At 37.2% G+C, this 72,089-nt stretch overlaps 3 protein-coding genes and 1 pseudogene across 7 annotated transcripts; 2 read left to right on the top strand and 2 right to left on the bottom strand.

The window, feature by feature from the left end:
• The first annotated feature begins 18,428 nt into the window (after positions 1 to 18,428).
• Positions 18,429 to 24,500, top strand: LOC113300167 (SART-1 family protein DOT2-like). Of its 3 annotated transcripts, XM_026549367.1 has the most exons (14): positions 18,448 to 18,592; positions 19,141 to 19,217; positions 19,319 to 19,926; positions 20,568 to 20,709; positions 20,864 to 20,918; positions 21,430 to 21,543; positions 21,634 to 21,730; positions 21,815 to 21,881; positions 21,952 to 22,011; positions 22,113 to 22,719; positions 22,853 to 23,217; positions 23,401 to 23,621; positions 23,861 to 23,945; positions 24,048 to 24,500. In XM_026549367.1, exons 3-14 carry the CDS (start codon positions 19,322 to 19,324, stop codon positions 24,138 to 24,140), a joined length of 2,511 nt encoding a protein of 836 aa, XP_026405152.1. In that variant the 5' UTR covers positions 18,448 to 18,592; positions 19,141 to 19,217; positions 19,319 to 19,321; the 3' UTR covers positions 24,141 to 24,500. The 3 variants fall into 3 exon arrangements, with proteins under 3 accessions (XP_026405151.1, XP_026405152.1, XP_026405154.1); XM_026549366.1 differs by lacking the exon at positions 19,141 to 19,217 and having other exon boundaries at positions 18,429 to 18,592; XM_026549369.1 differs by lacking the exons at positions 18,448 to 18,592; positions 19,141 to 19,217 and having other exon boundaries at positions 19,224 to 19,926.
• Positions 24,501 to 41,048: 16,548 nt separating this feature from the next.
• Positions 41,049 to 43,759, top strand: LOC113300165 (rRNA-processing protein EFG1-like). Of its 2 annotated transcripts, XM_026549362.1 has the most exons (7): positions 41,055 to 41,283; positions 41,399 to 41,601; positions 41,798 to 42,409; positions 42,512 to 42,613; positions 42,708 to 43,013; positions 43,099 to 43,188; positions 43,312 to 43,759. In XM_026549362.1, the coding sequence occupies exons 2-6, from the start codon at positions 41,401 to 41,403 to the stop codon at positions 43,141 to 43,143; spliced, it is 1,266 nt and encodes a 421-aa protein (XP_026405147.1). In that variant the 5' UTR covers positions 41,055 to 41,283; positions 41,399 to 41,400; the 3' UTR covers positions 43,144 to 43,188; positions 43,312 to 43,759. The 2 variants fall into 2 exon arrangements, with proteins under 2 accessions (XP_026405148.1, XP_026405147.1); XM_026549363.1 differs by lacking the exon at positions 41,399 to 41,601 and having other exon boundaries at positions 41,049 to 41,283.
• LOC113300164 lies at positions 43,184 to 45,274 on the bottom strand (annotated as a pseudogene).
• A 183-nt stretch (positions 45,275 to 45,457) lies between these two features.
• Positions 45,458 to 47,781, bottom strand: LOC113300166. Of its 2 annotated transcripts, none has more exons than XM_026549364.1 (2): positions 47,680 to 47,781; positions 45,458 to 46,883 (listed from the first exon to the last, which is right to left on the bottom strand). In XM_026549364.1, exon 2 carries the CDS (start codon positions 46,821 to 46,823, stop codon positions 46,008 to 46,010), a length of 816 nt encoding a protein of 271 aa, XP_026405149.1. In that variant the 5' UTR covers positions 46,824 to 46,883; positions 47,680 to 47,781; the 3' UTR covers positions 45,458 to 46,007. The 2 variants fall into 2 exon arrangements, with proteins under 2 accessions (XP_026405149.1, XP_026405150.1); XM_026549365.1 differs by having other exon boundaries at positions 45,458 to 46,865; positions 47,680 to 47,726.
• Between the last annotated feature and the right edge of the window lie 24,308 nt (positions 47,782 to 72,089).

Raw genomic sequence — 72,089 nt, 5'->3', positions numbered from 1 at the left:
TGCATTCTCCGTCTTCGAAATGTAGTGAGTACCCTTTTCTTATAAGTTGTCCAACACTTAATAAATTTTGAGCTAGGCCAGGAACATAAAGAACATCAGATATGTATCGAGTTTAACCTGACCTTGTACGTACGGATATGACTCATCTTCCTTCAACATTCTGGAACTTTCCATCTCCGAGCTTGACCGGTGGAATCTCTTGCTCCTCCAATTTTACGAAATATTCTTTGTTTCCTGTCATATGGCTGCTGCATCCGCTGTCGACATACCATATACCTTGCGCTTCTTGTTACGAGGTGAGGCAGGAATAAAATACTTGATTTTGAGAATCATTTTTCTCGGAATAGTTGGCTTCATTATTTTTAATCCAACAATCTTTTTCCATGTGATTTAAGTTATCATATTTGGTGCACTTGTACTTGCAATTTTCAGTTGCATGGACAAACTTTTTGCAAACACTGCATCGGAGATTCGAGGAGTAATTTTTTCCGTACCTTTGGTTGTTGTTTCTATAACCTCCTTTTCCTCTTCCACGTCCGCGGTAGAAATTTTTGGTCCCTTGATTTGATGTCGACCCTTTCTCGTGAGGTGATGTTGATGATGATCCCCCTCTGTAGCTTTCTTTTCTGGCTTCCGTATTTTTCTTTTCACTGAAATTTATTTTTGATTGAAACGCCTGCTCCAATGGTTGCTCCGCGAACCTATTTATCCTTTTCTCGAGCGCCTCGAGTGAACCCATTAATTCGTGTACCGAGAGAGTCGATAAATTTTTGGACTCTTCAATGGCAGCAACGATGTGATCGAATTTGAACGGTAAGCTCCTTAAAATCTTTTCTACAACTCTTTTATTTTCTATGGTATCTCCATAACTACTAATTTGATTTACTATACCAGTAACTCTTGAAAAGAAATTCTGGATAGTTTCATTTTCTTTCATAAGTAGATTATCAAAATCTTGCCATAAGTTTTGTAGTTTAATGGAGATTACCTTTTCTGATCCTTGGAATGCTACTTTGAGAATATTCCAGGCCTCCTTCGAAGTTTTAGCCACCGAAATTCGAGGAAAAATAGTTTTGCTTACCCCTTGTTGTAGAAATAGTAGTGCTTTAGCATCCTTCTTCTTGTTTTCCTTGTACTCCTTTTTCTCTGCATCCGTCCATGACGATAGAGCTTCTGCCGACTCGGGTACCTTATAACCATCTTCTACAAAATCCCATAAGTCTTGTGAAATGAATAATGTTTTCATTTGTAAACTCCAATAATCATAACTCTCACCATAAAAAATTGGAATTAGACTTTGGGCATAATTGAAACCTTGAATACTTTGGTTAATTGCCATGGGTAGAGTTTTAGGATTACTGGGTTAGGTTGGCTCTGATACCAAATTTGTTGGCGCAATGCGGAAATGTGATGGGTTTATGGAAATGAATTTAGGAAGAGAGGTTGGTTAATTGAAAGGTGAGGCTTATATTAATATGAAAATGAAAATATTACAAGAGGCTTGTGTAGCAACTTTGGCATACACTAGTTGTTTACAAAGAGGCACTTTGGCTCTTACTCTAAACTCTAGCTCTCACTCTAACTTTTGTTTACTCACTTGAGTTTTTGATTGTTGTTGGATGATCCCAAATGAATCCATCCTATGCCTATTTATAGGCTTCATGACCAACTACTTACTTCTCTAGATAGTTCTATCTAGACTCTTCTTTACACTCTCAACTTAGATATTACAAAAAAATTCTAGAGAAAAGAATTCTCTAGATAATACTTGATGTAAAGAAAGACCTAGAAGATTCTAATATTGGGCTTTACTTAGTGTAGATGATTATTTGGGCTTTACTTATTGGGTTTTCACAAATTATGTTTTTAACATGAACTTCTTAATTGCAATGTCACTGTTCATAGGACACATAGCTCTCTTGGTACCACTGATACAAACTTTTTGAAAGCTTTTTTGTGTGTTATCAAAAAAGTGATGTGGTAAATATTATCGAATTTTAAAACAACTTCTAAATCGAATTTTAAAACAACTTCGAAAAATAATTCTGCTTTTGACTTTTACTTCTCAAGAAACGCGCTAATAATTGTCATGAGGTGTATGAAGTATGTTTTAGTTACTGGCACGGTAAATTATTGCGTTTCAGACCTGGTCGGATGAGAAGTATTGAGCATTTATGAGAAGTGTTAAAAACAGAAAACCAGAGTGTAGCACTTTTCCAATCAAGGGAATGGTATAGAGTTGATTTCTTCGCCGCCACCCCCCCAACCCCACACCACGCGCAGTCATCTAGTTAGGTTTTTTTTTTCTTTGGTTAGTAGCGGAGATAAAGGATAACAAATTATGGGTATCGAGACGGACATCGATTAAACGGAAAGCAAATCAAACAGAAATAAAGAAGGCGAAGCGATTAACGTGGTTCGGCACTAACGCCTACATCCACGGAGAACCCCAATAGGGTGAAATAGATTATGATCTCCAGAAATTTTGATCATTCTGAGATAAGAATTACATTTACATCATTGATCCTATTTATAGGTGATAGGATATAAACCTAGTAACAAACGGTGAAACTAATCCATCTACATTACAGGATTAATAACCAACTTGATCCTATAATCTTGTAGGTGCCTTGACTTCACACTTATTTAGCTTGTTTCTAGTCCACCATAGTTAGATCATACAAATCTTCTGACTTAGTCTTCTCTTCACAAAGATAATATTCCAACACCCCTCCTCAAGTTGAACACGGAGCTTTTGTGAAGTGTACAACTTGAATAATCTCAGATGATAACTTTGTAACCTAAATTGTGTAGGTTGAACTTCAATCGCAGATGATCACACTTGAACAAAGGTACAGAAGCAGCAAAATGATCTTCACGAGGCATTGATGAATGAAATGGATTTCATGGGCTTGGTTTGTGGATTTTTTTTAACCAAGACAAGACATTGTAGACAACCAACAACTTGGAACAGATGGTTGTTTAAGAAAGTTTTCACCAATGAAAACTAAAATTTCGAAAAGTTTTCAATAGCTAAAACAGTTTGTTGATGCCCAACAGGTAAGATCTCTGTGTAGAATAATTCAAAGATGATGTACGTACAAGGTGATGGGTACTGTACATTTCCATGGAAAGAAAAGTACTGTTGATATATATGGTAATATGGTATATAGTAGAACTCGCAAATGTATTTCAAGAAACTAAAAGAAGCTCCAGTAGATAGTGGAACTGATCATACTCAAGAAGAAACAAAACAGTATTGTCTCCTTGGAATAGTGATAGAAGCAAAAACCGACTAAGTCGACATAATACATCTCTAATGAAGATAAGATGCAGAAAACTAAATAGTTTAGATGAGCAAGCCGGAGACACCAATATGTACAAGAAAATTAGTACTTGGATGAGCAAAATATATTGCTTTAATGGGCTTGCTTTGAGAATTTCTAACAAAGATGAGACAAACATCCCTGCCTGCAACTGTTGATGAAGTCTGATTGCGGTGAACTGATGGAGATTATTCAGTACTCAAACCTGAACCACTGTGAAATGTAAACATTATTTGTCCAATACAAAACACAGAAAATATCAATCCAATTAATATTCCATGATATTAAAAAGAAAGGATCTTGCCGTGAACAAATGGCAAGAATAAAAAATGCTGATGTATTCTCACAAACAACTGAAGATTAATACAAAAGCATAATGCCAAGGATCATGGCATTTGCTGTGGTTAATGATTGATATACCGGAAAAAAAAAATCATTACAGCATCTTGCCTCGAAGATTTCAAAAAACAGAAATCGAAGATAAAATTCACGCGTCATTGTGTTGGGAGATCACACTAAGGACACGGAAAAACTGAGATAATTAAAAATGATCTCAGTAGAGGCCCATAATAAATATGATCAATTAGGCCATGAAGGATATATGAGCTCATGAAAACTTTGAGCTGAATATTATGAGCTTAGATGAGATCTAATTTGTTTCATGTATCTAGCAAGGGATTTATCATTCATTTTGAGAGTTATCTCCTCTGTAGTTAGAGTACAATCTTCTTCCAATCTTCTTCATCAAGTGACCAAAAAAACCACAATAAAAACACAATCCTGGAAGTTTTTCATATATATGAATGTGATTTTTATTTATTTCTTTGATTTCAGCGTCACCACCATGTCTTTAGGAATATGCTTTGATATCCAGCCGAACTCTGACTTTAGTATACTTCCCCCATTTATCCACCATCTGTTGATTTATTGGCTCAGGTGTACCTAAGTTTTTCACAATATTAAACACCTTTTGTGCATTCATCATATTTAAGGCTAATCCATATATGTGCATCCAGAAGTATACAAACTTGAACTCATACTCTTCAATCAGTAAATCCTATTGGCATCGCTCCATTATCAGAAGTTCATCTTTGACAGACCAAGGGGTACCCTGAAGAGATGCTTCTAGATCACTTAATAGAGATAACTTGACTTAATGTGTAAATACCATTGTCCAGATCTGTTAGATTTAACGCCCCAGAAGGTCTCCAAGGTTTTGTTATAATTTCCATTAAAATGAGCAAATTATATTCCCTTTTAGAAACCAGTTTGAAGACAAGATTTTTATTGTGTTCTCTATTGGACTTAGCAGGATCATCATCGTCTTCATAAACATATGTATGAGATTCTTTAACTAAATCATTTATTTTATGCAGTAAGCCTTCAAAGTCTTCAGTTGTATGTGATGTAGAAGTCATTGTAATAATAAAAAGCTCAGATTAAAAACTGAAATAGAAGATAGAATCAAGGGGAGAGGATAAGAGAAAGAGGGATGAAATCTAACAACTAGAGAAATAAAGAGATCACCAATAGGTGACAAAGAAAACACCCTAAGAAGGGGAGAAACAATCATCAAAAATGATGAACAAAGAACGTTGACAAAGTCAAGGAGCGACGGCCCTCATCATGTAGCCTAGGCCCATGAACCCTCTAAACAGCGTTCTCAAAATATTTATGTTTATTGTTGGTTTATAAGTATATGTATAGCCTAGATTTTCTGACATTGGTATCAGAGCTAGGGTGTGCCCTATAATAAGAGTCTAATTTCATGTTTGGTAATGACGAGTTCTTCTACACTTAAGTTTTTCTTAAAACTGAATAAAATATTATGACTGCTTATGTGTGTTGCGATTACTTATACAACCGTTTGATAAAATGCTTGAATGAGTAAACCTAACTACTTAGTACTTACATGTTTATTTCATGATAATACACTACATTTGTTACGTGCATAAAACTTTTTTATAATATGTATAGATGGTGTAAAAAATTATGCACGATTTTATTTTGAACCATTGCAATGATGATTTTAATCAAATTTGTCTAATCAACAAACTACTTGGATTTGCCATGAAAATTAGTTTTGGATTGTTTTAGCAACGTTGGACTCACCAATTAATATAACTAAGAAAAATAAATAAATAAAAAGGTTTTGCTTTCTATTACGTGATTCATCTCGATTCACATGTACTACTACTGTTTGGTGATACTAGGTTTATATTCCGAAAATACTACAAGCAAACTGATGATAACTACCGAATTGGTTTAATTCTTTGAGTTACAATCTTGAGTGTTAAAATGAACTTGTGTATATAATTGGTTATAATTGAGAATGAAAGTAGTATGGTAATTATTGTACACTTTGATTAGCTATTTTGATTTTATCTTATATACCAGTAAACGTGAATTATTAAACGTGTTAATACAAAACGCGGTTAAAGTGTCGCAATGCAGATTTATGGCTAATGCGATCTTGAGTATAACGTGAGTTTGATAACATTAAATTGTAACGTGATACCAATAATGTTTTATATACTGTGTGATGTCGTGAAATGCGTATAATGTCATGTATATTATGCAGCTTTTATGATGAATTAAAGCATGTTTCTAACCCTAACAGGAAAGAAAAGGTTTATCCTCTAGTGGGTTATGGATGCCCACCAAAGTGATCATTCAAGAGTGTATAATTTATATAAGTTAAGAATTGCCCGAAAGTGTTTGACTCAGATAAATTTATGTTTTCTTGGATTATTGGTTTCTAACAATTCAGATCATAAGTGTATGCCTATATGTAACTGCTGGTACTTCCCAAAGATGTCTAATAGGTTTATGTGTGGACCATGTAGATCAAAATGATTTATAATATTCAGCAAGAGACAGAATAACCCTTTACCCAAAGGCAAAGAAGTGTTTTTATCAAACCGAATCCTAATAAATTAGTTATGTAGGCATAATTTATCATATGCTAGAGAGGAGATATCTTTAACTTTGATTTATTTTCAAATTCATGTCCTCTTTGATAATAACACATCTCAGACCCTCAAACACATAGCCATTGGACCACATTATTTTTTTGGCGTGAGCTTTTTAGGGGGTGGGGTCTAGTTTTTATGTCTTGTTGAATGTAGGGGACCTAAGTAAAGTCATTTCTTGTTTCTTAACAACATTTTGTTTATCATAAATATAAAGATATCCTTTTTGTCTTATTTTTTCTTTTTCTTTATCATTTATTTTTTGCATATTGTTTATTTTTATTTCCTTATCATAATCATGAACATTTTTTTCTCTTGTATTTAGAAAAAATACTTTTTATATACTCACAAAATATAGTGTTCAATGATTCAGTTTAATATGGAACTAAGTTGGGGAGAATACTCAGTTGAATGTAAAATAATAATTTTTTAATCGTCTTGGCTAAACAAATAAGAGTCATCAATAAAGTTGTCAATGTTTCTGGAAAGACAGACATTCTTGTTAAAAGAAGAAAACGAGTTATCAATGAAGTCACTGATGCTCTTAAAAATATAGATAGACACACTTATTACAAACAAAGTTGTAAATGGAGTCATTAATGCTTTTGGAAAGATAAGCATTCTTTTTAAAGAAAGAAAAAGCATTATCAATAAAGTCGTTAATACTTTTTGAAAGATAATCATCCTTGTTAACAAAAAAACGAATTGGGATATAAAGTCGTTCCCAAAGAGAATCATCCTTGTTAACAAAAAAACGAGTTGTATATAAAGTCACTAATATTTTTTGAAAGATATATAGATATTCTTGTTAAAATTAAAAAGAATAAATAAAGAAAAATACGTTCCAAATTTAACGGTTCGACTTAAAAAAAATGTTACCTTTGTTCTCAGGACATTTTGTTAAGTGATAATGATATCATTCAACCTCAAACACTTTTAAATATACAACAGCGGGGCTCACAAATTACTGTGTATTTGAATCACAAGAGCTAGTAATTGTCGATATGCTCATATTGGTGGCATTTTTGTTACTACAATCAAAGACGCAGTTTTATCTACACTTTTTTGTTGACACAAAGTCAACATTTTATAGAAGGATAGATAAACTAGAAAAATTAAAGTCAATATTATAGCGTTGTGAAATCTTTTTTTTATGTGTAGCTTGGTCTACTTGGTTTAATAATATCCAAGTTATACTTAGCTAGTAATAAAAGAAAGGAGAATATATGAGTACTAGAGTTACTGGAAAAGGTACTACTTACTAATCTTTATTGGTGATATCAGGTCCACTGCCTCTGGGCATCCCGTCGAACCAGGTAAACAAATTTGGATGATGTTGACCAGATCCCGTCGGTCCTTGCGCACGTTTGAGAAGAGAGAAAAAAGGTTGAGCACTGAAAAAAATATGGATTTCGAATTTTATCGGAAAAATGTGGGGTGTTTACCATCTTCCAATCTTTTTCTGCCTCGTTCTTCTCGGATTGAAATGTGCGTGGTGTTGTAGTTTTTAAGCTTCAACACAAATGACTCACATGAGGTGAACCTGTCCATGGTACAGACGTTTACTGTGGAGCTCATGAAGCCCACAGAGTATGCCACTATTAAAGATGAAAGAAAAGAATAAATAAAAGAATATGAGTATATGTATTACTATTATAAAAGAATAAATTGTGAGATTATGGGAACATGTCAGATCAAAAGATGCAAAAAAAAAAAAAAAAACATTGGATAAACAACAGACAAAACAAAAAGGATAAGAAAAGGATGTCATTCTAACTGCACAAAACTGAAGTTTCTTTATTTCATTCTACCAGTTAGTACTTTCATAGTTGGCACAAAAAAGTATGGGTGGGTATATCCATATTTTTCTTTCTTTCTTTGTTTTGTACATGTATATGAACGCCATTCATACATATATTTATGAGCCCTAATTGAGTTTTAAGCTGGGATCCACTAGATGTTCATGAGAATTGGGTTCAAAGATTGATTTTCGGTGGAAAAATGCATGGTTCTAGAGTGTTCATGGACAAACAACGAACAAAAATTTGTAAATTTCCCAGTTCATATTACCCCAAAGATAAGAAGGTTCACCGATGCAGTTAATCTGGTCAACAAATTCAATGGCGATTGGTCCCATTTTCGGTCAAACTACAAAAACCAGGAAACACCCTATCTCTATCTTTCGTTGGATTCAATAATTTTACTACTAAATTAGATAGATAATAGGAATTAATTATGATTATTTACTTATAGTTAATCTCTTTACTTATTGTTATTTTTATATTGGTAGATCCACATTTTGGTGTCTATGAGTGTTCTCTTTTTAATATGTCTAGGAACTGATATGACGTGATCAACATCATATTTATTTTTCTGGGTCAGACACCAGAGGTGAATTCCGAATCAAAGAAACTCTGAATCTTTCAGCTTAATCATGAAATATATGCAACATTAAAAAGTTTGGCCTCAGAAACCCTAATGTTGCCGACATATATTATTACTTTCGTGAAATTATATGACTGCAATTCACTTCTTTTGCAGAAGGTGAAGACACGCGTTTCTTATGATTCTGATACTGATACTGATCAGAGATGCACAATCTCCGATGAAATTTATAAATATGACCTTCGTCAAAAATCCATCATCATACAATCTCAAATACACATTTGGCGTTTGTCGGGTGTAACTGAAACCTAAATTCAAAGACCAAGACCTTAATGTGGTGCCAAATGAGTCATCAAATCTTATAGATAATCGCTTTTTTTTTATAACTAATCATTTGGGCAGTGCAAACTTGTGCTTAGGTGCCAACCTTTTACGCGAACTTGCATTTCAGACTGCCTCTTTACTCTTGGGGTATACATACCTCTTGAATAGCTACATTCAAATGCAGCTAATAAAAAAGTGATGTGGTAAATATTATCGAATTTTAAAACAACTTCTAAATCGAATTTTAAAACAACTTCTAAAAATCGAAAAGTAAACTTTTTATGAAGTAAAATAATTCTGCTTTTGACTTTTACTTCTCAAGAAACGCGCTAATAATTGTCATGAGGTGTATGAAGTATGTTTGAGTTACTGGCACGGTAAATTATTGCGTTTCATACCTGGTCGGATGAGAAGTATTGAGCATTTATGAGCAGTATTAAAAACAGAAAACCAGAGTGTAGCACTTTTCCAATCTAGGGAATCGTATAGAGTTGATTTCTTCGCCGCCACCCCCCAACCCCACACCACGCGCAGTCATCTAGTTAGGTTTTTTTTTTCGTTGGTTAGTAGCGGAGATAAAGGATAATAAATTATGGGTATCGAGACGGATCATCGATTAAACGGAAAGCAAATCAAACAGAAATAAAGAAGGTGAAATAGATTATGATCTCCAGAAAGTTTGATCATTCTGGGATAAGAATTACATTTACATCATTGATCATATTTATAGGTGATAGGATATAAACCTAGTAACAAACGGTGAAACTAATCTATCTACATTACAGGATTAATAACCAACTTGATCCTATAATCTTGTAGGTGCCTTGACTGCACACTTATTTAGCTTGTTTCTAGTCCACCATAGTTAGATCATACAAATCTTCTGACTTAGTCTTCTCTTCACAAAGATAATATTCCAACACCCCCCTCAAGTTGAACACGGAGCTTTTGTGAAGTGTACAACTTGAATAATCTCAGATGATAACTTTGTAACCTAAATTGTGTAGGTTGAACTTCAATCGCAGATGATCACACTTGAACAAAGGTACAGAAGCAGCAAAATGATCTTCACGAGGCATTGATGAATGAAATGGATTTCATGGGCTTGGTTTGTGGATTTTTTTAACCAAGACAAGACATTGTAGACAACCAACAACTTGGAACAGATGGTTGTTTAATAGCTAAAACAGTTTGTTGATGCCCAACAGGTAAGATCTCTGTGTAGAAGAATTCAAAGATGATGTACGTACAAGGTGATGGGTACTGTACATTTCCATGGCAAGAAAAGTACTGTTGATATATATGGTAATATGGTATATACTAGAACTCGCAAATGTAGTTCAAGAAACTAAAAGAAGCTCCAGTAGATAGTGGAACTGATCATACTCAAGAAGAAACAAAACAGTATTGTCTCCTTGGAATAGTGATAGAAGCAAAAACCGACTAAGTCGACATAATACATCTCTAATGAAGATAAGATGCAGAAAACTAAATAGTTTAGATGAGCAAGCCGGAGACACCAATACGTACCAGAAAATTAGTACTTGGATGAGCAAAATATATTGCTTTAATGGGCTTGCTTTGAGAATTTCTAACAAAGATGAGACAAACATCCCTGCCTGCAACATTTGATGAAGTCTGATTGCGGTGAACTGATGGAGATTGTTCAGTACTCAAACCTGAACCACTGTGAAATGTGAACATTATTTGTCCAATACAAAACACAGAAAATATCAATCCAATTAATATTCCATGATATTAAAAAGAAAAGATCTTGCCGTGAACAAATGGCAAGAAGAAAAAATGCTGATGTATTCTCACAAACAACTGAAGATTAATACAAAAGCATAATGCCAAGGATCATGGCATTTGATGTGGTTAATGATTGATATACCGGAAAAAAAATCATTACAGCATCTTGCCTCGAAGATTTCAATAAAAAGAAATCGAAGATAAAATTCACGCGTCATTGTGTTGGGAGATCACACTAAGGACACAGAAAAACTGAGATAATTAAAAATGATCTCAGTATAGGCCCATAATAAATATGATCAATTAGGCCATGAAGGATATATGAGCTCATGAAAACTTTGAGCTGAATATTATGAGCTTAGATGAGATCTAAAAACAGATATATTTAGACTGGAAACAATGAGATTACGTTGAACAAGAAAATTGGTCCTTGTAGAAAAAGAAAAATAGGGTTATGACTAGTGAAACCCTAAGTTTAGCCGTAATCAGCAACTTAATATGACTTCATACAGCACCCACGAATCTTATATGCAAAAAAAACGTGAGCACTATACAATCTCTTTAATGTTTGATGATTTAAGAACAGAAAGAGCATTGATTAGTTTAGATGTAAACAAACTGAAAAAAGAAAAAAAGTGAAAGAAAGACACAGATCCTCTTCCAAAATTTGATACCCAATTATGATAAGAGGGACAATAATTTTTTTTTGTAAATCCCTGTGACTTAAGATACTAACCCTAAGAAATACGGTTAGTAGAGAAAATATCGAGCACCATATAAACATCAAACTCAAAATAAAAAGGATGCTTAGATGCGAAAAACAAAGATCTTAATTTTGTAGCGGAAGCGATTCGAGCGGATCTCCCCTCTCTGATACCATAAAAAAATAAAAGATATACAAGCATAAAAGGAAACAGAGATAAAATATGTATATAAGAACCTAAAATTTGGTTTTGAATTATTTGAAATCAGTAAATTGATTAGAAATGGATTAATTAACCATTTGGTTTTGAAGTGGTTTCAAATTGATCAGTTTGATTGAATTAGAGATGAGACAAACTTTGATTAATCATCAAAATCGTATCGGACTAATGAAATTAAGATAAACCACTTGGTCTATGATCGATACCCGTTGAAAACGAAAAATAGTTTTCGGATTAATACTGGTTCCAATGTTCTCAACATATGAAACAGACTGAAAACTGAATTGACGAGTTCAGGATCATCTGATACAACGAACTATAGAATGCCAGAATAAATTCTGAATCCGAAGGAAAGAAAAGACGATTAGTATCTATTTAGGATATATATAGAAAATATGGAAAATATTTTCTATTAAATAGATTACCAGACTTTGGAAAAAATTCCGAAAAATGTAGATATTTTCGGGATTGACTTGAAAATATGGAAATCTTCTTGATATTTTCAGAAACAGAGATTACCAAAAATGGTAAATATAATTCTCATTTGGAGAGAGATTAACAAAATATTGTCAACCGATAATGTAATTTCTACTCTGTAGTGTGAATAAGAAGAATAAACTTGAACCGTCATGCAAATAAGAAGAAAAAAAAATTGAAATCGTTGATGTAGTATTATTCTTGGCACAAGAATAAACTTGAACCGTGACCAAACTGTCACAAACCCTAAGGTGAAACCAAAATGGTTAGAGATGAAAAACCATCAACTTAAGAGCAGGAAAGAAAACAAAAAGTTGAAGTTGATAACAACGATCTTGTAAAAGATACGAGCACATGGAATAACTGACCATGGATTTCGAAAATAACAGTATTTCAGAACTGTTTTGGATTGAATGTTCTTCACAAAGAGAAGAAACAGAAAATTGAACTGAATGTTCTTGACAAATTGAAAAAAAAAACATGATTTGGTGAATAAGATTAACATCGACAAACAAGAATAAATGTTTGTGACAGAGATTTATTTCCACCTGAATTGGGAATCGATTACCTGTTGAAAAAGATAACGATCAACAATAGAGTAAAGCCTTTATTTGGACTCTTAAACCCTAAGATTAGTTATAAAATCTACATGAGAACCATCTGTGATATGGCCGTGAAAAGTAGATGATCAAAACACAAAGGAAAAATTGATGTTCGATGAAAAATAAAATTTTAATTTTGTTGCGGAATCGATTTGAGCGGATTTCCCCGCTCTGATACCATAATAAATTATGGGTATCGAGACGGATCATCGATTAAACGGAAAGCAAATCAAACAGAAATAAAGAAGGCGAAGCCATTAACGTGGTTCGGCACTAACGCCTACATCCACGGAGAACCCCAATAGAGTGAAATAGATTATGATCTCCAGAAAGTTTGAACATTCTGGGATAAGAATTACATTTACATCATTGATCCTATTTATAGGTGATAGGATATAAACCTAGTAACAAACGGTGAAACTAATCTATCTACATTACAGGATTAATAACCAACTTGATCCTATAATCTTGTAGGTGCCTTGACTGCACACTTATTTAGCTTGTTTCTAGTCCACCATAGTTAGATCATACAAATCTTCTGACTTAGTCTTCTCTTCACCAAGATAATATTCCAACAAAGGAAGACGATTAGAGTCCGCAAAATAAGTTCAGAAATTTCGAATCAAGTAAGTACTCAAATCCTAACCTGTTTGTTCCCAAATTAAATGAAGTATGATGTTTCGATGATTATAATTCAAAATCAACTCAAAAACAAAGATTAAGACCTTAATGTGGTGTCAAATGGGACATAAAATCTTATAACTAATCATTTGGGCGGTGCAAGTTTGTGCTTAGCCGCCAAGCTCTCACGCGCACTTGCATTTCACAAACCGCCTCCTTACCCTTGGGAGTATACATACCTCTTGGATATGTACAATTCATATGCAACTGATAAAAATGCGATGTAGTAGTACATATTTCCCAAAGATTTATGTAGTGCTGATTTACAGCTGAAAATAAGCATACTATCATAGCCTGTTTGAATAATACTCTAGATGTTTTTTTCAATTTCTCGAAGCAAAAAAGTCGGAAAATCGCTTGGATGGAAAAGTTCAGAATGACTACTAGAAGCAAAAAAAAAATAAAAAATAAAAAATTATGCAATGTTACCTCTGGAGTCTGGCCTATAAAAACCTGTGGAGTCTGGCCCATAAAAGAAGTTACTTGTTCTGAGGTAAATTTAGGGCTGCACAACGGGTAGGGTGGGTAGGATATGGCCTATTTCGCCATCCTACCCGCTAAATGGCGGGTAAGAAATTTTTTACCCGCCACCTTACCCGCCATTAAACGGGTAAGACCCTACCCGACCCATTATTTGGCGGGTCGGGTAGGATAGGGTAGCGGGTATAATCGTTTTTTTTTCCCCTTCTATGTTCTGGTTCTTACTTTCTACTATGTTCTGGACTTTGTGGTTCATAGTTACTACCTTGACTGTGTATACAAAAAGTGTTTCCCAAAAAGCAAAATAGAAAAAGAATAATCTTGCAACAACCTATCTAAATATGTACCCAATGGTACTGCCAATCTAATTAGGGAAAAATGAACAGACAAAAATATCCTGCCAGGCACAAATCCATTTGTAGTCTCAAGAAACAAGAGTTCCATTCTTTTCAAAATCGACGATGAATCCCAGCATAATTTCATGTTCTTCACGTAACCTTGTTCTTCATATAGAAGTATCATCACCAAAAGCTCTTCATATGGCCCTCTTCTTCAAACATCATCTACGAGGATGGAATACATACTAAGATCACCAAATAAATCTGCATAACAACAGTTGAAACATGAGTGGTTAAGGCTAAGTATTCATAGTTAAGAGAGATTCTAATTTTTTGTATTGTATACACTGCAGCTTATCCAAAGACCATCAACAACAAGAGGCTGAAGCAAGGGAAGCATGAAACACAATGTGGAAGTGATTAATCGTACAAATTGCAAAAAAAAAAAAATTGAGACAGTAATTTTGACAAGGTAGGTAGACCTGAAAACTTCTCAAGGAGGTAGAGGAACTGCAGACTAATGTTAACCAATGTACTATTTGAAATTATACTATGTGCCTGGTACACTAAACTAACATAAGGGGAAAAGTTTAACTAAATGTATGGGGTAAAGCCCCTGTGACAATTCATTAAAATCCAGAAAAACAACTATTCATTAGATGTATAAAATGAAACCCTTCTGGTGTAAGTTCGCACCCGCGTGCTTCAAGAAGGGTCAAGGACTGTGCACACCCTAGAAAGCCAATACCTGTTATATTGCTACAGTGATCAATATTAGGCGAACTCAGTTCATAACAACATTCCAAGTAAACCCATTTGAGTTTTCAATCTGATTTACAATGTGAAACAGATGGTTTGAATGGATGAATTGAGCAGTTGAGAAAAAATGTACGAGTCTACTTGATGCATATGTATCTTTGATAAACCCTGAAACTACCATTTTACAATGAATATGATTGAATGCACTCAAATTCATACATTTATTCATGCAATATACTAACAAAAAGTTCCATACATGACTCTAAGACGTCACCCTCCTTCTCTTCAGCTCCTAGTGTAGATGGATCCATATCAATCGGCGTCCTCAACCAGTTCTGTAGGAGAATCAATGCTTCCACAGTTCAGGGTCTTAAAGAACTACAGAAATGACCAAGTATTCGCTTTCCAGTACTGAAAGCAGATTCACTTGCAAATAAAGAGACGGGAATAACAAATATGTCTCTTTCTATGAGTGACAGAATATCAAACCTTGCAGCATTGCTTTTCCACCAAGTCAATATATCAAACTTTGAACCTTCTTTCTTGTATTTTGGCGGTGAGTAAATCTGCTCCGATAAGTATATTTCCACCTCTGATTTGTCAAAATCCTCCATTGTAGACAACTGGGTTTTACGTTCTTCTCTATGGGCCGTATATCTTCTCTTTCTATGTAACGTAGAACTAGAACTAGAGCTCTCTTGACTAGGACTACCACCAGTTTCACCTACAGATTCTGACGAGGCTAACACACTTCCTACACCTGCATATTCTGCCTTATAAGCTGTATATAATTCATTAAAATCCTCTTTCACTTTATCTAACCAATTTTTTACCAATCTTTGTTTCATCCAAGGAATATCATGCATAATCAAGTCTTCAAGTATTACTTGCATTCCACGTTATTTTTCTCTTGGATCAAGAAAGCACAGAAATAAACAATAAAGGATTCATGTCTTTATACTCACCCCAATACTTGTTGTATTTAAGTAACATCTTCTCACCCATATGGCTTAAGTGAGGATCATAATGAGCTTTTTGCCATTCATTTAACTCTCCACGTACATCACAAATTTCTTCCAAAAATGTATGCGAAGTGACATACGTAGAACCAGAAAACTCAATAGTGGCTTCAAAAAATACCTGTAGAAACAGTTTTAATTGTTATCTAAGTAAGTTTCTCGAAATTTCAAAATTCCAATAGAGTAATATATACGATGCATATTTCAAAGTTTGGACAATCTCATTCAACAACTTGTAAAGAATACACAGATATGAGATAACACGGTACTTCTAATAGAGTCTGTGAATTCAATCATCAACATAATAGCAAGTTATTACTTATCCAAAAGTAATGGGGAAAAAAGAAGTAATTACTATCCATACTGAACAAATCCAATTCAAGACAAGGCAAAAATAAAATAAAAAATAAGTTGGACATAGATGACCACATATGACATAGTTATGAGCAATCACATCTCATAGTGAGATGGGTTCTAGACACATGCAGTTGTTTGGGGTGATGTAGACTGTAGAGCGTGCAGTGAGTAAGCAAACTTTGTAGTAGACAACAAAACCCCTTGTTCTTCCAGGAATCACATATAGTTATGAGCAATATGTATAAACTATCTGAAAAGCAGGCGAGTTCAGTCACATACCAAAATAGGGCTAAAAAGAGGACAAGAACCAGATAGACTTAACAAGCCGTTGCTTCTTTTCCCCGTTAAGTAAGTTGAAGATCTCAGTTACATCTACTAACTGCTGCTTCCGGATATACCTGATCATGGAATAAAGAATCACAACTAAGTAGGAGTTGGTATAGCTTAATGCTTGAAGCACCAAAATGTAATCACTTAAAATGCTCTACTGAAGCTTCGGTACACATTTGATATCGAAACAAACAATTAATAACAGGAACTATATGGAAAATGATAACAGGATTATGAAATGATGTAACAATAACATGATTCAAACACATACTCCAGCTCAATTATTTGAGTCTTAGTGTTTAAGCAGACCCTGTCAATTCTTGAACTGAACCTATACTAGTTACACATGGTAATCGAAAAACTAAACTAATAAGGACCCTCCGCAGAAAAGAATCCACAAATAGACTACTTTGACCTTAAAAAGTAACACCGATTTAACTTGAACCTCTATTGAAGTTGAAGAATTACTGCAAGATTAGCCTACACTTAAACTAGTAGATTATACCGCCAACACATTCAACATGGGAGGAAATGCAAGATATTAACAGGGAGGTGGGTTCTCAACGATGAGCAGAAACCTTCCAACACATTCAAAGCTACAGAAATATTGGTAATTGATAATAATAAAAGCATTTCTACCCAAAATTCCTAAAATCCAAATAAGATGCATAATTCCCACAAGTAATGTTATCAAAATGCAAAATTAAAGATAACCCAGATCGATTTTCTATGTAAAAATGGAAAAGGAAATCTGGGTTTAGTGAATTTTCACCTGAAAATTAGTTTGGATTGCAAATCAGGAATTAATCGAGGAGGAGGAAGAACCACTTATTAAACCCTTCATTAGCTTTGCACTCTCAGATTCATCGTATTCTGCAACAAATTCATATCAAACAATGTACATCAATAATCTCAATTAAGATTAGTTATGATTGGAACTATTTCCAATGAATCATATATTGAAACTGTCCTAATCAATTAAGATTACCTAATATCGTATCCAGCAACATGCATGAAATCGTAAAACCCTATGATTTTGTCAATCAATTTAACACAAAAAAATAAATGAACAAAATCAACTTTGAAGTTAGATCTTACCTTAAATCAACCGAGCATAGGGTTCTCAACGAGATCCGTTAACAACTTTGAAATTGATATGTAACTTGAGAGGTGTAGCAAAAAAGGGTTTTATGCTTCTGCGTTATGAATTCACAAGAATCATCCTCAAACCCTATCTATTAATCTCAAAGCCATGGATGATTTCGGGTACTTCAAAGATTTACCTGAGATTCTATTGAAAAAGAACAGGGTGGAAGAAATGGTTGAAGGAGAAAACGAGAAATGATAATTTTCTGTTTAGATTTAGATCGACTTGACAAAAGAAATGAAGTTAACATTTTACCTCTTGTTTGTTTTAAAATAACGGTACAATGAACACGAGACAGAATAAAGGATAGGGATTATTTGGTCTTTTAAATATATCAGGCGGGTAAACGGGTAGGGTAGAATAATTTCGGGTTTTATCCGTCACCCTATCTATTTGACGACGGATAAGATAAAGTTTAACCGTCACCCTACCCGTCAATTATCGGGTAGGATAGGATAAGAATAAAAATTGTGACGGATATGATAGGGTGGCGGGTAAGGGTAGGATATGTGCACCCCTGTGTAAATTATTGTGTTTCAAACCTGGCAGGAGAGCAGTCTTTGAGCATATTTTATGAGCACTTGTTTCTTCCGCCCCACCACCGCGCGCGGTCTAGGTTTTTTTTCTCTCTCGCTGGTTAGTCCTGAAGATAAAGGAAGACGATCAGTGGCCGCGGAATAAGTTCACAGATTAAATTTCTGTTCAGAGATCTCGAATCAAGTAAGTAATCAAACCCTAATCTGTTTGTTTCCAAATTAAATCAAGTATGATGTTTCGATGATTATAATTCTAGTATTTGCTTGTTTGATTAGAATCAGTTGTTATATTAGGGTTCAAAATTGAAACTAATTTGGTGGGTTTCTGTTCTGTAAATAAATTAGGGTTTATAATTGAAATTAGTTTGATTTCAATCAAGTATCAACATGAATACATGATTATCTTCGTTTAATTAGGTTGTTTTTTAAATGTATGAATTGAATCAGTTGTTAATTTAGGGTTATTGGGAAATTTAAGGTGAAGTGAATAGGGATTTTGTAGTTTTCTGTAACAAATGGTTTAACTATCAACACTTCTCCCTCAAGTGGTTTTGTAACCTTCTATTTAGAACCTCTGAATTTAGAGTTCTTATTAGGTATTAGAGACTATAAACAAAAAGTTTTTGTATAAATTCAAGAATTTAGTATTCTGTAAGGATTTCTGTGGTTGTTCTCGTATCACATTATTGAGTATCGTTTTGATAAAAAAAAATTGATTAATTTTGCATGAAGATAATGTAGTGGAACTCTGGTGGTTATTTCCTGTTAGTACCTGAAATCATGCTTTGCGATGATTTTTATTTATCAAGGGAAGTATTAGGGTCTCCTTGAATTGGTATTTCGTCAGTCTTTTTCTGCTTTCTTCCTGTTATTTGGATTTTGCTTAATTTCGAGTTTTATTCAATTGTAGATAATGGGCAAGGAACGTAAGAAAAGTAGCAGTAGTAGTAGAAGAGAGGAGAAGGATTATGGAAGCAGGGATAGAAGAGAAGATGTAGAGGAACCCGAGAAAGAAAAGATTAGGGATAAGGTTGTTAAGGAAAGAGAGTATGATCAAAAGGAGAAAAGTAGTAGAGATAAAGAAAGAGACAGGGATAGTAGAGCGAAAGATAAAGATGTAGAAAATGAGCATCATCATGATCGAGGGCGAGATAGAAAGGAGGAAGAACGAGGCAAGGATAGAGAGAAGGAACGAGATAGGCCAAAGGAAAGAGAAAGAGAGAAACATAAAGACAGAGAGAGGGAGAAGGAACGCGATAATAAGTCAGAGAAAGAGAAGAGTAGTAGAGGAAAGGATAGAGATAAAGAGATTGATCGCGATAATAAAGATAGGTCTAAAGATAGAGCAATTGGAAGAAGTCGTGAAGATGGTCATGATAGAAGTAAGGATGGTAGAAAGGATGAGAGGCGAATTGAACAAGACGACAGTGACGACAGCTATAAGGAGCTGAAACAAAAGAATGAAACGGCGTCAGCAGTACACTCATCAACTTCACAAATAAAGGAGCGTATACAAGAGTAAGTCAAATTATATTTTATGATCAATTAAATACCATTTTATTTATTTATTTTTAACTTGGACCAGATAACATAAAAAACAAGCCTAATTCCACATTCTTGTAGCTTATCTCCGCTAAGGGTTTTAAGTCTACAGGAAGCTTCATGTCCGTATTTACAGGCCACAATATTATAGTTGGATGAACTTGTAATCATCAAATTTTTACTTATGCATTATGTGGAAAAATCGAGAACTCTGTAGAGCATCTGTTTTTAGCTTTATGCCGCGCTAAAAAATAATAACTCTTTACCATTGAATATTCTCTCGCCACAAGTGCATTTTCTTCCTTTACCCTGCCATCTAAGGACATATCTGGATACGACCTTACGTCATTAAACTTGAATGTAAAGTTTTTTTCGAAGTAGCATTAAAAGTTAGCTGGCATTCTGTTACCAGAAAAGAATCATGTCTCTCAATAAGGTCTTGTATATGATCTCTGATCTGGGCATCTGTCTGACATAAACTTGTAGTTTGAGTGTTTGTCTGTCAACCTTTAGGGGTTTGTTTGTTAACATTTAATTGTAAAAAAGTGCTGGTATTTTTAAATTCCAGCAAATATTAAGTATTTGAATCTGTTCTCTAAGTAGGTTCATTACTGCAGAATGAAAAAAGAGAGGTTGGAGAAGAAATCTGAAAGCGTTTCTGAAGTTCTGTCATGGGTTACTAAAAGCCGCAAGCTCGAGGTGAAGAAAGTTTCCGAGAAAGAGAAAGCTTTACAACTCAAAAAGGTTTTCGAGGAGCAGGTTAGTTTGTCTCTGCTCTACTGTCCTTCACTTTCGTGTTAGTTGGTTAAGTGTGACATACCTCATATATCTGTACATTATACTGGTTTATTTACAGTTATTTATCTTTAAAACCACATCTCTGCTTACTGATCTTTCCTTCTTTTCTTCTCAGGATAACATTGAGGAAGTAGAAAGTGGAGATGAAGGCCGGGCTCAGCACCTATCAAGTACAGCGTTTTACTCTTTAGTGTAAACACTTCTTTTTTACAAGCCTAAGTGACCTAAGTATAGGACAGTTAAGTGAAGCCTAGGAAAACTTGTAGCATAGCACGTTCTCGGTTCTCTTATCGAGAAGAAAACAATGATTTTACTTTTACTAATCCAGAAGAGTTTTGTTACTGTCTGACTAAGCATTAAGGAGAACACGATAAATGAAGGTAGGGAAGGCAGATCAGGAACTAGTTGTGGTACTGTCACCTAATGTGTAGATATCTTGCATTAGGCAAATGCTGCAAAGGTATCCACCATCTCAACCAAATGATTGTGATAGAACATAAGTTTCAGCAAACATTTGGAGCTGAATTCTGTCCTCCTAGATGAGTCATGTCTCAGTTTGTTCCCTGATTGAATACTACTTTTACAAGTTTTTAATTGAATGATAGTTTAATATGAATTTGAACTAGTGCAGTTTAACTTATGCAACTTGTTCTTGCTATTTTCTTGTGTACTTACCAACAGAGGATCTAGCGGGAGTGAAAATTCTTCACGGACTTGATAAAGTAGTTGAAGGTGGAGCAGTTGTTTTGACTTTGAAGGATCAGAGTATACTTGCTGATGGCGACCTTAACGAAGGTAGTTTCTCTTAGCTGTTACCATTCTGTTTTAGGTGCTTTTTTTGTATTTTCTTAGGAATTTTTAAAGCTGGGAACTCATTTTTTGCAGAGGTTGACATGCTTGAAAATGTGGAGATTGGAGAGCAGAAACTAAGAGATGACGCCTACAAGGCTGCTAAAAAAAAGACTGGAACATATGATGACAAGTAAGATCTGTGATATTCTTTGTGTTGCTTTAGTGCAAATAAACTTCCAATGACTAATTTGTTTGTTGCCAAATTTTCATTTAGGTTTGATGTTGATGGCATGACTAAAAAGAAAATGCTTCCCCAGTATGATGATCCAGTTGATGATGAGGTTATTTTCTCTCATCCTGGCTTTGGTTTTGTCAATACCTGTTGCTGCTTCTTATTGGTTTACTTCACAGGTGGTAACGTTGGATGCAAGCGGCCGTTTTACTGGTGAAGCAGAGAAAAAGCTAGAGGAGGTAGTTTTCATCTCTTTACAGTTCTATTTCCATTGTATGGCAAGCTAGAATGTCGGCAGCTGATAATATCCTTTGTTTTTCCTTATCTGTTCCTTCGACAGCTTCGTAAAAGGTTGCATGGTGTCTCCACAAGCAGTCGTTTTGAAGATCTAACATCTTCAGGGAAAATCTCTTCTGACTACTATACCCAAGAAGAGATGCTTCAATTTAAAAAGCCCAAGAAGAAAAAATCTATGCGAAAGAAAGAGAGGTTGGATTTGGATGCCCTTGAAGCAGAAGCTATCTCTGTTGGGTTGGGTGTCGGGGATCGTGGTTCCAGAAATGACGGGAAGATGCAGTCTGCTAAGGAAGAGCAAGTGAAATCCGAGGCACGGAAAAGGAGTGATGCATACCAATCTGCAGTTGCGAAGGCAGCAGAGGCATCTAAAGCATTGCGTCTTGAGCAAGTTTCAATAGTTCCTGCGGTTGAAGATGAAAACCCTGTTTTCGGAGATGAAGATGATGAACTATACAAATCGTTAGAGAAAGCTAGAAAGCTAGCTTTAAAAGAGCGAAATGCTGCATCTGGTGCTCAGGCAGTTTCTTCAGCTATTACTGCGAGCAACAAGTTGGCGGAAAGTGAAACACCCATTACCGAGGAAGTAGAAGATGACAAGGTTGTCTTCACAGAAGTAGAGGAGTTTGTTTGGGGTCTTCAGCTTGATGAAGGTAAATATTATTGTTTGTCTTTATTATCCTTTTCGATTTGAAGAATTTTGTGATGTCTTACTCATGATCTTTTCTGATTGATTTTTCTCTTTTATTAATCTCATTCATAAAAATCTACTGTTTGTTTTCTCAGAAGCTGATAAACCCGAAGGTGAAGATGTTTTCATGGAGGAAGATGAAATCCCCAAGTCTTCTGATCAAGAAATAAAAGATGTTGAGACAGGTGGTTGGACGGAGGTAAATGATGCCAATGAAGATGAGCGCTTGACTAACGAGAAGAAAAAGGATATTGTACCAGATGCGACCATCCATGAAGTTGCTGTTGGTAAAGGTTTATCAGCTACTCTTCAGCTCCTTAAAGAAAGGGGAACGCTTAAGGATACTGTGGAATGGGGGGGCAGGAACATGGACAAGAAGAGAAGTAAGCTGGTGGGGATATACGACAATGATGGGTCAAAGGAAATTCAGATTATCAGGAGAGATGAGTTCGGTAGAATTGTAAGTGTTTCTTCTGATATATTCACAATTCTTTTTGATATTTTCATTTTCTTATCTAAGGAGCTACTATTTAGATTATCAGGCCTCCTGGAATTTAACTACAAAGCGTCAACAAAATTTGACATTTATTCTGTGATTTAATTATGTCCTGATGTCATTTTATTTTCTCCGACTCCTTCCTAGATGACTCCAAAAGAAGCTTTCAGGAATATTTCTCATAAGTTCCACGGAAAAGGCCCGGGCAAAATGAAGCAAGAAAAACGCCAGAAACAGTATCAAGAAGAAATGAAGTTGAAGCAGATGAAAAATTCCGACACACCCTCTCAGTCAATGGAGCGAATGAGGGAAGCGCAAGCTCGGATGAGGACTCCATATCTTGTACTAAGTGGGCATGTCAGGCCAGGGTATGTTATCTACGTCCTTTTTCTTTTGCTGTTGGAACTTGTTGTAGCAGCGGAGTTGGTTACCACTCACTGCCATTGAATAATTAGAACATTTATCATTGGCTGTCTGCTCTAATATCTTAAGCGGTCTGACACTGCAAGGGCGTCATAGATATTACTTATGGTTTTGGATTTTGCTGGTGTTTCTTCTCTTTTGGTCAGTTGGAATTTTACTAATATAGTAATACTTTCTTGTCCAGGCAAACTAGTGACCCCAGTAGTGGTTTTGCCACCGTCTCAGACCTTCCTGGTGGTGGGTTGACACCCATGCTTGGCAACACCAAGGTAAGTTAACTCACTCCGTCTGTGTTTATGGTAGATTTGTGCATTCTAATGTTTAGTAAAATGGCTATGTATGACATGAATTGACTACATTTTTCCTTTTAGGTTGAACATTTCCTAGGAATCAAGCGCAAGGGTGATACCAGTGACAGAGATGATTCTACTAGCATGGGTCCCCCAAAGAAGCCTAGGAACTGATATATGGGTCATAGAAAAGCGGGATGTTAAATCAATTAAAGTCGCAGTTTAATAGATGAAGCCACAGAGTTTAATAGATGAAGCGGGGTGCAGTATTTGTCCCATTCACTTTTTTTCTTTTTCTTTTTTGTGAAACGAGAATTAGGAGTTTACATGGTTTGCAATTACATCTTCCAGCAATTGAGCAAGAATACTGCTGGGAGGTGAAACAAGCCACACTCCACTCATTCTATCAACTGTATCTAATTCAGATAGTAATCCCGCAACCTTATTTCTCTCGTTTGGCGCATACCTACACTCCAGGGAGGTAAAAATTGTAACATAATTTTTGATTTCAAGAGTTACATTGTGGATTCTCCAGTCTGTTGAAACTTTCGTTGTTAACTGCATCCGCCACTAGCTTTGAGTCAAGTTCAAAATACACCTTCTGAAGTCCTTTGCATTCAGCTTTGAGTTCAAAATCTGCTACTAGCTTTCAAGAAATTACCATTTTTCTCTAGGGTCCATATCATCCTATCCTGCTTTTATAACCATTGTCGACATCCTGGCCATATCATTAGGTTCTCTTACTGAGATATTCAAATCTACACGAGGAAAGAGAGTTCAGTAATATGACCGACGACAATCATCTAAAAATAGTCCCTTCTGCTGGGAACTTTCTCGATTTTTATTTCTTCGTCGATAATCTTACATGTTTTGCTTTGGATACATACATGCAGGTGAAAGCGACAATGTTGAATTTTTTGAAGCCATCGAACACCATTATAGCCAAAATAAGCAGCACTGGCGATGAGCTTATGGATAAATGTGTGTTCCATCTTGTCACTCTGTGCAAAAAACCAAAACATAACTTTAATATACATCTTTTTTCACCGACCTTTCATGTCATTTTGGATCATTACAAAACTACAGTCAGATTAATTGGCTGATTCCCAATGATACTTGCATCGTTAAATCACAAGGTGAAAGCGACAATGTTAAATCATAAGGAACACACATTATAGCCACGGTTTGCAAAGATTGCATTCCTTATGATTTAAATGTTTAAGTTCATGAACTGACCGATTTGAAAAAGTAACCATCTTAAGTATGCGTACGGGTATGCGTACTTAAGCAACCGGATTTTGAGTTTATTAAGTTTCCAAACTCAGCAGAAATTTTCGATTTGAAAACTTCTGCCAGTATACGTACGGGTACGCATATTTAAGGTGACTAGTTTAGGAGTTTGTAATTCCCAAACTCAACAGATATTTTCGGTTCGAAAACTTCCGCCAGTATGCGTACGGGTATGCATAATTATCTTGTCACCTTCATCAATTTCGTATACACACATATGCATACTCTTGGTTCCCGGTTTATGGATTTATACACTAATGTGCGAACACACTATATATGCTTATATCCAAAGATGGTTACATCATCAACTCTTTATTTCAATCATTGAAACATTATTCTATAATGACAATAGCCGTTTTCACACACTATTAGCATCAAAGAAATTTTCAAGATATTGAAATAATCATTATCGAAATATTCCAAGCCTACATCAAATGATTGTACGACACAAACCATGTAAGATGTTACTCGGAAATTTTCTCATGATATAAGATGAACTTGATCGAAGCGAAAGCTTACCAATGAATATTTTGAGAAATATGTAAGCAAGATATACTCAGCTCGAAATATCAAATGTGTATAGAGAAAACTATATCGTAACGCGACTTATGTATCAATATAGGAGATAGTAGAAATAGACTTTCCAAGTGATAGATGAGTTCAAGTCTCTACATAACTTTTTGTCGAAGAAGTTCCACAAGATCCCCTTAGTATAGTTCTTCGTCTTCAAGAGATGAACGCCGAGAGATCTAAGCTCAACTACACTATCTATATCCTAGTCCGAGACATCTATAAATAGGCTAGAAATCAAGACTTATAGTTTTGATCACTAACATTGACAAACATGCTTGAGATAGCAACGCATGCGAGTTCGACCGAGCAATGCTCTAACAATATCCCCCTTTGTCAATTTTGGTGACAAAACTATCAATACATATGGATTACAAAATAGATAAAAATTGTAGCTTCCCATCCACATGCTTGATCTCCTTGGCATCTTCAACGCGACTCGAAATCTTCGTCACTTCCAAGTACTCCATGATCCTAAAGGTTGCAAGTTCAGCATCATAGTTGTTGAAGATTCTTAGCTATAACAATGAGAAAATAAATGCTCTTAATCATTGTTATACAGTGTCATAGTATTATTACACAGCATCAAAGTCCAATTGTATCACAACTTTGACAACAATACTATGGTGATATTCATCACTCCCCCTTAGTCAATACTTTATCTCAACATAAAAACCACTCCCCCTTACATAATGATCCGTAAACCATATGTATTTGTAGTATCACACTACACATTAATTCTCCCTCTTTTTGTCAAAATAAATTGGCAAAGGTACGAAAACTAGTGGGATCCTCATGAAATTTCCACGGAGATACTTCATGACTAAAAGAGAATACCATACCAACTTATTTAGATGCAATCATAAAGCCGAAGCTAAATGCATTCATCAAGGAGTTAATAAAGATACAAGATAACCCCTAATATTCCACAGCCGCACTCCCCACAAAGATTTGGCAATTAAGCAAAAGTTCAATATGAACTCTCCCCCATAAAATGTCATCCCCGAAGGAACAACAAAGGCGACCTTACTTTCACAAGAAAAGAAGGATTTCTTTGGACAAAATCAAATCACATGAAAACATGAATTTGAATAGAAAGTATTCAATTGAATTATCCACAAAAGAATTCATGATTAATCTAATCGAAATGCACAATTAAATTAATCACAAGAAAACTCATAATTAATTCAATCGGAATTACACAACTAAACTAACCACAACGTGATCAATTCAATTGGTCATGCTCGATATAAGAGAACTTACGGAGCAACACAGTATATGCACAAAAATGTGGATCGGAGATCGACCAATACTATGGAATAGACAAGGATGCGTCCTATTTTCCATCACTATTTTCACAATGACATACAATAGGCTTAATCCTTGTAAACAAAAGTTTTATCCTTTCTTCCATAAAAATAATGACATAAAAGGCTTTAACTTTTGTAATGTCAAAAGTTTATTCTATCAATAAATTCATACCGACATAATATAGTTAACTTTTGAACAGGTATGAGACAGTCACAGGTTCACGGACATAAACAATATATCCCATAACAATTTGCAATATATAAAATCATAAAGATTAAAATTGCAACAAATCATCTTCCAAAAACTTAGAATTTAAATAAATAAATCTAAAAACATGAAGATGAAAATCGTTGGACATAGCTATGTGTACTCACAATAATGGCTATTCCAAACCCTAGTTATTCTTCAAAAAAAACATAAAAAGAAGATTTACTAGACAAATAAAAACAACCCCAAGAACAAGGAGCAGTCATGAGCGACACTTCGAGTTCCGGTACAGAAGCATCACTGGTTCCGAGACCATCAAGCTTGTGACTAACTGTATCAACTGCATCTTCGAAGAAGATATCCACATTGAGAATTTCTTTAACTTGTGACTTCATGAGAACAAGATCAGAATCAACCTTTTTCAACTCAGTTCGTAGCAAGTTAAGATCCTTTACGGAGTTCTCGAGCTTCAGTTGAGTCTTCCCAAGATCAGTGAGAAATCCATGAACTACTTTAGCAGAGACCATCTCAGAAATTTCTCGATCTTGATGAGAAAACACATAATAACATGAGGCACAAGATTCAAGTTCGTCAGAGTTCACAAGGGTTCTCTTCTTCTTCAAAACAAACTCCAACTAAACCGAATCATCAATTGAGTCGGCCGGTAAAACCCAAGAAATTGGAGTAGATCCCATCCTTAAGAGAGCACAACAAAAGTATGTGTACTCTATAAAAGGTTTGGTATTTATAAGTTACATAAGAACCAAAGTTTAGGGTTTCCAAGTTTGGTCCGTGCTGGTTTGAAGAGTTACATCCACGTATATAGACTTACCCTTATACCAAACGGTTGCGAAGAACGTATCGCACATATTTGCTTGATGAGTAAAAAACTCATCTATAAAATAAATTTATTTCTCAAAAGAGAAAAATTTAGAGCACAACAATTTGACACCCTTTTATAAAAAAAAAAAAAAACAAGAACAAAAGGATACTTATGCAAAAAGTGTTTATAATTGATAAACCAACTAAGAACGATAAGAAGATAGATGGAGATTCAGTAACACATTTTGACATCAATTATACCTGAAAAATATCTCACTCTGTCAGGATTTTTATTGAGTGTGAGAATTCAACCTTGTGATTAATTAGCACAAGTATGAGCCTTGAGCTCATCAAATGAGCGTTGCTTATGGTTAAGCCTCTTTTTCCTGATCTTTGGAGGAAAACCATTATGATGTGAAAATTTATCATAAAACTTGCTATCATCAAAGTATGACACATAGTTTTGATTCTTACCTGAAGAGTTTTCAGAGGGACTAGTCAGCCTGTTGATGATATCTTTCAGTTATCCCTTTTAAGTTGGATTTCCTTGTTCCACTGTACCCTTCTTCTGATACCTTTTTCAACAACATAATCTCCCTTCTTATGACGAATATCCATGAGTTCTTCTTCATCGAAATGGCTTAGGAAGACTGTTATGTGTTTGAACATTTGAGGAACACATTGAACTGACTTTCTTGGTGGGGTATACAGGGTCAGGGACGGCCCCCAAGGGGAATCAAGGAAAGGACCACTTTGGGGAAGCAAGGCCCAGGGGGCAGCAAAAGCCTTGTTTGATATTGGGGGTATTCGTCAAAAAACAGTATACTTAGGGACTTATTTAAGAAACTGCATAAATATTTGGGGAAAACGTTTTTAATTAATTTAAATATGGACTTAATGATGAATATTGGTTAATCTCGTCAAAAAATTTCAAGTTCTTCACAAAGAACTCTTTTTCAGTTTTGCCTTTTCTTTTTGAGCCTAAAACGAAAGGAGCAAGGTAATTCTATGTCCTTTTGTATTCAATGAGTCTTAAATCATTGATTGAGAATCATATGATCTCAATAATATTATTTCATTTTCTCTTTTATCTGATTCTAAAACACATATAAATAGAGAAAGTTAGGGTTTATAGAAGATATTGGTTTTTTTTTGAATTTGATGGATCTAATGATATTGGCATGCTTAATTCAACAATTATTTAGTACATGGCTTTATTGAGGGTGTTCAATAGTTGATTCCAGTGTTGTTGTTTTTTTGTTTGAAATTGTTAAACCTAGGGTTTTGAAATTTGGGGGTTTTGGTATAATTGTAATTTAATTTTATGATTAATTGATTTGGGTTGTTTGAATTAGGGTCTACACCATAATTATGATTGATTTTATATTTTTACTGTCCATTTTTTCTCATGGTTATTGCACCATATTCAGTAGCTATTACCTGTATTCAAATTGCAAGCACAACTAAGTTGTATTCTTTCATTTATAAGGAAATTCATTAATCTTGGTTCTCTCATTTATAATTTTATAATTATCTTTTATTATTACAGTTGTGTACAAAAAAAAAATTGGGGGGCATGAATTTTTTTTTTTTTGCTTCGGGGCAAAAAAAGTTCAGGAACGGCCCTGTACAGGGTGAGTACTAAAACCAATTGGTTTAGACATACAAATGTCAGTTACACCTTTGAGAATTACATCTAAGGTGTGTTGAAGACGAATAATAAAATTGTCATGCAACCTAGAATTCCTCTTTTGTTTACTCGGTTCTTTTGAATCACAAAAGAGACACACTTTTTGATCACCTGAGTGATTAGACAAAACAGTCTTAACACCATTGGGAGAATTCTTCCTTCCGTGTGATGTGGAAGACACATGCACATCTCTTTCAACAGGAAGGGTTTTCGTTTTTATTTCTGAAACTGATTTATTTACATTTAAATCAGAAGCAATTGGTATGGCGGACTCATTTGAACACTCTTGAATGGAGAGTTTACTTAAGAGATGTTCAATTTTCAAAGCATCCTTTTTGAAAATTTCCTCTTGAAGAATCTTTAAACGAGAGTCACACTCACTTACCATACCAACTAGGACATTGAATTTGTGTTTCAAACGATTGACATTATCATCCTGGATCCTAAAGAATTTTAGAATCATTGAACTCTCTTTGGCTGCATTCCTTTCAACTTCAGAGAAGGACTCATCAGTAAGGTAGTCAGAGAAATACTTGTCAGCGTACGTCTGTTTCATTGGAACACAAGGCTCATCTATATTCGAGATTGACAAATCTTTCTCTTTAATAGACTTTATAGAAACATAACTTTTAATTCTGGTGATGCGTTTATCAGAGACTATATCGTCCATCCTCAGACCGCTACAAACACAGACTTATTAGGTCTTCAATATGTTTGCCTTCTCTAATAACAATTGAAAGTGCGGGGGACTAACAACCACACCCAACAATTCGTTTGGAAATCTGAGAGGACTTAATCCAATACACTTTCTAGAGAATCAGCTAGACAGTCAGACTCAATTTACAATAAAGTATATCAAAGAGTTTAATATCTCTAACTCTTAATTCAATCCGCAATCAGCAAATAGAAATATGCGATCCCGATTGAAAAAGAGGAGTAACTTGAACGGTACCAAAGATCAATGTTCAAGAGTCAATCAATATAAATCAACAACCCAAGGTTGGATATTCTAATTGAATGATATTAACGCACAACCTGTGATATTTCAATTGTATAACAAAATATAATGCGGAAAAGAAATAACACAAACACCAGAATTTTGTTAACAAGGAAACCACAAATGTAGAAAAACCGCGGTACCTAGTCCAGATTGAACACCACACTGTATTAAGCCGCTACAGACACTAGCCTACTACCAATTAACTTCGGACTGGACTGTAGTTGAACCCTAATCAATCTCACACTGATTCAAGGTACAGTTGCGCTCCTTACGTCTCTGATCCCAGTAGGATACTACGCACTTGATTCCCTTAGTTGATCTCACCCACAACCAAGAGTTCCTACGACCCAAAGTCGAAGACTTAATAGACAAATCTGTCTCCCACAGAAATACCCAAGAGTTTTTGTTCAGTCTTTTGATAAATCAAGGTGAACAGGAACCAATTGATAACCTGGACTTATATTCCCGAAGAACAGCCTAGAATTATCAATCACCTCACAATAAACTTAACGACTAGCGAAACAAGTTATTGTGGACTCACAAACGATGAGACGAAGTATTTGTGATTACTTTTCTATCTTGCCTATCGGAGATATAAAATCTCGAGTCAATTATTCAATTGCACTTAACACGATAGAAACAACAAGATCAGATCACGCAACTACAAAGATAATAGTTGGGTCTGGCTTCACAATCCCAATGAAGTCTTCAAGTCATTAACTTACAGGGTTTCGAGAAGAAACCTAAGGTTAAAGGAGAATCGACTCTAGTTATGCAACTAGTAACACACAGGAGGTGTGAGGATTAGGTTTCCCAGCTGCTAGAGTTCTCCTTTATATAGTTTTCAAATTAGGGTTTGCAAACCAAGTTACCTTGGTAACAAAGCATTCAATATTCATCGTTAGATGAAAAACCTGATCCAACCAAGCTAATATCTTTCAACCGTTAGATCGAACATAGCTTGTTACACAAATGAAATGTACCCTTATTTAGGTTTATGTAACCGTATCTAAACGTGTACACCAGGTTGGTTCAAAAATATTTAACCGAGGTTAGCCATATGATTACTCTCATATCAACCTTATTCATCTTAACCATAACTAGATAGTTCAAATGACTCAAACGAAACTAGTTAAAGAGTTGTTCAATTGCATAAAAAACACAATCGAAACCAAATCGGTTAGATTCACTTGTATCATTCATGAACATTATAGCCACGGTTTGCAAAGATTGCATTCCTTATGATTTAAATGTTTAAGTTCATGAACTGACCGATTTGAAAAAGTAACCATCTTAAGTATGCGTACGGGTATGCGTACTTAAGAAACCGGATTTTGAGTTTATTAAGTTTCCAAACTCAGCAGAAATTTTCTGTTCGAAAACTTCTGCCAGTATACGTACGGGTACGCATACTTAAGGTGACTAGTTTAGGAGTTTGTAATTCCCAAACTCAGCAGATATTTTCGGTTCGAAAACTTCCACCAGTATGCGTACGGGTACGCATACTTATCTTGTCTCCTTCATCAATTTCGTATACACACATATGCATACTCTTGGTTCCCGGTTTATGGATTTATACACTAAAGTGCGAGCATACTATATATGCTTATATCCAAAGATGGTTACATCATCAATTCTTTATTTCAATCATTGAAACATTGTTCTATAGTGACAATAGCCGTTTTCACACACTATTAGCATCAAAACAATTTTCAAGATATTGAAATAATCATTATCGAAACATTCCAAGCTTACATCAATGATTGTATCACACAAACCATGTAAGATGTTACTCGGAAATTTTCTCATGATATAAGATGAACTTGGTCGAAGCGAAAGCTTACCAACGAATATTTAGAGAAATATGTAAGCGAGATATACTTAGCTCGAAATCTCAAATGTGTATAGAGAAAACTATATCGTAACACGAGTTACGTCTCAATATAGGAGATAGTATAAATAAACTTTCCAAGTGATAGATGAGTTCAAGTCTCCACATACCTTTTTGTCGAAGAAGTTCCACAAGCTCCCCTTAGTAGTTCTTCGTCTTCAAGAGATGAACGCCGAGAGATCTAAGCTCAACTACACTATCTATATCCTAGTCCGAGACATCTATAAATAGGATAGAAATCAAGACTTATAGTTTTGATCACTAACATTAACAAAATGCTTGAGATAGCCACGCATGGGAGTTCGACCGAGCAATTCTCTAACACACTTTATTCTAGATCTGTTTTCAATTCATTTTATATCTCGACTTTATTATCAGTTGAAGTTGCATCAATTGAAGTTATTTCGACTATAATTCATTGAATTTCAGTTTTCAAATATCATTTTGATATTTGTTTTGACTATTTTTTTCATTTATTCTCTTTTGTAAATCTTTGTACAGTTAAACATGTTGATTATGTTAATTTCCTGTAGGTGTTTTATGTTTTTTTCATTTTATATTAAGTTTGTCAGTGTTTTGGCTTTGATAATTTTCTGGAACAAAAAACGATTTCATCGTATTATGTTGGAACCAAAATAGGTTTCATCATATTACATATGTTTTCATCTACAATATGTTGGGACCATTTTTGGTTTCATCATTTCTTACTGTTAGTTTTTATGGATTCATGTGCACTATGTTGGAAGTTTTTCATTTGAAAGCAATCAGACAATTGAATAATTCTACAAGACAAAGTAAATTTGACAATTGAAAGCATTCATAATTGAAATCTTTTATAAACTATTATAAGTATTTTGAATCGAAACATATAATGTTGCAAAATGCTATTACATCTAGTTAACAAGTATTACAACTAGTTTATTCATATTGTTGTAACCTATCTTTGCATCATATTTTGCCAGCAGTGCTTCATATTCTCTAGAAATCACATTGCTACTAGCGGTTTTAAGCTTTTCGATCAAAGTTCTCTCCCATCGATATTTGATTTTATAAGAGTTTTTTTCAGAACCAACATTCTCTTCACTTCGAGCAGGCACTCCATTGCTAGTACCAGCAATCTCCTTATTTGCGATATGCTCTTTATTTACTAAACTTCCAGCACCGACATTCTCTTCACTTCCAACAACACGCTTTTCATTTCCATCAGCAACCTACAGTTCAAGATCACTGTACTCTTCAACACTAATATCCTCTTCCCCTATGTGATGGACAAAGCCTTGTTCATGTTGTCCCTCCTTTTTGTATTAAAGCCTTTATTGCAGATGCTTCCGCGCACAAATGATGCAACGAGCACCTATATGGCTATGTTTCTCTTTTTTTTCCCGGTTGTGAAACCAAAAGTAAACAATAAGCACCAACAAAATGATGAAACCATAAATGAAAAATGATGAAACCATAACTAAAAATGGTGAAACCAAATATGGTTACATCAAGCAAACATCACGTAAACATACTCAACAGAAAACACACCCAACATAAATATGTAACCATAAGTGGAGATGGTGAAACCAGATATGGTTTCATCAAAAAAATGAAGAAAATATAACACGCCAACAGAAAATTATCTTCAATTTTTTACTCAAATTCCACAAGGAAAAAATGATGAAACCAAAAATGGTTTCATCAAAACTACCAGATTTAATCAACACACCAACAGTTCTGGTGGAACCAAATTCGGCAAGGGAAAAATGATGAAACCAAAAATGGTTTCATCAAAACTACCATAATTAATCAACACACCAACAGTTCAGGTAGAACCAAATTCGACAAGGGAAAATTTTCGAATCCAAAAATTGTTTCATCAAAATGACCAGAATTAACCAACAACACTGAACTAGCTCTAGTGGAATTAAATCTAACAGTCGGGAAATGTAAGATTTGTTCATACGACCATTAATGAACAATAATCAACCAAAAATATGAATAATAATAAATAATGATCTTATTATTGATCAAACAACATGAGACAAAGGATTTGATTTACCTTTTGAAGGATTTTTAATCGTCTTCTTGAGTTGTTGATCTTTCTTTCTCTTTTGTTGAGCATTCTTCTTCACCATTTTAACCAGTTTTTGTTTTACTTTTTTGAGTTTAGATCATAACTTGTCTCGATCTATAATTTCTAGTTTCTAACAATCCATATCTGGAAAAAAAAGAGGTTCCACTAGAAGAAAATAAAATCGGAAGGCAAATGAATTTCATAGATCTATTTTTTTTTCCTAAGAGATTAAGAAAGAGAATTAGGCGAAGATACGGTGAGGGTGATTTGTTGTTTGTTTCTGGGCTGAATAGGTGGAGGGGTATTGTAGACAGTTCTGGAATTTGGGGTTTTTATTCCTCATTTGTTTTGGTGGAGTTATTTTACCTGGCGAGATTGGGGTATACCCAGATTAATTGGGGGTATACCCAATAAGACAAAATCTGGTCATTATGAAGTAAAACCAAGCCACCCCTTAACCTTGTATTTTATAAATGGATAATATGTCCTTGATTAATTAACATTAGAAATTCGGATTAGGTTAATTAATTAAGTAGATTAAAACTTCTCAAATTATGAAATTGAGTTATGAAATTTTGTTTTTGATTGAACTTATTTGGGAAGGTTTTTGATGAAAAAAATTTGTTTTGAGAAAATCTTTTGGAACGGAAATTAAAGCACACTACCTTAACACTTCTAAAGAGGGGATTGCAAAGATGTTGTATGAAATCAGATAACACTATCAGTTCTGAAAGTATGAAAATTCGGCAAGGTCGACGATGAAGACCTTGCCGACTTTTTTTTTTGACATACAGGAGACGACAGAAAAAAAGTCGGCAAGGTCTTCAAAAAGTACCCTGCGGCTGTTGAAAATACCTCCTCGGTTGTTGAAAATACCCTGTCGGCTGTTGAGAAAAATGTATTAGTCGGCAAGGTTTTCAAAAAATACCCTGCCGGTTGTTTATTAGTCGGCAAGGTCTTCAAAAATACCTTGCCGGCTGTTGAAAAAATTTATAGTCGCCATGGCTATTATGAAAAGTCGGCAAGATATGCATGTCACGACCTTGCCGGCTGTATTGGCCGGCAAGGTCTTCAAAAAATACCCTGCCGGCTCTTGAAAAAAATTTACAGTCGCCATGACTATTATGAAAAGTCGGCAAGATATGCATGTCACGACCTTGCCGGCTGAAGACATAGAAATCATAATTTTTGATTTCTAACCTAATATAACAATTATATAACAACCAAATCACACAACACAATGATGGGTTTAAGTTTAGACATCGCTTAGAGTCTTCTTTTTGCCGGCCAATGTTGGAAAATCAATGTTGAAGATTTTCGATTGTTGGAAGAAATGGAAGAAGATGAAGGGGAAGAGCAGAGAGATTAGAGAAGAGAGATTAGGGAAGATTAAAAGTTTTTTAATTTTAGGGTTTAATTTTCAGTTAATTAGTTCAAGGGTATTAAAGTAAAATCACCAATTTTGACCACCCCTTAACGAGAGCACTGGGTCCATTTAGATTTGGGTATACCCCAATTAATCAGGGTATACCCCAATCTCGCCAGGTTATTTTATACGGATGTCGATAGCCTTGGAGCTGTAACGCGCGCGTGATTTGTAATATTAATATTTTTTAAAACAAGAAAGAACTTAATTTAAAAAAAATGAATTTAATTTTTATTTCCAAAATTTTTTAATTACAAATATACCAAGACACGTGGTTCAGTAACGTGGAGTCTATCGAGTGAGCTAAAAGGTGCAAAAAAATTCTCATTTGGTCAGGGAAACTGATTTTCCAATTTCTTAGTTAACTCTGAAGGATATAACAAAGCTGGAATAGCTCAGCTGGTTAGAGCAGGTGGCTCTTAACCAAAAGGTCACATCACAGGTTCGATCCGCCTGATTCTAGTGATTTTTTTTTTCTTTTTCGAAAATTAGAGATTTAAAAAAGGGTACATTATTTATATGTCCCTACTTTCGACACCCAATAAATATTCCCTCCGTCCGTAATTAGATGACCTACTTGGTTTTAAGTTTTGTCCGATAAATAGATGACCTATTTTTGTTACTATAAGTAATATGTATAATTTAAAATTGCTTTTCAATGGTATAAAGTTTACGAAAAACCGTGATATAGTTTAAGAGATAAATCATTTCTAAATTTTACTAACATCCTTGTCTTAAAAATTGTGCAAACTACAACTAGGTCATCTAATTAGGGACAGAGGGAGTATATCCTTATACAATAATAAATATGTCCCTACTTTTTAATAACCTTATCATTTAAAATTAGATTACTTTAATACCCTCACTCATATAATATTTTCCTTCATTTCATAAATGGAGTAAATTTCTTCCTATACCATTTCACCCGCGCCACCACCATCATTCCACCACCACTAGCACCACCACACATCCACCACCACCAACATCCAACTACAATTCAACCACTACTTACCAACCACCACCTACCAATCGCTGCCATCACTAATATTCCACCATCACTCCACCACAATTGCACCACCACCACCAGTCCGCCACCACCATTGCACCACCACCACCAGTCCGCCATCACCACTGACATTGACACTGCCACCGCCAGTCCACCGCCACCACCACCACCACCACCAATCCGCCACCACCGCCAGGCTACGCCACCACCACCACTATTACACCGCCTCCGCCGCCGCCACCACCACCACTATCGTCGTCGCCGCCACCGCCGTCGTAGGTTTAGATATTTTGTATCAACAACAATAGTTGATCCAAATAAAAATAGAATTACTAGTAGAAGTTGATCCAATTTAGGGGATCAACGACAATAGTTGATCCAAAAAAAAAGGATCAACAGTAGAAGTTTATCTAATTTAAGGGATCAACAATGGAAGTTGATCCATGTAAATGGAATCAACAACCAAAGTTAACACAAAAAATTGACAATGAATAAACTTGGCGTGAGTCGAACACGCATCAGCTTACATGGTATCAGTCATGCTACCATTTACACCACAAATTCAACTTTTGAATAATTTACATCCATAAAATACAAGCATTTAAACTACAAGAATAATTATACTAATCTAAGGAAATCGGATCAACAACAGAAGTTGATCCATAAAAAAAGGGATCAACAACAGGAGTTGATCCATAAATGGAATCAACAACAGAAGTTGATCCATAAAAAAAGGGATCAACAACAGAAGTTGATCCATAAATGGAATCAACAACCGTAGTTGATCCCATAAAAATCGAAGTCTAGAGTTGATCCAAAAATTAGGGTTTAAAAATGAAATCATGCACAATTCAATTGAAAGTCGGAGTGAAACTAACGAATCTGGTGCTCGGGATTAGGTTAATTAGTTTCTCTCTGATTCATTACTAAATTTGAGTTTCGTAATCGAATCTGGTGAAATCGATCAAAACCAATTGTTTAGGAGGTGATAGTGGTGGATTTGGTTGAAAATATAAGATGTAATGATAGAGGTGACGGAAGAATTATAGAAACTGTGGACTAGGAGGTGGTGCCATATCTAATGGTAAATTTGAACGGAGGAGGCGGAGTTGGTGAAGCTGTTGGTAGTGGTGCAAGCACCGGTGGGAGGGTTTTGTTTCTCTCTCGAGTTTGAGATCGAGATAAGAAAGAACGAAAAAAGAAGGAAGAAAGATAAAAAGGTTAAATGTGAAATTATAAAATTGATGTTTTGGGAGAAAATTTTAATTATGCCATTAGGGATATTTGTAAAGTTTTTCAAGGACATTTGTAAAGGCCCATTAAAAACAAGGACAATAATTCAATTTCCAATTTAAAAAAAAATACTTATCCATCGAATACATGGCAGAAGTTTTGATTGCTAATTTGATCGAATTGAACTCACATAGTTGGTATCATCACCGCCCCAAAGACTTTTATCATAATAAACTACACTAACCATGTGTTAAATAATCATGCAATTGAACCTACAATGATGAATTTCCAGAAACCTAGTCCATCATTAACATTCGAGGTTGTTTTCATCAACATAATACTAAAGTAAAGAAGATGAAACACTAGTATCCGGCTCTCTCCAAAAGATCTAAGTAATAGTAGAATACGTGATCCCCAAAATTGTACAAGTCTTTCCCTTTATAATCCAATATTTAGTCAAGTCTTCAAAAGTCCAATAGATAGAAGTCCACCAAGCCGTATTCGACAAATACCCATTCAAAAATTGTGCTAAAAAAGTATTGCCGGAAATGTCAGAAATATGGCCAGAAGTTGGCCGGCAACACGCCGGAAAAGTACCTCAGGTGACTGGGAAAGTCAAACCGGTCATTGTCAAATGGGTCAAACCGGCCAAATCAACTCGCAACGAGTGAATCAGAACAGAGTCGGTGTCTGTATTGAATGAGTCAGGATCTGAATTGGGCAGGCCAAAGCCATTGCAATCTTGCACATGCTATAGTTTGTGTTGCATCATCATGATGCATCACTGCTTCATTTCCCGCCATAGTGGCGCATTATTCCTTCTCAGGCTTGAGACAGCTGCAACCAAATCCCATCTAACCTACACTTCATCGCCAGAATCCATTACATCAATACCACCAACATACATCCACCAGAAACATCATCTTCCTCCAACAACACCACATATACTATCTCTTCTTCTCAATCTCAGGTTCAGAAGCAAGTAAAATCCACCAGAACTGCACCACAGTACCCCTTATAGATAGTTCAGCTTACAACCCCTGTAATCTTAGCTACAAACACACCCTACTGCACTTATCAGCAACAGAACACAACTCCAACCACTCTCACTACCGAACTGCCTCGGACCATATCGTTACACCAACTTCTTTGCTTCATGTAACTCATGCATAACCAGCACCACACAGCCAGACCCATTCTCATAACCTCATTGTAACAGAACCAGAACCTGTAACTTCAGCTCAAGAATGAGCTCATTTTGTACAATTACTTCAACTCCAGTTGCAGGTCTGTCACAGCCAAAACTCTCGTTACTTGTGTAGATTCATTCACCTGCATAACAACAACACCCATTTCAGTCTATTGTTTCATTGCCTTCAACAGCCTCAGATCCTGCCTAAGATGGTATGTTTTGAGAACAGAATCAATATTCTCTTTGTGGATTCCAACGCTGTGACATAAGATGGTATTTTTTGAGAACATAATCAATATTCTCTTTGTGGATTCCAACAGCAACCCTCGGTCTTTCACAACCTTCCCTTGAACCTTCAACAGGTAAGATCTTTCAAGGGTTTCGAAACCAAAATAGTCATAGTCAAAATCTATGTCATATGTGATCACTGTCCAGGAGATCAGCATTCTGAAACCAAACACGCAGAGAAAAAAAAAGATAAAAGATCAGTCAAAGCTGCTTAACATTTAGTTTCCAAATATAAATAAATAAAAATTAAAATTGGAAAACTAGTTGCAAAACTACTCTAAATCAAAAAGTACAACCGTCGAGGGATTAAACCTTTATAAATTTAGCCTACTAATACTCTTATCAGTTCAGGTCTTCAAAAGAGTGAAGAAACCTTCATTTTATCTTGAAAACAGATCCAATTATATCATGGGATAAACGAGACCATACAGAAACAGAGCAAAATCATAATTCATGAACAAATTAACCCATAATTGTGGTTAAATCTAACAATGCAGTGGACATTTTACCCTCAACAAAAGAAACATAAACCACAAAATTTTACTAAATCGACAAACCAATCACACATGATAATATCATAAAAGTCATCAGCAATAAGAGGAGCCTTCAATCTAGAACCATCATTTACATGCTTGCACATGTCCTTAATCCTGTAAGGACCGCCTAATCTCAAATTAAAACTACATAATCGATCAAAAACTATCGATCTAATCGATAATCTAATCAAATTAGGTCACTGAATTTAACTTGAAAGAGTAATTAGATCTGGTTGCGGAGGTGGTGATGGTGGTAGTGGTGCGGCGAGGTGGAGGTAGCTTTCTCTTTTGGAGTTTGGGGAAGAAAAGAAAAAAGAACGAAGGAGAATAAGAAGGAAGAAGAAAAAAAAAGGAGGTGGCCGGGATTCGAACCAGCAACCTATAGCTCAGTTTGACAAAAAATCCATCCATAAGAGGGGCATTTTTGGTTTTTCAGGCAGGACTATTTTCAGTTTTTTTGTGGTAGTTGATCACTTAGATGTTACCCAAAAAAAAATGGTCATTAAAAAATAATTTTTGACAGATCGCCAAAAAAAAAAAATACAAATAAAAAATCGTATATTTACAGTTTTTTTTAATTCCCGGTGGTCCCTTATATATATCATTTTCGATATATATAAGAAAAATTCTCAACTATAAATACATGCGGCCATTGATGTTGTAAGGGTTCTTCTTTCTCGTCCACACACACAGGAGAATGATTTGACACGAAAGAAGATGAAGATGAAGAATAGAAGCAACCATGTTCCCTAGATTTTGATTACTCTAATTACTCGAATCGGATGCTCATATATAGGTACAAATCTATAATCTCTTTTTAATTCTTTGATTATCTTATTATTCTCGAATTAATCAAAATGGTGTTGATAATGTAATTCCATGATCAAATCTATGCATGCATGTGTTTTTAGCTATGGCTGTCATGTTGGAACAAGCAGTTTTGGACCGGAAGGAAGAAAATATCAAGATGCATGCCGATATTCACGGTTTGCATGAATCCACACAAGATTTGCAGAGAATGGATTCAGAACTCGATGCTCATGAACGCGAATTCCTACTAGGTTATTACATTAGCTGTATTAAACTTTATGGAGCCAAAAAGAAATTATTCAAGGTTACATGCATACTCTAGATTGATTTTATATATTTTTTACCCGTCTATGAGTTTTTCATTTTTTTTTTTTTATGTTTTTAATCTGGTGGTGCTGACGAATTTTGGACTCCGGTCATTGATATCATCACCGTACTACATTGTAAATAATCTTTATGTGCCACTGAAAGCTAATTTATTGCTTGAATCCATTATGCAGATGAAAGCTACATTGTTGTATTTCTTAAAGTCACACATGAAAATTACGTTGTTGGAGTTTTGCAAGTCACAGATGCAAGCTACAATGTTGGAATTCCATAAGTTCCAGATGAAAGCTACAACGTTGGAGTTTTACAAGTCACAGATGAAAGCTACAATGTTGGATTTCTGTAAGTCGCAGATGAAAGCTACAATGCTGGATTATTTACAGTCTCTTGTCGATCTTAATCTTCCAGAGGAATGTAAAAGCTGGCTGGTTGAAACTGATGGCATCACGGATGCATATGATGACGCTAAGAAGTCCTTCAAGAAAAACAAAAAGAAAAAGAAAAAGAAAAAGTTGAAAAAAATTTACATGAAATTACAAGAGGAGGTAGTTGGAGAATTGACAGATGACGACGAGTCCAAAGACGAAGAATTCCAGTCCGAAGAGTCGGAAGACGAAGAACTCCAGTCCGAAGACGAAGAATTCCAGTCCGAAGGGTCCGAAGACGAAGAACTCCAGTCCGAAGAGTTCCAGTCCGATGAGTCCGAAGACGAAGAATCTACAGATGACGACGAGTATCCATATACTGATATGGATTCATTCTCATCAATGATAAAACGCTTAGAGGTATGCAGCAGATACATGCACATGCTTGCAGTTATCCGTTCATTGTTTCTTTATCTTTGTTTGTTTTCGGTACAAATACTATTGTGCTCAATATATATATAGGTTATGGAGGATGAAATTGAGAAGAAGTTGGACAATTTAAGGAAGGCGAATGCAAGCCAAAACCTTGCTTGGACGAGATATGGACGCAAAGTATTAGTCAAGGTTACTTGTTTAATTTTTTACCTGTCTGTCAATAATCTTCGATGTTTTACTCTTTAGCTTCACCGAAAGCCGTTTTACTTGAATATATTTGCAGATGAAAGCTATAGTGTTGGAATTTTCAGAGTCACAGATGAAACCTGCTAAGGTGTTGGATTTTGTAACGTCTGTTGTCCCTCTTGATCTTCCAGAGGTATGTAAAAGCTGGTTGCTTCAAAAAGCAGCTGAAAGGGACATGGCCAGAGCATATCATGATGCTAAAAAGTCATTAAAGAAAAACGAAGAGTGTGAAAAGTTTCTCATCATGAGATTACAAGAGTTACTAGGAGTTGAGTACCAAGAAGATGACGAGTATGCATATACTGATATGAATTCATTCGCGTCCATAATGAAACGCATAGAGGTATGCGCGCAATACACATGCATTATTTCTTATTCTTGTTTTCTATACGATACTAATGCATGTTTACTTACTGTATTCTATATAGGTTATGGAGGATGAAATTGAGAAGATGTTGGAAAAACATAAATGAAAGTCGAAACCCTGCTTGTAAGAGATACGGACACAAAGTAAAAGAGTAAGAACGCATTCATGTATAACATTGATAAGTTTTCTATATATGTGTGCTATATTCACTTACATAATAGGGCCAGTATAAAGGAGTGATTTACATGGCTCTTGTATTACTGTTTTCTGCCAGATACCGTCTTTTTTACGGCTCCAACTGAGACTAAAAACTGATCAAGTGAAGACAGTGTTTTCATACCGTCTGGCGGAAAATAACTTCCTGCTTTTCCCATAATAGATGTGAATAGAAGAGAACTCAATGGATGTCTAACGTAACTTGTACCCAAAATTTCATCAAGAAATCCAAAGGCAGCCAAGAAGTCTGACCTACTTGCATTTACTGGAGCAGCAAAATGTGCGGGAATTATTCTCTTGAATGCCCAGTCTCTTGTAGTCCTGTCAATCCAATCCCTTACCTGCAGATTTCGATACCCAAATACAAACCAAATGTGTGCATAAACAAGTTAGATAACTGCATAGCTAAGAAACCGTATACAGATTCATAATTTTTACATTACCTTCTCAGGAACTTTGCTGAAAACCAATGTCTTGACGATAGGTGAAACAATCAATTTCTGTGACATCTGACCAAAGCTAGCTTTATTCCAAGAGATTTGAGGGACCAAGAAACAGGATTTGAAGAACCATTCTCTCCCATCCTTTTTGACGGTTCATTTTGTTGTTAATAACTGGTCCATCAGGGACATCTCTTCCCTTGCTAAGTATCTTTACAGCTAGACCGTTTTGTGCACCTGCTAATAATGAAGCGTTGCTGATACATTCTGGTGGTTGAGCAGGGACAAATATAACAGCTCGGTTACCAGTAATGTTCTTGTTTTCTTGTGGTAAAATGCTACCTCCATCGTACGGTCAAATTCCTGAAACACGCAGCATGGTTTTAACATGATTCTACACAATCTTTTTAAGAGCAATCAAGACTAGTTTCACGTACCAACTTCCGGGGAACTGAGAACTTTCTGTTCAATCTCACTTCCCCAAAGTGTCGACAAATCTTCGTCTATCAAGGTTTTAGAACTCAATGGGAAAATTTAGAGGCCAACTCCATTGCCTTGGTGCTACCCACTTTTGAGCTCGAGGGAATTTCCGGGAAAATGGTCCAACAAAAATCTTGTGCTTGTACGCAAATGTAGGCAGAACAATGTATTCCACAGGGGCTCCTAGTTCCTTCACAAGCTGGTAATCCGCAAAAATAGACAATTTTGAATAACAAAACTGAAATGCACTATGCACAGAGTAAGAAAGAAACCATCTGACAGAATTTAAGAAAGGTCTACCTTTATGCACTCCTTGGTTGGAGCAATAGGTGCATGGATCCACAACCCTCCAGACTTGAGTTTGATAACGGTCATTCGTGTGTTTGTAGAGACGCTACTGAATCCTAGCGCTTGTTCTTGTTCGAAAAGCCAAATTCAATCCTTAACAACCTATAGATGGCAAAGACAAACTAAGAGATACCACTAGCTAAAGATAATCTAATGGGTATATGCAGTTCAGTGTCGTCGGTGCCTTCAATAGTCAAAATTTCCAAGAGAACAAAATTTGATTCTACAAGCAAAAAGAATAATGAACGGAACGAAGCATACAAACAATGTTAGCTGCTGTAATTGAATTATAAAACAAAAATTTTAAATTGAAACCAAAATTGAGAAACCCATTGCAGGGGAATCTGAAAACTTGCTTACCTCAGTTCTTGTAGTCCGCCACTCCGCCTATTAAAGAAAGGGCCTAGAGGAAATGGAAAACCAGTGAAATTCAAGTAAAATCTGCAGCCACCACTGCTAATGTTTGAAGCAACTACCAAATTGATATGATATCTCTTCCTGTTTTGGATGTTTAATTGTAAAGGAAACCCCTGAAAACTAGCTCCACCAAGAAAACAGGAGTGTGGGTTTCTAGTGGTTTGATGAGAATTCTGCAGAAAACTTGATTTTGGTAGGGAAACATCAATGGCTGCCACCATTTCTTAGAGCTGTTTTCCTGTGTGGCTTGGTTTCCAGAGAACAAAGGGAAAGGGTGAAATGAAAACTCAGCTTATCTGAAATCCAAACATTTTATTTGTTTATAATTCAAGGTCAGATTGTTAACGTAAACGATCTGATGTTGGTTGGATATTTGAAATTTCTGTGAATTTTCAGATCCACATATATTAAACTGTCCACTCAATCCCTGATTCTGGTGGTTCAGGCAACAATCTAACCTGTGATGTTCATGTTACTCTATGCTCCTAGATTCAGTGTCAGACCTAATGCCTAGGAAAATGCAGAATAGTTCTTCTAATAATACAAACTGAACCTGAAATTTAAAAACCATATACAAATTTGATGAGAACCACTCTTTAAATTACTACTAAACATCTTCAGAGGAATAAAATTGCAGAAACTGGTCTCCATGTGCAATAAATACAAATGTAAGCTCTTTCATTGTGTTGCTCGTCTTGCTCAACCTGCACTAGAACAGAATGCTCGATTTGCACTGGAATCTAACCAGGTCCTCATAGCCACAGAAGAAAAAAAAGCTGGTTGTGTTATTCTTCTAAGCAATCTTCAGGAATACTCACAAGTACAATGTTCAATCAGGAACGATGCTTCAGAATTTCTCCATAGCTTCTCTACCATAACATCATCCATATTCAAGAATAACCTTACAACCTGTCAAACGAAAGGATGCGGAGGGCATCTATGGTAAAAAAAAAAAAGATAAGAAAAACTTTCAAGCTGGTAAAGGGAAGTCGTCGAATTTACACCACTGATGAGTTCAAATGGTGGCGTCCGGAAGATCTCTACATTCACCCAAGAAACTGCCAGCACTTCAACTGGTAATTTCTCTTACCAACCAATCCAAACAAGGGTATGCAAAGTACAGTATGAGAAATGACGGCACCGCAAACACAAGAGTGATGACTATGTACAAAACTAATATGGCAGCACAAGCAGGTATAGCATACACCACGATCAGAAGGAATATGACTACTAATGGGAATTTGGCTGTCAAGTGAAGAAAGAAAGCAAGCGACTTACAGAAAGAAGCATGAATACTTTCTACGTTAAGGAAGTTAACTCTAAAGCTCGAGCGATCAGGGTTATGGCCTACTTGCTCTTGGTTACGAATGCACGGGTTTCTCCTGAAATTACTATGGTTAACTTGGGTTCTGTTTAATGATGGCCAAGCTGACTGGTGATCCCCAGATAAGGTTGAACGAGAATTGACCCTATCACCATTCATGCTCTCAACCATCAAAAGAAGGAAGAATTTCTTGCGAGGGAACATAAGATTTCCCTTGTAAATCCACCAAAAAGATAGCATATGACACCATGGACAGGATACAAAGAGCGGCAGCTGAAGAGGTAGCGCCGGAAATTTCACCACCGCCCATTGAAGACCCAAGACACAGTTCTTGCAAAGTGTATGACCACACCATAAAACGTAAGGCACATTCACTACTATATTGAACGATTCCCAGCATATTGGGCACTCCAATCCTTCCTCCTTGCTGTTTTTAGAAGAACCTTCATTGTCATCTGAGCTTTCAGAACCAGCTTGACATACTTTTGGAGCATCATTCTTCAACCCAATATAGCATTCGAAGCAAAACTCCACATCGTGACACCAGAGAGTACTGGTCATGCAACAAGAACTAGAACACAGCCAAGCATGCTGGCTACAAATCTGAACTTCAATAGCATCCTGGTTACAAAAATCCACTAAAAATATTGAAAAACTAAATAAAATAGAATATATACAGCAAGCAAACTCTCTTTTCATTTTAAGGATCAGAACCTCTGAAATTCCATTTTAACGTCACTTGCGATTCTATACGAGATGGGGTAAAGCTACATGGAGGCAAGTTGGGTCAGTTAACCCCACTCACCTCTTTCACTTGTTAGCTAATGAATCAAGCTGACTCCAGTGACCAGATTCACTTGTAGCTAATAAATAAAGTTTCCGTTCTTAAGAATGTGCTTCATATCACCGTGTTCATGTCAGTCCTAGCAACTTGTTAGTGGATGAATTTAAGAAGCTCATTGAATTTTTGAACATTTCAACATGTAAAGAAAATCATTTATAGTGATTGACAAACCCTAATGTCCAATTTTTATCTTTAAGAAACTGAGAGAAGACGAATTAAAATCTTAGCGGAAAATTCAATGTGCAAAGACATTATTGTATCTATCCCAAACCAAAATCCCAAGTCTAATCCCCATGGGAAAGAAAATCCCCCCCTTTACTTGAAGTTAATTGTCAATCAAATTGATTCTGCCCCATTGAAACCTAAATTCAAAACCTAAAAACTCCATCAAATCACAATGAAAATCCTCAAATAGCATGTAACAAAATTCGTCCAGGTCCTCTATGGAATTACCAAAGACGATCGGACTAAGATCCAACAAATTTAACAAATAATTTATGATGAGAGAAATAATCATGATAATATTAGAGAGAGATCGGAAAAATCAAAACAGAATAAGAAATCGATGCTTACCGGTGAGACCGAGAACGTTGTGAATTCAGAGATCTGGGATGAATGTAGAGGCGGGGAGGACAAAATCTCTCCGTCTTTCTTAGGCTAAGTCCTATGGGCTAGATATCTAGCTGCTAGATTGACCATCCACGTCAGCTTGGGCGACCTCCTAAGTCCTATGGGAGAGATATCTAGCTGCTAATTTCGCCATCCATGTCATCTGTGAGCGCCGAACGGTTCGGCGCTTTAAGTCTCAGCCGTTAGATTTTGTGATTCTTCTCAGCGCCGAACCGTTCGGCGTTTAGTTTTACTTTTTGAGCGCTGCACCATTCGGCGTTTCAATCTCGCAGATAGTGAAACGGAGAGCAAATGGTAGGAGAGAGAAGTAGCTAGATAGTGTGTTTAATTTTTTCCCACGATTTTTAAGTGATTTGCAACGCTTTTTGGCCAATCTTGCACTCGTAATATGATGAGAGCTGAATTAGAAACAGAATAATCTAGAAAGAAAATACAAGTCCCTTTTTGGGGCTTGGTTGGCCCGTATTTTAAAGACTTTTCTAGACGGGCTTAAATAACCATACCCAAAGGCCCGTTCTTATGCATCATGGCAATACAATCCATTTCCTATATCAGGTGACATGACAAATTAATTGTGTCTCTATTAGAAAAGAGTTAAGCGATGGAAATCGTATTGAACAATATTACCCCGTATTGCTTGTAATAAAAACTGTATCGCTGGCTATTAAATCGATATTGTTAATAATCTCAATGGTCGTTTCAATATCGCCAACGATTAACTCTATACCACTTATAAATATCACCTCTCGTTCCTGTTCATCAACAAAGAAACGATGGGAGATGGGACTAATTTTCAAAGATAGTTTAACTTCACGTATGATTTTATTTTTTCGAAGAAGGCTATAGAAAATTTCCATATAAATGAAATTTGCATATAAATAATAATTAAGTAAGGAGATAGGGGGTCCCTTTGTCTGTCCCTTCATGGACATACGATAAAATTGTGTCTGTTTGTCTAATTTCTTTAGACGGTTTAAAATTCTCTCTTGGAACTCCATCTAGAAGAATAGAAATAAAAAATGGTGGAAGTGTTATTTGATAAGAGAACATGCCTAACAATTGCAACCGAAAGCGTGAAGAACATTTAAAAGGAACTTCCAATTTACTCTGTCAAAAGATTTTGACATGCTTTATTTTAACTCCTAAAGTTGCATTTTTTGCTTTTTTTTCTTTAAAAGTGTGGATTATTCTATAGACAACTCTTATGTTATCAGAAATTGTCAAGATCATAAAAAAGCGGACTAGGGGAGATAATTTTATTTAAGGGAGGCTTGATTTTATTAGTTGTGAGTCTTTCTATAAGTTTGTAAATTGTATTCCAAAGTCTCATTGGTCTGACTTGATTAGGGTACATCGTTCACTTTTTTATCCTAATTTTCTCTTACTTGGAATTGGTCTCTAATTTAAGATAATTGTATAGATTCAACTTTCAAAAAATCACTCTTTAATACTCACCATGTTTTCCTAACACTTTTATTTTCGCGTTAAGTTTCCTATCTATTACAAGCTAGCGAGAGACTAAAAAATACTAGTAGCTAGGCCATTTCTGGGAAGAAAAAAAAAATCTCTGTGTATTTCTTACAGGGTTTAGTCAATAGTGATTTGTAGAAAGATTTTGAGACTTCTTGTGAGATATTTTGAGTGATTTTGTTTGAGTTCATAAACTTTCCGGGACTTTATGAGTGGTTTTAAGAAGTCTCAGTAACTTATAAAAACAAAAGAAATGGGGATGAATACATATTTTTTGCATCAAGAAAAAAAAATACAAAAGAAATATTCCATAAGAAATCCACTTACATACACCAAAATTGGAAAAATAATCGCACAAACTATTTTACAAAATAATTAAATAAATTAATATTTAATGTCAAAGTTTAACTCTTTACTTTCATAATAGGAATTATGTCAACGAAGATATCAAAATGAATGGAACATGAATACGGAGATTGTAATCTCTCAGTCGTACAGGGTTTGGAAAATAAAACCTATGTATTGTTTTTTATTGCATAAATGTAATTCTAACTTATTTCGTTATTGTTATTTTTTTTGATATTTAATTTTTTTTAAAATAAAATAAGAATGCTCTCAAAATATCACCAATTTAGGAGAGATTTTAATCAAGCTTTATGGTGCATCTTAACACAAAAATCTCCGAAAATTCTTCAAATTTTTAAGGAAAAGGTAGAACCATATACACTGTCCGAGATCATGAAGGGTGTTTGGTAATATTCCATTACTTGAAATCCAATGGATACTGCTAGATCCATTAAAACGGTAGATACTAAAGCATAAACTACGCGTCTTTCCTTCTCTGAGAGTGTAGCATGATGAGACCATGTTACGGAACCTCCACACAAAATATCGAGAAAATCATCAAATTCATTAACTTTTTAGTATTGCTTTATTTCCATAAAAAAGTGTACCTTTTATCGGAAGGATTTACTTTTTCTGTACAACATACTTGTACTTATCTAAGTATTAATAAAGTTAATATATAAATACTCAAATATCTAACCTTAGGTGATATAAAATTTAGTAGGGATTTAGTCCCAACGTCACTACCAAACCCCTACCCTATCTTGATTTATGATAACTTAGCTGTAAAGTCTGAATATTTTCATTCTGGGCATCTTGCTGGAGCGGTTTCATCGATTTCTGAGAATCGTAGGTATGAATGCAGCTATGATTATGCCTGTAATTTGAGTGAAATTCTCATGGAGAAAAAGCATAGATGGTTTTGTATTCTCTTGTTTGGTTATGTTCTTTATTTCTCATCTAGCAGAAGCGAATCGAGTTGTATTTGATCTTCCAGATGCGGAAGCTGAATTAGTTGCTGACTATAATGTTGATTATGCGCGGGATGCGAATTTTGTTAGCTGGAAATTATAAAATTTTCACTGCATACTCTGATTCTGATTGGACAGGATTCTCTGACACTAGGAAATTTACTAGTGTCTAATATATTTACTTAGTAAAATCTCTCATCTCGTGGTCTTCTAGAAAGCAGACGACTATACTTTGTTCTAGTACTGAGGAAGAATATATATCCTTAGCAGTCACAAGCGCAAAACTTCTTTGAATTTCATATTTACCTAAAGAATTGGATGTTAGTCTATGTGGACCTGATGTTCTTTACTGTGACAATAATGGAGCAAATAATTTAACTATCAATAGTTTTCCATGTCCATACTAAACATGTTGAGAATGACTATTACTGTATTTGTGAAATGTTTGAAAATGGTTTTCTAAGATTGGAGTATGTTCCTTCTCAACATTAGCTTGCGGATGTCTTTACCAAAGGGCTTGGAGTTATCATGTTTCATTCTTGTATTTGGAAGTTAATGTCATTTGTTGAGTCATTAGCTTGAGGGGGAGTGTTGGTGTAAACACATTTTTAGTCTCTTTTATATTTTGTTATTTCTTATTATATCCTGTAGTGGGTTTTTTATGTCCTATAAATATGGGAACCCTAGTCCTTCTTTTGTAACGATTCACCACTTCTTAATACATCTGTGTTTGGTTCATACATACATGAATGTTGGGCATGTCGCCATGCATGTCCGCAGATTAATATTCTGTAGTGATGCGTATAATGTCCCGGAATTATTACACAACCTTCGAATTTGATTATTTTTTGTAATTTTAAGAAAAATTGGTCATAAGTTTTTTTTTTTCTTTTTGAAGCATGATTATAGTATTATGCCTAGGTATAATGGACATTCAATATATAACTTAACTATGAGTTACAAACAAAACAAAAGTGGCTATCTTATTTTTTTACGAAATACTTAAAAATAATTATTATCTTCGTTTTAGGAAAAGAATTATGATCACTGTTTAGGCTAACAAAGAGAGTATTATTTGTGTATATAAAATATTTGTTGTAATCAAAACTGATCGACGGAATTTGAAAATATTAATCGGATAAGCTAATATAATTCTCATAGGAATGGTGAGCCTTCTTTGTTGATGTGCACTGTTTATGTAATTAATTAGCATGCATCTTTGCTGATGTGCACATGTTTAAGTAATCAATTATCATTTTTCGATTAGTTTTTCATTGTTATTTTATGTTGCATTGGTTAGTTCAATAAAATCTATTAGTTTTTAGGTACGTCACGAGCTTATTAAATTTTTTTAATTGATTTTTATTTAATATATATTTTGTTAATTATTTAATGATTATTTAATAGAACAAAGAGTTAGCTGACAGCCTAGCAACAAGAAGGGCGCCAACTCCTTTTTGAATGACAATCCCTACTCCGTAAAACAAATAATTGTCAACTTTAAAATCATAATCATGACACGCAATACAATTCTTTAATCTCTTAATATAATTTTTTTTTAATAAAATGAATTTCAAAACATGGTTTCGAGAATTCAGAGTATATGATAACAGACCCGTGCATCACACCTAGTTTTATTAAAAGAGAAAAGAAAAATATAGAAAAAGAGGCACATAGACAAAATGCCTAAGCAAAAGAGATCCACCACAAACAATCCAAGGCAAAAACCTCAACACACGTAAACAACTAATCCTAAAATTCCTATTTTTTTTTTAACATGCCAGTTAAGATGTTTTTTTTTTCTCTTTTCTGAAGCATACCTGTCAAAATTGAATTAAAAGATATGTTTATTTTAACTTGAGTATATGCAAATGTAAATCTGTAAAAAGAAATTGGACAGTAAAAATAGTTAAAAAGTTGAGCATTTCATCCCCGCTGAATTAGCATCATAGTTTCTACGGGGCTGCTTCAGTGGAATCAAACAGTTTCATACCCTACATAAGTTATTTCTTCATTCCAAAACCTTTAATTTTCCTTTTTTTTTTCTTTTCTCAGCAATATTTTCGAATTCTTTTTAATTATTTTTGTTCATAATTTAATCAAACAATGGCGCCAGAGAAAAAGAGGGAAACTCATGTCTAAATGACGAAGCTTGTCGAGCAAGCATAGCAATATGAAGGTACAAAAGTTTCTTTTTTTTTTTATGTTTCTCTAGTGCATCTGATTTTTCGAATTGTTGTCTTCGATTTGAGTTTATAGGACTTCATTAATTTGATCTTATTTGTTAAGTAGAAATCAATTAAGGTTTGTGTTTTTTGGTTCTAATTCTAAGTTTTTACCTTATTTGGGTGGTTGCGCATCTGAGATGTTCGATTGTATTTACCCTAAAATATGAAGACTTTTCATACTCGCCTATTTTCAAGATTTTGAGTAACTTATATGCATATGTTTGCATGGACAAGAGTCTTGCAAAATATATAAGATTTAGAAGACTTCCAAAATGAAAATATTTTTTATTCTCTTTTTTTTATCCATAAATACATAGTATATAAAACCCATATCATAGATGCATATATATTATACAATATGATTAATTTTTTTTTTTAATTATTTTAGTTATTATCTATAAATGTGCAAATAATTTATTTTTATTACTACTATTGATTTCATTTTATCAAAAAAAAAGAGAAGAATAAGATGTTGTATATGTAAGTTACTAAATAAATATTAGGATCCTGTATATTTATTTAAAATAATTCTTAACATAGTCATGGTTCCCGAATTACAGTAGGTTTCCCGAATATTGTAGGTTTTGACATCTTTTCTTGAGAGATCAAAACACTGTATTATATTTCTTTTGAGGTCGTATATATGTTACTATGTAGGATGTTGCCTCCTTCCATTAGTCTCTCATGAGGACAGTCAAAACATCACAATGTCCCTGGTATATATAATGAAGAGAAGCTATTTACAAGTCTTCTGAAATAGTGCTTTTTTTCTCTTTCCTTCTCTTCTCTTTTTTCTCTCTACAGAAACTCTCTATAAAAAAAAAACTCATGTCTTTGCAGCCTCCTCTTGCTCAGCTCTGGTCTTTTTGACCGGATCTGAGCATATTTTCTTAGTTAGTCTAATTAATTTTTTGGTTTCACTCGGCTTCATGTATTTCAATATGTTTCTCTTCTCTTGTCTTCCTTATTCCAGAGCTTCATCAGTTTGGAAAATGGGTGTTTTTTTGAGTTGCTAGTTTTAGCAATCCGATCTGCTCACCGAAAATCAAAGTCCTCCATGTTTTCTTGTGTTATTTTACCTTGGGGTTTCTTTCATAGAGACATATTCTTTAAAGTGTTGGGTTGGATAGTTCTATTGATTGAGGTGGTGGTGATGGTGGCCAGATCTATATTTCCTTGCTGATTCATTTTCTCCATCCATTTATGAAGTTTTCTTTGGAATTTCTCTTGTAATACAGAGATGGGTGTTCATGGAGATAGTAATTTTAGTTGATTTTCTTATCAATCCATTTATTTTTCTTCATCTTTTTCAATAAACACCATGTGTATACATATATCTCACCATCAGACACGTGTATATAGAAAAATACGTGGAAAGCATGCAGGCCAAGACATCAAAATACGATGCACTACGGAACACCCAATAAACCCCAAGGAGTTACTTTATCTCATCCCAAAAGAAGCTAAGATCAACGGTAGAGAGAAAGTTAGCTGACACGGACGTGACAGGGGCAGAAGACACTTGTCTGACACGAGCAGGCATCTCAACCACCCTCATTAAGCACTCTGAGCAGTATACGTGTCGATCAACCCGTGGGACGAGCGAGGATGTCTCTGCGTGATCAAGTGGCAAACGCAGACCTCTGCGTGATGGACACAATACACTAGAAGATAAGGTTCCAACGGCCTTCAGAGATGGGTCCCACACGCTAACCCTATAAATACCCCCTCTCCACCAAGAGGAAAGGAGATCGGAAAAATCAGGAAGGGAAGGAGAGAGAGATTACGAGTGTAAGTTAATCCTTTAGAAGAGAAAATACATGTAAACCCAAAAGTCATTCGACTACTCTTGTAACCGTGAAGAACATAGTGAAACAACAAACCCCGTGGATGTAGGCCTTAGTTCTGAACCACGTAAACCTCGGTCTTGTTTACATTTCAGCACTTTATATCTGTCTAACCCCATGGATCTTTACTTGTACGTTTTGCTTTCTTTGTTTTTACCTATATCCCGTGCGCAAACGCCCCGCATGGAGTTGTTAGATGAGGCTGTGATAAACCCGAAGGTTTTGAGCCAAGGAATCAACACTAGGATATCATCATCACAAATCACTCTAGATTACGATGATTGGTTGTGAGCATTCGGATGCCTTCGTGATTTGTGTGTTCACAATTTGGCGCTAGAAACAGGGACTTCGTCCCGGTAAAAGATTTATCTTGTCCTGTGATTTCGTCTTAAACTGGCATATGATTTCTCTGATTTATTAGCTCGGACCGTATAGATCATTTGTTAACTTCATTATATTCAAAAACGCACCCATTATCTTCGATAAGATTTATTGTTTTGATCCATGGATTGACGTTTTTCTTTAGATCTCGTGCGAACCTGTCCCTCAGGGGGGTTTTCGTAGTTTTTTTTAAAGGATCTACTTGCATTATTTTTTTTTTTTAAAAAAAAAAGGATATCTTTTAAATAAAACTTTAACCCGTGTATTGTAACTCGTCTGTATCAATCCTCTCCTGGAAGAAGATATTTCGCAAACTAACCCGATTCACGCGGATATTCACGTTTTTCGATATTTGAAATTCCCTTGTGCAGAAAGAACGGATTGTGAGTTTCTGCGAGATCTCATTGTCGACAAAAGGACCCGTGATGGAAAAGACGCAGGAAGCAGGAAAATCCAAAGCTTTGTCAAAGGAAACACCCAGGACAACCCCGGTCATCACCCGAAGCAAGCAGAAAGGAGACAAAGCTAAAATGACCAGTCAAAGGCAAGATACTGCGGAAATCACTTCACCTATGAACGCTAATTCAGTTGCAGCCGCGGCTCTCAGAGCAGCGGCGACAAAGTACGGTGCGGCTGCGGTAGTCCCGAAGGCTGCAGAGGCTAGCAAAACTTGCGCTATGAATCAACTTCATCAACCAAGAGAAAGGGTGGATGAATCCAGAACATTCCAACCCGTGCACCTTCCAACTTTCGGAATGCCACCAAAAAATGATCAAAATCAAACCATACCGGCGGCTCTAGCACCGCAGAGGGGCACTCACCCCGATTTGGAAATGCCAGCAACCGAAGCTGAACCTCTGCCACCTTTAGTGCAGACCGTAGAGGAAGGCGGCACCATGGACGTAGTGGCACGAGCTGGGACTCCCAATCAGGGGTCCAACCAATCACATCGACTGATGGCTGAGCTTGAAAAATTGAAGAAGAGCCAGCAGGTTTACGCAGATGTTGTAGCCCTGTTGGCCAGAGAAAATCAAGATTTAAAGGAGCGGATTGCTCTAAGCACGAAGACCAGCCAACAAATTGATGAAGCAAATTCCAAAGCACCAGAGCCAAACCGAGACCGTAGAGTCGTCATAGAGGCTAATGGAGACGCGACTAGGGGAAGTAGCGTATGCGACCCGGATTATGACGACGGAGAATCAGACGGTAACGAGCAGAAGAACTTAGGGCACCACCGCGCGATGGAAGAGCTACGAGATGAGATAATGGCCGAGATCAGGCAATTAAAAAATAGACAAGGCGGGGGGAGGTTAGAAGAGGTCATGAGAGAAGCTAACTCTACGCCCTTAACTCATCGCTTGTCCAACACCCCTATTCCGCTGAAATGCCCTGTCCCAACGCGACTAGGGGAAGCGACCCTGCTGCACATATTCGGTATTACAACCGTGTTTTAGCTAGATGGGGTCAGAACGACGCCGTACTCTGCAGATACTTCCCGTCAAGCCTGAAGGGATCGGCATTATCATGGTTTGATAATCTGCCACCAGATTCCATCCACTCATACGACCAACTCGCAGAGAAATTCTTAAGAACATACATGTACAACAAGACTGTAAACACCGGAATGGATAAGCTCTTTTCACTAGCGATTGGATACAAGGAAACCACGAGGGAATACACTAACAGATGGCACAAGATCTTCCAAGCCATAGGGAGCGTGGACCCAGTGGTAAGCATCAATTGCTACAAATGGGGATTAGACCGAATGAGTCCCCTATTTGTTGAGATTCATGGAAGCGTGCCTAAGACAGAGGGAGATCTTCGAATAATTATTGAAAAGCACGCTCGACTTGAAGAAATTCAACGGGAAAACCCGAGGGCATATCCGCAGAGATCTCACCGCACCAATTCAGCAGAACAAACCAATGGGGCCAAAAGGAGTTTCTCAGTGGAGAGACCTCACGAAGATAGGAAGGAACGAAGGGATGAACGAAGAACAGGTGACCGAAAATTCGAAGATCAAGTTTACACGAAACTCAACGATAGCTATGCTCGTATCCTACGAGAGATCAAAGGGAGGGAAAACCTGGAGTGGCCATGGTCTAAGGGAAAGCAGCCCCCGAGATCCGAGAAGTCTAAAGATTACTGTGAATATCATTGTTTCAACGGACACCAGACCGAAAAGTGCAAGAACCTTAAAATAATGATCCAAAAATTAATTGATGCGGGAGAGCTCAAACATTACGTACGAAAGGATATTACCGAGGATAGATCCAAGCGAACCAAACCAGTCCAACTTCCGTAAGGAAACCGCAAAATCAACACCATCTCGTGTTCCGAAGCCACAGGGCCCTCACTTACAGCGCAGATAGGAAAGAGGTTACGGAAGCAATTCGAAGACCGCTGCGAATTGTATAAGGTCAATGGGTAGAGGTGGACGAGTGATGAGTGCTAAAAAGTGCATATTTCTATATATTTTTCTTGGCATTTAACTCATCTTTTGTGCATTAATTCTACATTTTATCCCATATTCTGTATTTTCATTGTTTTCAAGAATAAATATTTTTCTTACTTAATTTTGCATTTTTAGGTAATAAATAAAGATTGGATGAGTTGCGGAGCAAAAAGAGCAGAAAAGTAGTGAAAAGCCAGGAGAAATTACGCAAGGAAGCCGCGAAGAGTGATGTGCGGAAGACCAAAAAAAGGATAGAAATGGGCTTGAAGAAGAAAGTTGTTCTTAAAGAAGAAGTGGGCTCAAGGTTCTCCAAGCCCAAACTCATTTCCCAAACCCATATTCTATACCCAAAAGCCTAAAACCCAAATCCATACCCGCCTGCGTCTTCAGCCGTCAGATCAGTTCTCAGAAGCATCCGACGGTCGCTCCCTTGCTGTGCATCGAAGTTTGATATCTCCGCCTTACACTACAGTACCTAACTCCATCAAGTACCGTTCGTTTTGTTGTATTCCTTTATCCGACGGTCGCTCCTATATGCTCCTATCTCACCGTTAGATCCACTTACCATCTTCGCATCCAGTGGCTTACCTTCGCTGGACATCGAACCTTGATATCCCGCCTAACACCCTAGCAACCGAATCATTTAACCTCAACCAAACATCCCCTCCTTCCTCTCCATCGACCTCATTTTCTCTTCCACCCCCTCACCTCTGCAGAGACACCATGTCCGCCACCAACTCCGCCTGCCTCTGCCTCAACCACCACCACGCCTCTTCCAAAAGCCATCATGGCTACTTGTAATCATAACCCATCATTACCCTACCTCTCTAGACACATATTCTATCGATTTCAACCCTTTTTCTTCACAGAAACCCTAGGTTTGAAATTGGTAGAATAGGTGAAGTTGGAGAAGAAATCAGAGCATGGGTAGATGCGATTGGATCAACAGAAGCATGGGGGGAAGATTTAGAGTTGTTATCAGTGTATTAGGTAAGTCAATTTCACCTTTTTGTGAAACCCTAATTTCTGACATTTGGGTATTTTGGGGGAATTGTAACTGACTATAAATTGGGGTCATGGGTTGTGAAATTGACATGCCTGGGCTAGCCAGAGCTTCACCCAAGGGGCCTGGAATAGCCAGTGCCTCCAAGTTCTTTTCAGTTCATGTTTTGAAGTCAGTTAATTTCAAATGTTAATTATGTTTATCATGTTTTAATTTCATGTGCTAGGGTTTAGATGAAACTCTTGATTTTATGTTAAGATAGTTAGTAATTTGTCATTGTTCTTGTAGTGCTACAAATGAGTTAGGACTGCTAGTATCCATTTGAACAAGCAAACCTGTGATCAGCTGTGCTGTAGAAAGACAGCTGATGCTAGGGGTAAGTAAGTGATAATGGTTAAAAATTCAGTACATTAGAAGGATTGAGCCCAAATGCCTTAGAGTTGATAGATTAAGTGGTTGTGCAAGCAAACCTGTGATCAGCTGTGCTGTAGAAAGACAGCTGATGCTAGGGGTATGCTAGTAAAATTAGTTGATAAATCATCCATTACAATCTGCCCTGAGATGAAACAAGAACATGGTTGATTAGTATCTGCCTTAGTTTAGGATCAAGAAGTAGATTCAAAGACCCTAGTACCTTCATTCTTTACTTCACTGCCTGTCACTAGCTCAGACTATCTAGGAAACTTCAATAGCCCCCTCCAAGTCCCTGTGGACAAACCCTTTCTTCCCATCACTAGCTACAACTGACCCTGTGCACTTGCAGGTCAGTTTGTAGGTTGTTTTCAAAACCCACCAACGAGCACGAAGAGTGGATGGAATCTCCTATCATCTTCGATGCCGAAGATATCGAATAAGATATGGAAGACCATAACGATCCCTTGGTCCTAACACTACCAGTAGCTGGATGTAACCTCAAAAAGATCCTCATAGACGGGGGAAGATCCGTAAACGTCCTATTTTACGATGCATTCAAACGGATGAAGCTCCATGACGAACAGTTAATGACCTCTTATTACACCATCTACGGATTCAATGGAGCACCCACGAAGCCCTTGGGAGACATCGTGTTGCAGGTTAACGCAGGGCCCATGAAAATAGAAACCCGATTCAGTGTGGTGGACACCCCATCCCCCTACAACGCCATTATTGGACGAAAATGGATACATAAACTCAAAGGAGTTGCGGCAACGTACCACCAATATCTCAGATTCCCAACACCTGAGGGAGTAATGGAAATCAAGGGAGATCGGGTCACTACGAGAGAGTGCCAGGCCACTCAGGATCATATCAACAACGAGCAAGAAGAGCAGCGAAAAATCCGAAGAGTAAAGAATAAAGAAACCGCGAAAGAGAAGGCCATAGACCTGTTCCTCAAGGAAAATACAGGGAAGGGCTTGACGAAAGATGATAATGTCCTAAGCACAGAGACAAGTACTTCAACAACCAGCGAAGAACATAAACACGCTAAATAGCAATTAAAGAACGTCCCAGTCCTCGGAAATCCGAAGCCTGTGTTCACACCAGTGGAGCCCGTAAAAGAAATCAACATAGGAACGGAAGAAAGCCCGAAGATGATCAAAATAGGGACCATAATGGACGAAGGAAGAGAAGATTCTTTAACCAAATTACTTAAGGAATACGCGGATGTGTTCGCCTGGAAGCTAGGAGATATGCCGGGGATTGACCCAAAAGTAATCCAACACGAGCTACGCATCAAACCGGGCACGCCCCCGTTCAGGCAGAAAATACGAAAAGTAGCTCCAGAGTATCATGAGGCAGTAGAAACAGAACTTCGGAAACTACTAGACGCAAGATTTATCAAGGAAGTCAAGTACCCTACCTGGATCTCCAACATGGTCATTGTTCCTAAGAAAAATGGAGGGGTTAGAATATGCATCAACTTTATTAATCTCAACAAGGCATGTCCAAAGGACAGCTATCCCCTACCGAGCATAGATCAGCTGGTAGAAGCAGTAGAAGGATATGAAGAACTGTCATTCATGGATGGACATTCTGGCTACAACCAAGTGGCCCTGGCAGAAGAAGATCAGCCACACACAGCGTTCTACACCCCACATGGCCTTTATTGCTACACTAGAATGCCCTTCGGACTTCGAAACGCAGGGGCAATATACAAAAGAATGGTCGATGCTATCTTCAAGCCATGGATTGGAGGAACCTTAGAAGTCTACGTTGACGACATGCTCGTCAAAAGCAAGCTGCGCAAAGATCACCACCAGGATCTGAGAAATATCTTCGAAGCAATGAGAAAACACCACATGAAAGTGAATCCGGGGAAATGTACTTTCGGTGTCACCTCGGGGAAATTCCTCGGGTATCTGGTAACAAAAAGGGGCATCGAGGTAGACCCAGCAAAGATTCAGGCCATAGTAGAGATGCCGTCCCCGAAGAATTTAAAGGAAGTACAGAAACTCAATGGATCCATAGCAGCTTTGGGCAGATTTATTGCCCGATCCTCGGACAAATGCAAACATTTCTTCAATATTCTCAAAAAAGGGAGCAGGTTCGAATGGACCGCTGAATGCGAGGAAGCATTCCAAAAAATCAAAGAACACCTAGCCTCAATCCTGATCCTGCAGAAGCCAGATCCTGATGAGGTTTTGGCATTGTACATAGCAGCAACAGAAGACGCAGTCAGCGCAGTGTTGGTCAAAACCAATACAAAGATAGAACAACCTATCTATTACGTCAGCAAGACCCTCAATTCTGCGGAAAGGAACTATACCAAGATCGAACAGCTCATCCTCGCATTGGTATGGGCTACTCAAAAACTGAGAACCTACTTCCTAACTCACCTCGTCAGGGTCCCATGTAAAGCACCATTGGAAGCAGTCCTCAAAAGCACGGGAAAAGTGGGCAGAATAGCCAAATGGAACACCCATCTGGACCAATTCAACATCATTCATGAAATTCAACATTCTCGGAAGTCCCAAGTTCTGGCGGATTTCTTAGCAGACCTTCCCCTTGACAACGACGAAGAGATTAAGGGAATACCAGAAGCCGAGGAAGAAAACAAGGATCCAATGGATATCCTCGAACCTGCGAGTCAAAGACAATGGGAAGTCTTCGTCGATGGATCCAAAAATAAGGAAGGAGCAGGAATATGCATTGTCATCATCACCCCAACCGGAGAAAGGATTATACAGGCACTTAGGTTAGAATTCAAAGAGCATACCAACAACATCGTTGAATACGAAGCTGTCGTACATGCCCTCCGTATAATAATAGAGATGGGGGTAACCGATGTAAGGCTGACAAGTGATTCGCAGCTTGTCATACGGCAAATAGGGCTCGAGTATAATGTGTACGATGACACCCTCTCAGCTTACATGGCCTTGGTCCAAACATTGGCATCGCAAATCCCGAACATAAGTTCCGGCACTTATGCAGAAGGGACCTCAGGCACGCGGATGCCCTAGCATATATATCATCCATGCTGAGGGATAAAAACGTCGAAGCTATTAAAATAGCAAGGGTATACGAGCCTTCGATTGCATCTCAATTCTCCTTCGCTACCAATCAAGATACAGTGGAAGAAAATATCGAAGACCAGGTAGGAGAAGACATCCATAACGACTTTGACGAAGAAGATATCCTGTCAAGAGCAAATCAAGACGAAGACTTCAGCAACGAAGATGACTGGAGAGTGATGATCCATGCCTTTCTCGAAAAGGGAAGCTTACCTGCGGATCAGAAACAAGCTAGGAAGATACTCTCCAAAGTAGGAAGATATGATCTTCGGGATGGGGTCCTGTACAAGAAATCCTTCCTCGGACCATTACTACGTTGCTTGTCCCGGAAAGAGGGGCATCGAATTCTAAATGATATCCATTATGGTGACGCGGGGAATCATAGCGGCATGAGATCACTAGCTGACAAAGCAAAAACGCAAGGATATTACTGGCCGACAATGATACAGGATGCCGCGAGGATGTCCCGACGGTGTGAAGAATGTCAGCGCTTCGCCAAAAAGATCCACGCGCCGGCAACAATGTTAAACTCCGTCGATAGCCCGTGGCCATTTGCAAAATGGGGCGTAGACATCGTCGGGCCTTTCATCGAAGGATCAGGGAAAAGACGATTTTTGATAGTAGCCACGGACTACTTCAGTAAATGGGTGGAGGCTAAGGCCTTGGCCAGGATCAGAGACGTGGATGTGTTTACTTTCATATTCCAGAACATCATTTGCAGATTCGGTATACCCGCTGAAATTGTATCTGATAATGGTAAACAATTACAGGGGAAAAATATAGACATGCTCTTCGATACTTTCAAGATAAGAAAGAACAAGTCCACCCCCATATACCCTCAAAGCAACGGGCAAGCGGAAGCTACCAACAAGACCCTCCCTTATACTCAAAAAAAATTAGACGAGCATAAAGGGAGATGGTGTGAACAGCTGCACAATGTGTTATGGGCATACAGGACAACGCGAAGATCCGCCACTGGGGAATCCCCGTTTCTTCTCACTTATGGAGCTGAAGCAGTCATCCCTACAGAGATACTCATGCCAACCACAAGACCGAAGCGTGGGAGAAAAATCTCACAACAGACATGATGTTAGAGAGATTGGACGACCTAGAAGAAAGAAGGGAAGCAGCATTGCAGAAGATGGAAAATTACCAACGAAGACTTGCAAGGGAGTACAACAAAAAGGTAAAGCCGGAATTTTGTAGAAGGGCAGTATGTGTTAAGAACAATCCCACAGTATCAACGAGAAAGAGATGGGGAAAGTTAGCACCTACGTGGGGAGGACCTTTTATAATACATGATATTGCGGGAAGCGGTTCCTACTACCTTCGTAATCTGAAAGGCGAAGTCCTCCGACATCCTTGGAATGCTAAGTGGCTCAAACCATACTTCCCATAGGGGCAACGCAGCCTTGCAACTGCGTGAAGGGTACCAGAAGAAGAAGGGAGTGTGACCACTCTACATGTTTCTATCTCTGGACGAGGAATTGCAGGCCTCAACCTATCAATCAAACAAGCTTTCTGTATCCACTAAACCTATCGACAATATTGGGGAAAGTAGTTAATCTACAATCTCTCAGGGCTCCCCCGTCAGTGTCCATAAGTGTAAGACCAGGGGGAAGGCACCCAGCAGAAAGAGATACCCAACCAATCTTAAGGCAACGGGTCGACGGAATGGGTGTATGTAAATTTTTAACCCCATATCCTAGAACGTTGCCTCGGCCCCCACCGTCTGGGAATCCTCTGGCCAAGGGTTCGCCAGCGGGGAGACAGGTCTCAAGCCGATCACGAAGGTACCTCCCTTCGGGATCGCACCCAAACACTTAAAATCCTTTTTTATTTTTAGAGTCTTTCATCACAATGCTTAAAATAAAAACAAACCAACATTGCAGGTATATCAAGAAAAGGATCCATTTCATAAAGGACGATTACAAAACGTGGAAGGCCAATTCAAGGAAGAGTACACATCAAAAAACATTCCTTTTACATGATACTAGCAAAAAATATTCTTTTTACATGATTACAAAAAGTGGAAGGATAATGACGCTGCGGCCTCTACAAAATGCAGCGGTCTCTACCTAGATGATGCCGCCCCATCAGCATGATCGTTCCGAAGACTTGAAGGGACGCTCCCACCAGATGAGGGTCCCGAGGATCCAGGCAAGGAAGCAGGAACTGGATGACGCGGATAATTCTTCACAAGACCATGCTCGTTCTTTAGGCCAAGTTCTATCTTCTCTAGCATCTTGTTCGTCTCCTCAGCCAATTGACACCGAGCCTTGTGCTTAATAACTGTCGTCCGCTGTTGGGCTTGGGATAACAATGAAGACAGACGACTCACTTCTTTAGAAGCAGCACCGACGGCCTCTTCGCGGGATGCCGCCAAACTCTTAAAATGCTTAGTCTGTTCTTCCTGCTGCGCTAATGAAGATTGAGCCTCTTCAAGTTTTTCATTTGCAACGCGAAGTTGTCCCTCGATTTCTGAAAAAGACAACACCAGGGAGTTAGCACAGAAAAGACACAATCACACTCGATGGAATAGGGTTATACCTTTGACACAAGCCGAAGCTTCTTCATACTCATTAACAACCGCATCTCGCGCTTCATCAAGGCGATCATATTCCGCGGATAATTTCTTATAATCTAGTTGAAGGTTGGTGAGAGTAAATTGACTGGCATCTAATTCTACCTGCTTCATCGAATCCATGTGACGAAGGTGGTCGACTTCTTTGTTTATCTCTGATACCCCCTTGCTCAATCTGTAAATACACACTTCAAGATTCCTCTCAGACTTAGCCTGACGAGCTACTTCAACGCGGGACGCGTCAAGGGCCTTTCTTAGAGCATCGGCTTCGGCACGGGCATTGCCCCTTTCTCTGATAAGACACCGCGCGCTATCCTCAACTCCTGGAAAAGGGAGGGATCGAGCCTTTTGTAATTCCTCTTCCAGAAGTTGTATCCTAGACTCCAACAGCAGCGTACCATTAAGTAAAGCACGGTCATGGTTATACATATTTTGCATGTCGACCATCTGAACATGCCTTGCGCGCCATACCTCAGCCCGAGCATCCCATTTCTTGGCTTCACTTTTAATTTTCTGAACAAGTTCTTTAATACGAGATTTCTGCCGTGCCCTTTCGTTTCGAAGCCATATCAGCTCGGGGACACCACCCACTGGAGATAGGGTGGGGAGACTCAGACAGAACAACTAAGAAATAGAGGAATGACGACACACTGCGAGGGAAAAAGAGAAAAAAAGAACCAAACCTGTGAAAGCTGAAACTTGGCCGCGAGTTTGCTCTAACTCAGCGCTAACAGCAACAAGCTCTGAACGAAGACTGGCCTCCGCTTCACCCAGCTTTTCTTTCTCCTTGAGGCTTTTCTTCAGCTCTTCTATTTCCACCTCAGCCGCAGATAATTCCTTTTCTCTGTGACGAAGCTTAGCCTCGAGCTTCAGAGATTTCGCTTTGAAGAACTGATACAGCACGTGGTTACAATGCTCACTCCTCATCATCTACACATCAAGACGAAAAACATTATTTCACCGAAGAATTGGATCGTCACGTAGAAGTACGTACGAAAATTTACCTCCAAGACACGCTGCTGAGGAAAGCCATATTGATACCCGTCGGCTATGACCATCATATCTGCAACGGAAGTAGGAGTCTCCGACACAAGGGTAGCTTCGGGAACACTCAAATTTCTTCCCCAGGCCTCATACACCCGTGCCTTGGAAGACATTTCCATCATACGACGGGTATACGCATCAGAATCCTTTTCACCAGCAACAACAGGGGCGGGATGAGGGACAAATAGCAGATTCTTTTCCTTGAACCAATCCATTATGGCGTCCTCACCCTCAGATGTCGGCGAATGAGGGAGATCCGCAGCAGGCGAATCAATCACCGACTTCCCCTTTTCTGACACGGCCCCATCAACACAAATGTCGGCACCCACATGCGCACCATGCTCCTCCGCGCCACCATCTTGAACAGCAACGTCTCCGTTACTAGCACCCCCGAGGACACCCCAATCATCGTTGGGGGACAGTAGAGAGAAGTCCTCAGGAAAATCGAGGGCATCATCCATAAACTCCCCTGTAGAATACAGCCGATCAAAATAAAACTCTTGAGAAAGGGTGGGGAGAGTATCCGTGGCATCCCCAACGGGGACAGAAATATCACCAATAACACCGTCATCAGCTACCACGGCGTTGTTTCTCCCTTCATCACCATCTTGACCCACACAGACCTCTTCTTCGACATTGATAGGGGAAGTACCAGTACGTTCCTCCCCATCTGTAATCTCCTCATCCTCAGCAAACTCTTCGTTCACCGGACTTGTAACTTCTTCATGGGCCTCAGCCTCACCCATCACAATGGTAGAAGACTGCTTCGGCTTAATCTTTTTCTTCTTCGACACCAGAAAACCAACACCACAAAAAGAATTATTTTTCCCGAACAGTTGAATTTCTAAAGAAGGAGAAGCGCAGCTAGAATCCGCGTACCTGAGCAGTCGAGGCACTCCTCGGTGGAAGTATAGCACCAGAACCTTCCTCCTCGTCTCCCTCAACAACGTCAAGGGCATAAGGAAAATTGATACCTGCGAAGTTTAAACGCCAGGGACAGAAATCTCCATAACGAGCAGGAGGAGATTCACGCGGCTTGCTACTCTCAGTAGGACGCCAACCGCGGGGACCAGGGATCCAACCGTACGCCCATGGACCAACCACTTCGATAACGGTAGCGTGCCACTCGTAGTCATAGTCGCGCTTGATCCTCTCGCGGGCCGGGAAAAGTTTCCGCTGACTAGACCCCTCCGTGCCGGGAACATACTTCAGCTTCGCATCGCTGACCTCATTTAACAAACGAATTTCGCCCCGAGGAGCAGCGAGATTCCGGAGGCTGACACTCCACGGCTTACGGTTCCTACTGTTGACGTAATCACCGAAGGAGTTATTGAAATTCTCAGGAGTATACCATTCCTTCTCCGCGGGATTGGGAACGTAACAAGTCATTGTCGTCTCCCCCTTACTCCGCAGATAGCATTCCTTCAGGGCGCGAAGATAATTCCCCGATAATTGCGATATAGAACGGCTGTGAGTATTGGTGGAAGATCCTTCACGACTAGCAAGCACATCATAGTAGAAGAATCACCTGACTTGTACAACGGCAGCATATGACCAGCTTCGAACGCACCAACCGTGGTCAACAAATGAAATTCATCGAACTCATACTTTGAGATAAGCTCATAAGTAATATCATCCTCAGGGGCATAGAAACGAACCTCGAAGGCTTGAAGCTCATGCTTGAACGTTACTTTTTTCTTGCTGATCGAAACACTGCGTATCAATGGGGCAGCCTCATCCTCCTCGGCGGGACCGGATGAACCAATGAACGCCTCGGAAGCCTTTCTCTTCAAAGAAGGATTTTTTGAAGATTCAGCCCTCGGAACACCACCTTTTGTACTCTTCCCTTTAAAAGAATTATTAGGAGGGGGCGGCAGATGATGCTCGGGCACTATAGAACGTAGAGGAGGAACATCAAAAGCGACAGCACGAGTCGGTGTCCGCGTACTCCTAACATCATCACGAGGACGAGACACCGCGCGATCAAAGACTTTTCGAGCCCCAAAAAGATTTGTCAAAGGAACCTCTTCCCTAGAAGATGAGGCCTTCGCCCCAGAAGAAACTCGACTTCTACGAACATCATCTTGAGACTCTCTACGCGGAGGAGATCTCGATAGACCAGAACCTGGAGTCTGATAAGGAAGCCGCGGACGGTCAGACATGGCTGCGAAAAGATTAATCATAAACAAGTCAAAAACAAACTCAAGGACATTACCAACGATCAAAAAACCACATAAATAGAAATCCACACACGATAATGCAGTAACCCTAAAATTAGCATACATGATCGAAATTCCATAAAATCCCTACCCTAACAATGGCCTTCTTGATTTAAGACGAAGAACAGGGGCAAACTAGCATGAAAGCATTGAAAGAAGTTCTTCATCACAAACAAGGAACAACAGTAGCAGAAAATTTACAAATCAACATAGCGTAAAACCATGGAAACAAAGAAAAGAAAAACTTACCAGCAAAAACAGCAGTAGAAAGAACAAATCAGAAATAAAGAGGAGGCAAGCGTGATTAATGCTCAGTGGAAAGAATTTAAGGGCTGAAGAATGAAGACTGACAGAGAATTTAAGGGCTGAAGAACGAAGAATTAAAATCGAGAGAATGTTTAGGAAGAATGAAATTAATTTTCTTTCTCTCCTTAATATACCCGAAAGAAAGAGAAGGAAATTAATGGAGGAATGGGAAACGTGCCCGTTACATGAGCAGTTAATGCACAAATAAAAGACGTGCCCAAGTATCTAGGAAAAGTTATTAGGAGAGATAGAAGAATATGCAACGACTGTTTTCTTCAATGCACCCATTAAACATTCAAGCCCGAAGAAAAGGGGCAAATTGTGTATACATATATCTCACCATCAGACACGTGTATATAGAAAAATACGTGGAAAGCATGCAGGCCAAGACATCAAAATACGATGCACTACGGAACACCCAATAAACCCCAAGGAGTTACTTTATCTCATCCCAAAAGAAGCTAAGATCAACGGTGGAGAGAAAGTTAGCTGACACGGACGTGACAGGGGCAGAAGACACTTGCCTGACACGAGCAGGCATCTCAACCACCCTCATTAAACACTCTGAGCAGTATACGTGTCGATCAACCCGTGGGACGAGCGAGGATGTCTCTGCGTGATCAAGTGGCAAACGCAGACCTCTGCGTGATGGACACAAGACACTAGAAGATAAGGTTCCAACGGCCTTCAGAGATGGGTCCCACACGCTAACCCTATAAATACCCCCTCTCCACCAAGAGGAAAGGAGATAGGAAAAATCAGGAAGGGAAGGAGAGAGAGATTACGAGTGTAAGTTAATCCTTTAGAAGAGAAAATACATGTAAACCCAAAAGTCATTCGACTACTCTTGTAACCGTGAAAAACATAGTGAAACAACAAACCCCGTGGATGTAGGCCTTAGTGTTGAACCACGTAAACCTCGGTCTTGTTTACATTTCAGCACTTTATATCTGTCTAACCCCATGGATCTTTACTTGTACGTTTTGATTTCTTTGTTTTTACCTATATCCCGTGCGCAAACGCCCCGCATGGAGTTGTTAGATGAGGCTGTGATAAACCCGAAGGTTTTGAGCCAAGGAATTAACACTAGGATATCATCATCACAAATCACTCTAGATTACGATGATTGGTTGTGAGCATTCGGATGCCTTCGTGATTTGTGTGTTCACACACCAATCAGAATCACTGATTTCGTTAATCTAAAGTACTTGTTTATGATAATGACGAATGAAGTGGCGACGATTTCGTTTTGGTGGCTTGGTTATGGAAGATGTATGTTCAGTTGTAATGGATTTGGTTTATAAGATCAGCATGCCTGACGACAGATGTGAAGTTGAAATTAGGGTTCGGGTAACATGAAGGTTTCCAATTTGGGTTCGGATCTTTTTTTATCGAGCTCGGGCTTTTCCAGTGTTTTACTGTTTGAGGGTTAGTTTGCTAGTGGACCTGATTCAATTGGACCAGAGGGTTGTCTAATTGTCTAGAGGGTCACGTGGGTTACTTCTATGGGGTTATCACATTATCTGAGTAGCCATTCTAGGGCTTCTTCCATTAAGGAAAAGCATTTCGATGGGGTTTCAATTTTTGTATGGGTTTCTCACATTTTGTGAGAAGCTATTCTATGGCTTCTTCCATAAAATGGAGAAGCATTTTAATGGGTTTTGTACTTTGTACTAACTAATTTATTAATATAAATATTTTATTTACGGATCAAAAAAAAATATAATTAAGAGAGACAATCTATCATATCTCCCCGAAAGATTTCGGGAGATTTGGATGCATAGATGTTATTGGGGGCAACATCTTGCTTAGGAGTGTACCAATTCAAAGTTAATGGACGTTTTATCTTTTATGGATTTTTATATAACCCAACCAAGTTGGTACCCTTATTAGCATCCATCTCGTGATTGTCTCAAATTAGGGTGTGGTTTGGAGACCCTCATCAAACGCCATTTCATCGTCACCATGCATCCAAAAACAGACTCCCAAATTAAATTAAAGGTTCAACTTAATTTTCTATTTTCGCACAAACATATAATACCACTCTTCTCAAACTTCAGGTTGAGAATCATTAAACACTTAAGAAAGAAATTAGCTTTTAAAAACATTTCAATCCCAACTCTCTGTTTCTCAGCACATATATGTAGGATTCTAATTTTTCAACGCAGGTCAGGGGTTTCTTTATCTCCTAAAGCGCATTTCATTGATTCCTTCAGATAGGCAAGCAAGCAGACTCTGTGACGGAACAACCACAATATAAAGAAATATAAATAAGATCAAATCAAGAGAAGAACTAGGAGGATTAAAGAGAGGATATAATGGAATATCCAGCTAAAGGCATAGGTTATTGGATAGCGGTAGTGGTTATGATAGGATCAGTTGTATCTTGTTGCTGGTGTTGTTTCCGCAAGAACAAGAAAAACAAAAACCCATCCATTACTGATAGCTGAATTAGAGCGTATATTAGAGATGGATGGGTGCAGCTGCCAGTACCACTGTATATATAGCTGCTGCCTCGGTGTCTGGTGGGGCTAATGAAGGGGCGGGTGGGTTTGGGAGTTGCAGTGGATGAGATTGAGTGCTTTTCCTGATGTGTACGTAGAGGTGGTTATAGAAGAATAAATGCTTAGTGATTGTAAAAAGATAATATGACCATGTTAATGATCAAGGTCCTTATTTCTATCCGTACAATTGATGTTAGTTTTCAGTTAAGTAATTAGTTTGCACTCAAGATCTATATTTGGTGTTAGGATTATGAGTTTTTAAGTGCCCTCATGTACAAATTATTAATAAAAGGTTGTTAACCATTGCAGCATCACCAGCTTGGTAACAATTGCAACAAGGCAAATTAAATTAGTAGTCGAAATTGAAAAAACAGAAAATCGAACTAGAATCGTGCATCAAAGGTCTTCGACCAGTTTGGCAACGATTCCAAACCATACTAAAAGTCTGCTCAATGTGCATCTACCCGAAGAATTTGGGTACATGCTAAAGTCATGTGCGTGTAATAGGTAGAAGTATCATAGTAGAATCGGAAGCCTACTCTAGAAAGTAGAATATGGTTAACCACAAAAAATTAGCTCTGATTTCTTAGTGGAGATAAACCCCCATATATAGTCACTAGAATTTCACCACTGCTGTAACGGCACGGCCTCCAGAATAAGTAAAAAAATTATGTCAATTTTAATCCTTATCATTTTTATGTTAGGCTCTATATAAAGTGGTAATTATTCTCCATGTTTTTTAATTTATATGTTTTCTCTCGCAGAATTGCTAGGTTGACCAAAAATCACCGAGTGAAACATGTAGCGGGACCAATTGAAAAGTTTTACTATCCATACCATCGCCTGGTTTTTCTCGAGTTGTTTTTCGGGAAACATTTTTTTCAGCATATATACAATTGTTTCTCTTCTATTAAAAAATCAACCACAAAATCACCGAGTGAAACATGTAGTGGGACTAATTGAAAACTTTTACTATCCCTATCATCGCTGGGTTTTTCTCGAGTTGTTTTTCGGAAAACATTTTTGTCAGCTTATATACAATTGTTTCTCTTCTTTTAAAAAATCAACCACAAAATCACCGAGTGAAACATGTAGCGGGACCAATGGAAAACTTTTAATAGCCCTATCATCGTCGGGTTTTTCTCGAGTTGTTTTTCGAAAAACATTTTTGTCAGCCTATATACAATTGTTTCTTTTCTATAAAAAATCAACCACAATTTCCATAATAAAGTTACTTGTGTCCTAACGACATAGAACAAACATTGTCACTAACACACTAAGCACCTGCACTACCATCACCGCACCCACCCATCACCACTACATTTTCCACCACAGCACTATCGTCACCGGCTCCATACACCACCACTCACAAAGATCACCGCGATCATAAGTAATAATTATTAACAAATTTATTATTATTTAATAAAAACATATTTATCAGGACATTTATGATGAGAGATTACGAAAATATTTATCATGTGAAGTTAACGATACAATAATGATGT

Source organism: Papaver somniferum, chromosome 7 (assembly GCF_003573695.1).
Source record: "Papaver somniferum cultivar HN1 chromosome 7, ASM357369v1, whole genome shotgun sequence".
NCBI lineage: Eukaryota > Viridiplantae > Streptophyta > Magnoliopsida > Ranunculales > Papaveraceae > Papaver > Papaver somniferum.
The sequence above is the reverse complement of the archived record's forward strand: the minus strand, read 5'-3'. Positions and strand labels throughout refer to the sequence as shown.

Coding starts and splice junctions, on each gene's coding strand:
- LOC113300167 (XM_026549366.1), top strand. CDS start 19,322: ATGGGCAAGGAACGTAAGAAAAGTAGCAGTAGTAGTAGAAGAGAGGAG. Junction 19,927..20,567: donor ATAAAGGAGCGTATACAAGA/GTAAGTCAAATT, acceptor TCATTACTGCAG/AATGAAAAAAGAGAGGTTGG. Junction 20,919..21,429: donor CCGGGCTCAGCACCTATCAA/GTACAGCGTTTT, acceptor ACTTACCAACAG/AGGATCTAGCGGGAGTGAAA.
- LOC113300165 (XM_026549362.1), top strand. CDS start 41,401: ATGGCTGTCATGTTGGAACAAGCAGTTTTGGACCGGAAGGAAGAAAAT. Junction 42,410..42,511: donor CAATGATAAAACGCTTAGAG/GTATGCAGCAGA, acceptor ATATATATATAG/GTTATGGAGGATGAAATTGA. Junction 43,014..43,098: donor CCATAATGAAACGCATAGAG/GTATGCGCGCAA, acceptor TATTCTATATAG/GTTATGGAGGATGAAATTGA.
- LOC113300166 (XM_026549364.1), bottom strand. CDS start 46,823: ATGACCAGTACTCTCTGGTGTCACGATGTGGAGTTTTGCTTCGAATGC.